Here is a 72,089-nt window from a genome sequence, read left to right on the forward strand (position 1 = left end):
GAAGCTTCGTCGATTTCCCTCCATCTTCAAGTTCAGATGCTTCTTCGATGCCCATCTACAAATTCGAAGGCTTCATTGATGCTCTTCCATCTTCAAGTTCAGAGGCTTCATTGATGCTTCTCCATTTTCAAGTTCAAAGGTTTCATCGATGCTTCGCCATCTTCAACTTCAGAGGTTTCATCGATGCTCCATCTTCATGCTCAAGTTTAGAGGCTTTGCAATGGCATCTTCATTCTCAAAGTCGTAAAGTCAAGCCTACTGCCAAAGATTCATTGGTGTTTCATCAAACTCAAATGCGAAAGATTCACTGATATTTCAAACTTAAATGCGAAGAATTCGTCGATACTTCAAGCTCAAGTGCAGAGAATTGGACGATGCTTTGTCAAGCTCAAATGTCGATGATTCATCGATGCTTCATCAAACTCAAATGCGAAGCATTGGCCGATGTTTCGTCCAACTCAAATGCAGAGAATTTGTTGATGTTTTTTCAAACTCATACGCGAAGGTCTCGTCAATGCTTCTCCATCTTTAAGTTCAGAGGCTCCATCAATACTTCTCTATCTTCAAGTTCAAAGGCTCCGCCGATGCCTCTCCATCTTTAAGTTCAAAATCGGTGTGCATGGCTTTGCTTCCATCTTCAAGTTTAATATTGGTGTGCATGGCTCCGCTTCCATATTCAAATTCAAGGTCGATGTGTCTGGCTCCACTCCATCTTCAAGTTCAAGGTCAATGTGTGCAGCTCCGCTCCATCTTCAAGTTCAAGGTCGGTGTGCATGGCTCGACTCCATCTTTAATGTCTCCGTCTACGAAGTCATGATGCGATTTTGCTTCATCTCCAAAGTCATGGCATAGCTTCGCTTCATCTTCAAACTGATGGTGCAGCTTCGCTTCATCTCCAAAGTCTCGTGTAACTTGTTTCATCTCCAAAGTCTGTCGTGACCCACTTTGTAGAGAAGGTAGAAGACATATCAAAGCTTTGAAGATCAGAAGATACTAAAGCTTTGAAGACCAACAGACATATTAAAGCTTTGAAGATTTAAACTCCCAAGATCCAAGACTCCGGGTCTCAAGTGCTGCTTCAAAGACTGAAGTTCTCAAATTCTAAAGAACTGAAGATCTGAAGATCTGAATTTTTTTGAAGCTTTGAAGATTAGAAGATTTCAACAAACTGATCATATCTTCACAACTTACAAGCTGAAGATTCAATCTCCTCAAACCTAAAGGCCAAGCCCAAGCCCACTTGTGAACTTTATAAATAGAGAAGCTCTCCTCATTTGGAGAGGTCAGCAATTCCACAATCCAGAGGACCTAGAGAGAATTCTACTAACAATCAGAAGACGCCCAAACTCCTGAAGCTGACTATACTTAAAGACGGAAGTCCTTTGAAGATACAAGTATTCTTCCAAGACTCCAAGCTCAAGAACATCCACGTGTTCCACTTCTATACATCAAGCGTAAGCATTCAACCGAGAGAGATTCAGAGGATCAATTACTAGAGATCGAACCACATTGCATCAAATCAACATCAACATCAGTACCAACTCAAGCTCAACTCCACGAAACAAGTTTCTTTGGAATCCTCGTGCAAAGACTAATCCTCCAAGAAGATCATCAAGCCCAAAGACCGATCATCCAAGAAGATCAACAAGCCTAAAGGTTGATCATCCAAGAAGATCAACAAGTCTAAAGGTCGATCATTCAAGAAGATCATCAAGCCTAAAGGTCGATCATCTAAGAAGATCAACAAGCCCAAAGGCCGATCATCTAAGAAGATCAACAAGTTCAAAGGTCGATCATTCAAAAAGATCATCAAGCCTAAAGGTCGATCATCCAAGAAGATCAACAAGCCCAAATGCTGATCATCCAAGAAGATCAACAAGTCAAAAGGCCGATCATCCATGAAGATCAATAAGCCCAAAAGTCGATCATCCAAGAAGATCAACAAGTCCAAAGGCCGATCATTCAAGAAGATCATCAAGCCTAAAGGTCGATCATCTAAAAAGATTAACAAGCCCAAAAGCTCATCATCCAATAAAATCAACCAGCTCAATGGTCGATCATCTAATAAGATCATCAAGCTCATAGGTCGATCATCCAAGAAGATCATCAAGCCCAAAAACCGTTCATCCAAGAAGATCATCAAGCCCAAAGACCGATCATTCAAGAAGATCAACAAGTCCAAATGTCGATCGTCCAAGAAGATCATCAAGCCCAAAGGCCGATCATCTAAGAAGATCAACAAGCCCAAAGGTCAACCATCCAAGAAAATCAATAAGCCCAAAGACTATAGTTTATTTTGAAAGCATCAAAATATTATGTATTAGAGATTGTACTCACTTTCCACAAAATTAATAAAAATACAAAGTTCAAGTTCCATGAAATAAATTTCTCTTGAAATCTCGTGCGAATAGACGTTGATCAGTGTTTTTTTTTTCTTTTTTTGTTATTTTTGTTAATAGTTTTACATTTTTCTATCTGTGAAAATTTTTCTTATAAAATATTATATTTTACCGTTTGTTTATTTCAAGAGATTTAAGAAGGGAAATTGGGACCGATAGTAACATTTGAAGTTCCATAATGAAGATTGGTAAAAATCGAAAGTTTTCAAAGCTGTAACAAACTTCATCTGATGAACGTGCTTCCATTTTTCGAAATCCTAAAATGTCCTCAATGAAAATTCTAAAATACACTCAACGATATTTTGTATTGGACCGTAATTAAAATTTTCCCTACTTATATTTGAATATCAACAACTTAGATCATAGCCTATAAGATCACCCCTTGAATATTGAGATAAGATTAAAAAAATATATCAAATCACAGTTTTTTGTTTTTCCTTTTTTTTTTTTTTTTGGTACTTTTTTGTTCGAATCTCTTATTGTTCTTACTTTTCCCTTTTTTTTTTTTTTTACTATTTCTTTCCATATTTCACATTATTCTTATTACTCCGATTTTCCTTTCATTTTCTCCTTCTCGTATTTTAAATTACTAGAAAATGAGTGTCATAGCCTTTTCGATCCACTTTCTTTCCCGAAGTTATTATCTAAAAACTCAATATTTGATGATTTATCTTCTTTACCAAATTTATTTGTCTTCCGTTTTGGCTTCTATATATTGCTACTTTTGTGAGAATTTTTCTGTATAACGACTTAACTTTCTCCAAATATTTCTTGAAATCTTCATTTGCGGAGGAATTATTTTTTTTTTTTTTATGTGCGATCCTAGATAGTTTTAGGCTCTAGATTATTCTTCATTGATTCTCTTCTAAATACCGAAGAAAATATGATAATGAGAAATATTTGGTCTTCTTAATTGAATTTTTCAAATTAGGATTGAAGTTTTTTTGTTGTTGTGCGATTCTTCACTGTATAGATATCGAATCGACTCAAAACTCATCATCTTGACTATGGAGATATTTAGAAGGAAGCCACCTACCTTTAATTTTTAGAAGATCTCATTTGCAAAATTGAACAGGTGGATACTTGACGAGAAAGAGAAATAATCAACTTATAATTCTTGTTTTTCTTAGTTATTTCAATTCCCTATTTTATATAATTATCAATTTTCAAGTAAGTAGCCATTATCTATTTCTTTCTTGTGCTATTCACCAATTTCTCCGTCTTCTATGGCTCTTCAACAACATAACAAAATTACATAGTAATTAACTAAATGAATGTCACACAAATCTCAAACAATCATTAAATGTTTATATCATTTATAATTTTTTTTTTAAAAAAAAAATATGATGTATATTAACTACTTCAATTGAGCTGTAATGTAATTTTAATAAACAATTGTTAAAGAAAATGTTAGGTTGAATTTTGTTGTTAGATTCCCAAATTATCAAGCAAAATCTTTTAAATAGAAAAATAAAAGATTTAAGAGTATGAAAATTTAATGCTTCAAAAATTAAGATAAATTCATTATATTTGCTATTTGGGGTATTTTGTAACCTATTAATTATTAATTCATCAAATAAGAAATGGATTTGCTATTTTTTTTTCCTAATCTAAAAATATTTTGCTACTTTTCACATGATGAAGCTTTAAAAAAATGCTATCAAGAAGCATGACATTTGTAGCCGACGTTTGATTTAATTGTGTGGGGAAAAAAGTCTTTGGTGTATCCAAATGAGTTTTGTAACTTATTCTCCCTCTTTCTTTTCCCTTCAAACTCTTCTTATTCGAAGAAAAATTTGGATCTTTTCTTGGATGTACCTATCTTGATACATTCTAAATATATTCCAATAAAATGTTGTCACATGGTATTTTTATTTTTTTAAAATAATTTTTTTATTTATTTTTTCTGTGGTAGAAATGTGGGGAGTACAAGAGTTAGGTGTAGTCTAGGTTGCATCTAATCATTACTTCATCTTTTTTTTTGAATCTTCGAATTTAAATCTCCAAATTGTTGTATACTTTTTAATCTCCAAGTTGTCATATACTTTTTAATCTTCAAATGTTTTTTTTCTTCATTGTGTTTGTCTATCTCTCTCTTTTCTCTCTCTCCTGCATTTCTCTACTTTTTAGTACCATAATTAAATTACAAGGGTGGGAGATCGAATTGCTTAATTAAGCTTGATTTTGACCAATATTTCTAGATTCTTTATTTATCAAACATTGTAATTTTCTTTCTTTCTTTTTTGCAAAAGTCACCCTAAAATATGGCAGTAGTTGCAAATACACATTTTCTCTACTTTTTAGTACAATAATTAAATTACAAGGATGGGAGATCGAATTGCTGAATTAAGCTCAATTTTGATCAATATTTCTAAATTCTTTATTTCTCAAACATTGTAACTTTTTTTCTTTCTTTTTTGCAAAAGTCACATCTGAAGTATGGTAGTAGTTGCAGTTACACATTTTCTCTACTTTTTAGTACAATAATTAAATCACAAGGGTGGAAGATTGAATTGCTGAATTAAGCTCGATTTGACCAATATTTCTAGATTATTTATTTCTCAAACATTGTAATCTTCTTTCTTTCTTTTTTGCAAACGTCACCCCCTGAAGTATGGTGGTAATTACAATTAAACCTTCAAGTTTTCAATTGTAAAAAAATTAGACCCTTAAACTTTTACAAATATTAAAATTGGACCCACAAACTTACAAATAGAAATTTGTCATCCAAATGATTAAAATTGAACTCTCAAACTTATACAATTGTTATAATTTATATAATGTGAGTTTGAGAGTTCAAATTTAACACTTGTTTAAATTTTAACGCTCAACTTTTACTATTAAAGTATTGAGAGTATAATTATAACTATCATCATATTTTTAAACAATTTTTTACAATGAACCCAAAAAACAATAAACATGGATTGAAAATTAGTCGTAAGATAAAATCTGAAACTAATAAAGGCTCGTGGCCTGTGACAACATCAAAGGGTTCATGTCGAGAAACATGTCAGAAATTGTTGAGGACTTATGAGTGTAGTCATAAGTATGTTCTTGTGGGAAATCTGCTGCAAAGTTCAAAATTTATACTTAACTTAATCAAGTAAGCCATCCTAATTTGAAAAGAAATATATAATTAATTGCCTTGAAGTTTACAAATACTTTTTTAAACAAAAGTTTTAGTACATTCCAATATAATATTCTCATTACCACAATTATTGCTTAATTTCATAATAATATCTTCAACCTATAATACTATAGAAAGCCTAAAGTAACCACATTCATCTAATGAATTAGTGAGTTAATTAATATCAATATTGATGTTAAGAAAAGTGTGTTGAGTCAAATTTACATTAAAAAAAATTATGAGGACAATTCTGTTATATGCATTCTGACATAATTAAAAGGCTAACAAATTTGATAATAAAACCTCATTTTAAATTAATTGGATATGAGAATGTAGTACATCTATCTTATTAAGAGTGTTGAGATCTTTAACTAGTGGTTTCATCTTATTAATGGTGTTGTGACGTTATTTAATTTTATGGATGACAATAATATTTATATTAGATAGTATATATAGAATTTCAATAATTCATCTATTTCATAAAGGAGGTTAGGTTTCTTCATTTTTCTGACGTTAATTTGGCTTCGAGTCCCTAAAACAATTCATTCTTGTCTCCAATTTTCAGGGTGTTTTTGTCTTTTTAGTTTTGGTGTTTGTGAAAAGGCTTTAGTTTCCCAATGCAAACCCATTATTCTTATTCTAATTTTTTATTTATAAATCATAACTCAACTTTTGGTAAACTTATTACTTATATGGATTTTTTTTTTTAATAAATTTAAATTTCATTTTGGTATTTAAAAGTTTACCTTTCTTCAACCTTACAATTTTAAGATGTTCTTCTTTTTTTCTTTTTTTTTTTTTAATTTTGAAAACATAACTATTTTTAACCTTTGTTTATAAAAAATTTCAATCCAATATTCATTTCCTAAATACTCATATTTTAGTACTTAAAAACCTTTAAAAAATCATTTTAGGGTCAAGATTTATTCATATTAACTACTAAACTTAGTAGTGTACATAAATTTACAGTATTATTTATTCAAATATAAATAAAAGATTAAAAAAATATAAAAAATAGAACAAATACAGAATTTTAAAGACCACATGAATGTTTTAAAAAAATTTAAACCAAATTAAAACAAACTTAAAACTTGAGAGACTAAAACAAATATAAGCCATTGGCATTTATATTTTAAAGTTTATCGTATTATTTGTATCTATTCTCAATTTATTGTGTTGGACATTGATGAAAAAAATAAAATTCCAATATCACACTTCATTTGTATAAGAAGAATATAGGAGTATAGTTCTCACCTCATTTTATCTTATTAAAATATTAGTTTTTTTTCATATAGATATACTATATATATATATACACTAAGTTGAATTTTTATGACATTATATTTAATTGAAATGTGATTTTTTTTTTAAAAAAAAAAAACAGTTTAACAGTGCGACTAATGGTGCTTTTTGGCTTTGTATACTTCACTCGCAACAATAATGTTGAATAAACTCTAGTCAAAGATTGGAATAGAGCATAAAATAATTGCCAAAGATTCCCTTTAAAAATATCTATATAATTGTTAGAAGATGAGATTTTTTTCTTTTTTCTTTTTTGAATATATACTTTCTTTAGAGTTAAATTTTCTTTTTCAAATATTTTATGTACTCTTAAATTTTACATATAAACTATCGCGAAAACAAGATATAAATTTAGATGTTATATTTTAAAAGTAAAATTTGGTAAAATATAGAAATTTGTCACAAATTTTCACTTGTTTTTCTTATTTTTTTTATTTTTCCCTTTTATTTCATTTTCATAAATCTATTAACCAAAGAACGTCAAAAGTTTGAAAAGGAAAAAAAACATAATCATCCATTTGGGGTTAAAGGGAAAATGAAAAATACTTTAAGAAAGTGACGAAGACTAAAAAGACCTCTCACTCTTTGTGTTGTAATGGAAGCCTTTAATAGACAGATATTCTAACAAAACACGATCGCATTCTACAAATACGTATATGATAGTAAATTTATAAATATGATTCTAATTTAAATAATTTTAAAAAATGTATTTGAAAGTTTGTCTACTCACCATAAAATAAGTTATAGATATTTAAAAAAGCCCAAATTTATTATTATTCATTCATTTATGAATATGTTTTATGTTAAAATCTTTTATATAATTATCTCTGTGTGATATCATATGCTTTAATGACATATTTTAATTTAACAAAAATTGAAAAAAAAAAACGAATTTAATTTATAACATGAAATACTACTATTATTAACAATTTTTTATATTTTTAATATAATCATACATTATAAATTACAAATTCAAAATTGCAAAATATATATATATATATATAATATTATTCTATTTAAATTATAACTTATGAATAAAGCATTATTAAAAAGAAAATATAAATTTTCTACCAAAGGCATCACAATTCATAGCATACTATATTTCTTATATAGAGAGAGAGAGCATATTATAATTTTTTAGGTAAGTTGCAAAAATCACATTTAAAGTATGGTAGCAATTGCAATTATATCCTTAAACTTTCAATTGTAAAATTTGGATCCCTAAATTTCTATAAATATTAAAATTAGACTCTCAAATTTATAATAATTATAAAAATTAGACCCACAATATGATAATTGAACTCTTAAACTTATACAAATGTTACAATTTATACAATTATGTAAGTTGGAAAGTCCAATTTATCCCAATTGTAATATTTATATAATATTAAGTGTTCAAATTTTAAAATTAAAAGTTTAAGAGTATAATTTCAATTACAACCATAATTTCAATTACAACCATACTTGAAGGATGGTTTTTACTATTTGTCCGAACTTTTTTTTAAGAAGTAAACCAATTATATCTTTTACACGTTGTGTACGTTGTCCTCTCTATTTTGTGCAACACAAAATTCGATTATTTTATTTTTAAGTTTCACAACCTTTTATATGTTTAATATTGAAAAACAATTTTATTATTTGTGATATTCTAAATATTTTTTTTTTGCTCTTAAAATGGTTTATATTTTAGGAATATTTGTAATGACCTAAAAATTGAATCCAAAATGGCAACCTAAATTTTTTTTAAAAAAATGTTAAATGACCTTATGTTGATGTCATAGATGAGTGGAATTACGAATTTATCCTTCAGATTTATTTATCTCTTTTCTTCTTTCCTTCTTCTCTGACGTGACCTTCGGCCTTTTTTTTTTTGTCTTTTCTCTCTATCCTTCCTCTTCTTCTCCTTCTCTAGCAGACGAATTCGGTGAAAATATTTTATTATTTATTCTTGTCCTCTTTCCTTCTTCTTGGTGACGTTGAAAATCTGACCTATAGGGCATCCACTGTTCTTCTTCTCTGCCGATGATGCTCGTGACATCTTCTCTGACCAACTTTGGCAAAACCAAAGCTGGTAAAACTAAAGAAAACGAGAGTGTCTGAGAGAGGGAGAGAGAGCGAATGATATGGAAAGAGAGGGGGAGAGAGCAAATGATATGGAGAGAGAGGGAGAGAGAGCGAGAGATATGAAGAGAGAGGGGAAAGTGAGAGACATGGAGGGAGAGAGAGCGAGAGATATAGAGAGAGAGGGAAAGCAAGAGACGTGGAGAGAGAGAGCGAGAGAAAGCCAGAGAAAGTGAGAGATATGGAGAGAGAACGAGAGATATAAAGTGAGACCAAGAGAGAGTAAGATGTTTTCCACATGTGCGCAAGTGTACTCTGATAATTTCACCTGAATTTGACGTCAGCATATGATCATTCGACTTTTTTTAGAAAAAATTGGGCCATTTTGACATTTTTTTTACCCATTTTTTGGTCATCGGTACAAAGACCACTATATTTTATTTTTGTTTGGCAGCCAAGCCGAGCAAATTCATTTTATTAAAATAGAACGTTGGAAAATTCTAAATAACAAAAAAATTTGAATAGATATTGACAAACAAATACACGAACAATTATATTGAAATGTAGGTATCTCGCTCTTCTTAAGGAGATTCGAATCCCTATAGTATGTATTAAAATTATTCACATCAATCACGACATAGATGTTTTCTGATGTATCCTTCCTTTTACAACAACTTAATCGAAAAGTTTTAACTCAAACCACTATATATTGAAAATGTCAAGCTCAAATCTCCACGCATAAAAATACTTCTATTTTGACCCATTGCTCTTAAATGAGTTAAGGAGGCAAATATGAGAAAGTAGAGAAAACAGAGATTTAATATGTGTACTTTGATAGATAATGGAAGGACAAATATTTATCCTAAAATTTTAAATCTAAATAACTAACATATAGCTAGTAAAATGTTCTTCGCATTTCTCCACATTTTCTTCTTAAAAGATAAAAGAAAACTAAAATTTTAATCTAAAAAAAAAAAAAACAAATTCATATTTTAAAATTATTAAATATTAAAAATGTAACAACATGATTGATAAATTGTTTTTTTTTTTTACCAATACAAAAAGTTGATCTTTTATGAATTTTTTTTTTTTTTTAACGTTAATTTGGACATGGAGGAATTCAAACTTTTAACAACTAAAGCTATATATCTTAAATTAATTAAAATTGTTATTTATACTTTTCTATTGATAAAAGTTCATTGAAAATATATGCTAACAAATTATCATTTTTCATATTCAATTTCTAGCAAGGATTTATTTAAAATATTAAAATTAAAATATCCGATAAACTGCATATAAATTTGAGAAAAAAAAAAAGTATTATTGTACTGCATATTCCATTTGACACTGATATGTTAATTTATTTCTGACAGTTTTATATAATTTTAAAATGTTTTCGAACATTTAATAAATATAGGTAATACTAAAAACTGTCAATACTATGATAGTACTGGAAAATAAAAATGTTCTGTTCAAAATCAAAATTGTTCACATTTTACCATGAAGAGAAAAGGTGTTTATAAAATGAAAATGCTCATAAGAAGGAAGAGAAATGAGAGAGGAAAAAATGAAAGGGAGTCAAAAAGATCTCTCAACAGCCTTTTCCCACTGAAAAAAGTGCCAATCAGCTTCCCTTCTTTAGTTGTTGGTTCTAATAACACAAATTTCTATATATAAATTTATCACTTGTCATTTTCATCCTTCTCTCCCTAGCCTTTCTAAATTTCATAACAAATTATATATATTATAAAGTTGGATTCATATTTTACAGTTAAAAATCACCGATGAAGTACAAATACGAATATGACTACATGATACGAATACGATCGGATACAACGATTTATCAATTTTTAAAAAACTAAGATACAGATACGTCTAAAGATACGTTATTATATATATATATATAAGATAAGGATACTAATACGTTGAATATACATTTTTTAAAAAAAAAAAAAAAAATCTAGGATATATATAAATTTAATATACACGTTCATGACAATAGCACAAAATATTATACAAACACTGAAATACAATACAAATATGAAGATAAACAAAGAACTCCTTCATTAATAAAATGCAATAAAAAAGTGACTCATATTGCAAAGAAGAAGAATATTAGATGGAGAAATATGAAGATAAACAAAGAACTCCTTCGTTGAATTGTTGAAGATATTCAGGTGGTTTATATTTTGGTGAACTTTATGGGCACTCAGATGTGAAAATGAAGATTAGATGATTCTAAAGTTCAAATTTTTATTTTTTTCCTTTTAGTTTTGGACTCAGTAGTGAGTTTTTTAAATAGTTTGCCTAGTTTTAGATTGGGAAAGATTATATGAGTTACTTGTCTTTTTTATTTAAAAAAGTAAGCGTAAAAATAGATACGTCAAATCGCATGTCAGATACATATTTAGGAAGTATCTTGAAGTATCGGTATCCGATACGTGTCTGATACGGATTCTTTACCTCATATGAAGTGTCTGTGCTTTATAGAAAATTACTTTAGTCCATAAACGTTTGTAAAAGTAACGATTTGGTCTCTAAATTTTAGTTTATAACAATTTAGTTCCTATATTTTAAATTTTAAAACAATTTAATACCCAAATTTTATTATGTAACAATTTAGTTCATGTATTTTAGAATTTGTAATAATTTAGTGCCTATTGTAGAAATTATTGATAAGATTTAATAAGATTTCATACATAAATAAACTGTTAAACTGATTAGAAACTCAATATTTTTGCAAAATATAAAGTCTTCATCATAAAATATTAAAAATTGACATTGAATTTTGATTAATTCTTTATGTGAGGGACTAAATCGTTATATTTTGAAAGTATAACGACTAAATTATTACATATTAAAGTTTAGGGATCAATCATAACAAAATTGAAAGTACATACGCTAAATTTTTACAAAACAAAGTTCAAATATTAAATTGTTATTCTCAAAAAAAAATTCTAGGGACTAAAAAGTGATTTTTAACCCTAAATAAAAAATCAAATAGATTTTAAATACTTGATTGAAATTAGTTATTTTATTAACATTTTTATCCTGATTATATACTATTTCCTGTCTAATTACATGTTCGAGATTGTTGATGAAGAAAGTGTTAATAGTAATTAGTTAGCTTTTCTTAGAAAAAAAAGAAAGAAAGAAAAAGTAATTAGTTAGCCTTTTCTTTTAATTCCCAACTTTTAATTTTAGTTTTAAGTCTTGACATGACTAATCTAACTTTATATATATTAAATTTGTTAACAAAATCAATAATATATATGTGATGTATATTTGATAATACTATTGAAAATAAAATGTCAATCTTGATACATCTATTTTTAATTATTATGGTTGTTGTACTTATTTGTTGATTAAAAGCCAACTAGCCAAGCCATAATTGTAGTTGGTTTTATTGGAAAAATAATACTTTTATCCATTGTTATTTGATAAAGATGAAATTTAATCTTAAAATCAATTATAAATTGTCTTTTTTAAGGTTTTGCTGACTCATTTTGCTTTTGGTACCACCCAAGAGTCTACATATCAATAGAGACAATTTTTCTTATTAGGAGTGTTAAAAAACTCGATGACCTAAAAAAAAGTTGATTAACTCAACCATAAAACCTAAACAGAACCATACGATTTGGGTTGGGTTGAGTTGGATTCAAATAAATGAATTTTTATAGGTTGGATTGGTTCATGAATTTACCTAAAATAACGCAAATCTACCCGAATTTATTATTATTTAAAAAAAAAAAACGAAAAGAAGACATTTGTTTTACCCATAATACAATTATCAACGCATATATTTATTTTCACTTTATTATTTTTTGGATAATTTATTCTCCAACAACCTCTAAAAATGATTTGTAGCACTCTATAAATAAAATTTCCATAACATAAATTGAAATTGAGTTGTTAATCTTAATTTAATATATGAAGATAATTAAATAAAGTTTTTACATGTTAACATTTTATTTATTTAGAACTTGGATTAAAGAAACTTAGGACTTGAACAATTGTGTTAGGTCTAATAAGTGTTCAACCCAATCTAACCAAATCCATGAAACACTTTAATTCTCACTTATATATCCGTGATCACTTCATTCTCTAACTAATTTGAGATTTTGTTTACACTTCTAACATTTCTATCCTTACAATGTAAGATCTAATAGTTTAAATGGAATAAATTTCAAGTTTGTGCCTTTAAGTTCATGAATTTTAAATAATCCTAAATGAGTCAATGACCGATTAAATGTAAAATTAAGGTTTAGTGGTTTATTAAACATAGTATCGAGAATTTAAATTTAATTAAAAACCTATTTAACACAAACTTTAAATACATCAGCTAAATTTGTAATTTAATCATTTTGTAAATAGAAATATTTTAGTTTTAATTGTGTATGATTGATCATAGATTATAAATTTCTATATTAGTTGAGAATATTGTTTGACTTAATTAAATTTCAATTGTTTATAGTACATTATAAGAACGTCCATTGTATTTCTAACTTAAATATATTACATTGTTTAGCTAGTAAAATGTTTGAATATCATAAATTAAACAAGTTGCATAGTTTTTTGTTTTTTCCCATTTAATAATTCCTATAATAACAAATTAAAATATTAATTCCCTTACTAATACGATGAAGTTTAATTATTACTCACTTGACAGCTCATTTTCATTATAAGTCCTTTTCTACCTTCAATATTTAATGTGGAATATAGAATATATAAAATTTAATGGAAAAAAAAAATCAAATTGTGTCTAAATTAATAAATAGACAAAAACAGTTTATAGTCTTCACGAAAGCCTCCTACTAGAATTCTATATTCCCTTCTGCTAGACCAACGATCTATTTATATTGGTTTATGATATATTTAAAAAAAATTAAAATTAAAATTTTTTTTAGTATAAATAGGGGTGGAAGATTCGAACCACAGATCTTTTGGTCATGTGATGTCAATTGAGCTAAGCACTTATTAATAAAAAAACTAAAAATTAATTGATCTATGAAATATTAGTTTAAATGTTGTGTCTGATATAATCCAATACTTATAATTTTCCTTCTAGTAGGTGCATGATTTTTTAAATTATATATGTTGAATATATTAAATATATGACAAGACATAAAGTAAAAAAAAGTTAGAAATTTATTACATAATTTTTAGATTTAAAGATTACTTTTTAAAGTTCATATAGTTAGAGTAAACCCAAACGTTAAGTGAAGTTTGTAATTTACTAAATTAATGCTCCTCAAAATTAATTATAAAATCTTTTATGAATAACCTAGTAACTCAAATTTATATCATTGAAAAAGAAAAAGAACACTCACCCTTATCAACAAAAATGCCTAAATTTAATTTTAAAAAAAACAATCCACATGGGCTTAACTCCTTTGTCACCTTTATTGGGTTTTTTTCCCCTCACATACTGAAAGCTTCTAATATGACAATACATATTCTTTTAACTCATACAAAAAAATACTCAAAAAGATACTTTGAGAATAAAATTTAACTAAAAAATCACGTATTCTGGATTTATTGATTATCAATAGAGAAATTCGTCTTTTCTTAAATGATGTTTATTTTTTTCATTTGTACTTAAAAAACTATAGTAATTTATCTATTTTTTATAATTTATCTATTTTTTAGATATCGAATCTAACTACTTAAAGGTATTAATTTGATTACTAAATTATGGTATCATTAGAAGGATTAAAAAGGAATTTAAATTTTTTTTTAAAAGAATTAGAAATTGCTTATTCACCATTATAATCTAAAGGAACTCATTGAAATGATTAAAGATACATGATTTTATGACTTTTGAAGGTAGAATTTCAAAAAACATATTTGATTGTGGGTACTTAATTAGGCTTCAAATCATATCCTTTTCCCTTAATTGTTGTTATATTTTATACTTTTCGAACAAATAATTATATGCCCATCTGACAAAATGAAAGAAAATGATCACAATACTTTTTTACAATTTTAAACTTTATTCCTATTTTATTATATTAATGCCAAATGTCTCTCCTAAGATGGAAATGGAGTAACTTGGAATATCATTGTAGCACTGGTTTTCAATCCAATATAGTATTTTATTGTGCATTTTTATTTCCAAAAGATAAAAAAGAATTGGAAAAGCATTTTATTATTATTATTTTTAGAATGTAAGAACATAATGATTCAAGCATGTAGTACTGTTTGGTTCCTTTACATATAAGACACATTGCAGTCAAAACAAGACAATCTTCACATGATTTCAATTACTAATATGCACAATGCCAATTTAAAATTTATTTGAAAATTTATTTTTTATAAGTTTCACATTTAAAAAACATATTCCAAAAACCATCTCTAAATTATGATGGTAGTTGCAATTGTAAAAACATCATCAAACTTTCAATGGTAAAACTTAGGTGCTTAAATTTTCACGTGTTAAAATTGGACATTTAAACTTATTAAAGATGAAAAACAATTGAACCTTCAAACTTTTACAGTTGTTAATTACAATTACACTCATGTTAGTTTGAAGGTCCAATTTTAATATTACTATAAATTTAAGGGCACAATATTTATCATTAAAAAATTGAGGGTATAATTGTAACTACTCACCATATGTTAGCACGGAGTTAATTGACCCAAAAAAATAATAATCGAAGGTTGAAAATTAGTCATAAAATAAAATCTAAAATAAATAAAGGCTCATGGCCTATGACGACATCAATGGGTTCATATTGATAAACATGATAAAAATTGCTGAGGAAGATTTGAGGAGGTTGAGTGTAATCAAATTGAAACACGCTCCTAAGAGCCAATTAGAGACTTGGATGTCCACTACTGACTGTATCATAAGTTTTGTTATAGAGCAATGATTATATGCAACCTAACTCTTGTGCTCTACACAAAAAAGAAATTGGAAAAAAAAATATTTTTTTAAAATGCCACGTGGCAACATTTTATTGCATCAAGATAAGTGTATTCAAAGGAGCAATCAATTAGAGACTTGGATGTCCACTACTGAATGTATCATAAATTTTGTTATAGAGCAATGATTAGGTGCAACCTAACTCTTGTGCTCTATCTCTACTACACAAAAAAGAAATTAGAAAAAAAATATTTTTTTAAAATGCCACGTGACAACATTTTATTGGACTATATTTGGGATGCACCAAGATAGGTGCATTCAAAGGAGCAGTCAGGCTTTTCTATTTGTTATATACACCCCTCTCAGTTAATAACTAATAGTCCAACTAATATTCGTGGAGGAATCTTGAAAAATTCCTAAAGAATATTGATGATCTCTATACTTCGTCATGAAAACGAAGTTTCCTTATAAACGGGAGAATATGACACATCCAAAATATGTTAAAATACAATGTTTAAGCTATTCACAAAATCAACAATAATTTGAATGTCGGAGTGTGTTGCTTGTTGTCACAATCGCACCTTCGTAAGGGTCTCGAGGCGATTGTGCGGTACTTGTTCTCGCCCTCGAATAAGTCAGCCAATCCAAATCCACATAGCCGATGGCACAATGGGTGTTTCAAACAACCTCCACCCTCATTCTTCAAAAAAAGTTTTAGAAAACGGGTTTAGAGGAAAAGGTTTCCGCAAACGTTTGAAAGCATGTGTAAACAATAAACATTAGTCGTACATCTAGAAAGCAATAAACAACAACACGACTTTGTAGTATACAACTCACTGGTATGAGAATATGATGATTAGTCTTACCCTCATATAATGCATTATGAACAAAAATACATCTGTCACCCTTGCATATGGAAATGGGCGAGCGGTCATACACTAAGTACTATAAAGTAAACTACCTAGCAAAATGAGATACATAGACTGAAAACATAGTAAAAAGAGGTGGAGGCGAGCATGCGGCCATGGGCAACACGCCCTGGACAAGCATGATCGTAACATTCTCCCCCACTCAATTGGAGACTCTACTCGAACTTAGCAAATTGTTGAGCAGTTGCCTTTTAGGCCTTATGGGCGCTCTCAATGAACTTCTCCATCTTTGAGGCTTTTCCATCCCTCTAGGAACTCTTCTCAGCTTGGTCATGGTCTTCTAACTCTGTCACTTCTTCCAGCAAGCCTCTCATTGACTTCTTCCTCTGTCATTCTCTTCGTCGTGGCAGTCGGATGGGTCACCACCCTACATCGCTCCTCGGCATGGTTGGGATGATAGGGTTTCGTCTATTTACGTAGATGACGGGATGAATCTCCATCCACGATGGTAACTGCACCCGATAAGAGGCTTTTCCAACCCTTTCAATGACTTCCACGGGTCCTCTAAAGCTGCTCACGAGATGATGTTCTCTTTATCCTCAACTTCAAAACTGTCTGAGGCACAAGTTTACTCGAACCTTGTCCTTTGGTAGGAACTTTCGGTGTCTGAGCTTCCTTCTTCTTCTTCTCCTCCTCTTTGGAGGTAGGAACTTGTGTGAACTGTCCGGCTCAACAACATGACACTTTTCCAAGACACATAAAATGTCTTGAGGGGCCTTCTTTTCCATGGTTTCGACTGACTCGTGGGTAAAGTCATTCTCCAACTGAAGGGCCGAGATCATCTTTATCCCATTCGACTGTCTAATCCCAGCATGCATAATGGTAGGCGTAGAACCTGTGATCACTAGACACTTGGCGAGGGGTATCAGTATTACCTGGTGCTCAAACAAGAATTTCATCCCCAACACCATGTCAAAGTCATCCATTTTGACGATCAGAAATCGACAGGGCCACTCCAATCCCCCAACTTTATGATTGCTCCCTTTACCATTCCTGTAATAGGCAAGAGCGCAGAGTTCACTACTCTCATTTTACCTATGCCTCATTTCCAATGGAGATTCAACCGTCTAGCTTCTGTTTCGGACATAGAGTTATGTGTGACACCTGAGTCGACCATGGTACTTTTTCCCAATCTATGGTTGACCCAAGCATCAACATACATCAGTCTTCCTTTTTGGGATTCCTTTGTTTCTCCCACATTCTTCTGTAGGGCAGCTAAAAATCTTAGGGCCTCGACTTGTGGGGTTCCATCTTCCTCGGCTTGTACATTCTTGTCTTCTACTTGAACAGCTTTTCCTTTCCAGTCCAAGGTTAATGAGGCTTGAAAAGCATTAAAGGCTGCTCGTTTCAGACATTCACTCGCCTTATGCTACCCCTTACATTCTGTTGATTTTTCCCCCGCCATGTATTTCCAATCATCTGCTGAAGTGGTTTCTCATCCCCACTAGTGTCTCTATTTCCCCCACAATTCCTCGATGGGCTCGAATCGTTACTCTTTCTCCCTTTATTAAGGGATCTCGAGTATTGCTTACTCTCTTGAGATTCATCAAATAAGTCGAACAACCGTTCGGCTGCGACGTATGCAATTGAGAGATCCTGTATTCTCTGTTCATACAATTTTGTCTTTGCCCACGATTTCAGATCCAAACAGAAAACTTTGTCTTTTTTGGACATATCTCTTATGTCCAACATCAACCTGGCAAATTGTTTCACATAGTCCCTGATGGTGCCAGTATGTTTCAATTCTCGTAACTTATGTCTTGCCAAAATCTCAACATTATCGGGGAAGAACTGAGAATGCAACTCTTGTTTCGGTCTCTCCCATGTGTCGTTGGTGCACCGACCATCTTGGACGTCCATTAAGCGGGATCTCCACCATAACTTGGCATCCTCTGCTGGATGCGTTGTTGTTAGGGTGATCTTTGGCTCTTCAGTCGTTGTGTTCGTAGCTTTGAAATACTACTCCATGTCAAAGATAAAATATTCTAGCGTTTTTGCATCACGAGCATTATAGAAGGGCTTAGGTTCGGGTACTTTTACCTTGTTGAACTGGACTGTACCCCTTTTTTGGGCTTGATTTCCCACCGCTCTCATGGTGAGGTTAATTCTTGCACTAATGTCCACAATCTCTGCACGGATGACATCAATGATGGCTCGAAAGTCCTCGGACAATTTAGTCACCATCTGAATTATCACTTTTTGCGAGCTGTCTAGTTCTTTGACACATTCTTCCATAGAGGTAACAGAGTCTGTCAAACATTCGAGAGGCCCACTTCTCGTAACTTTTACCTCTAGGGGCCTAACCCTTGTCAACAATTTCCTGACAGGCATCCCGTCTAAGCGGCCAGCCACTAGGCCAATTTCATCGGCCTAGTCAACAACTTCTTGTAATTGAGTTTCTAGGAATCAAACCTAATCAGAGACTTCTATTAGATAGAGCATTTGCTCTTCTATCTCGACCAATCGGTCAACATGAGACTTGCCCAACTGCTTTGTAGCAAACATGATCACAGCTTCTCAACTCCGCGAGCCGACTTGGCTCTGATACCAATTGTCACAATCACACCTTTGTAAGGGTCTCGAGATGATTGTGTGGCACTTGTTCTCACCCTCGAACAAGTCAGCCAATCCAAATCCAAATAGCCGATGGCACAATAAGCGTTTCAAACAACCTCCACCCTCGTTCTTCAAAAAAGGTTTTAGCAAACGGGTTTAGAGAAAAATATTTCTGCAAACGGTTGAAAGCATGTGTAAACAATGAACATTAGTCGTACATCTAGAAAGAAATAAGCAATAACACGACTTTATAGCATACAACTCACTGGTATGAGGATATGATGATTAGTCTTACCCCCATAAAGTGCATTTTGAACAAAAATACATATGTCACCCTTGCATATGAAAATGGGCGAGTGGTCACACACTAAGAAAAGTACATAGAAAGTAAACTACCTAGCAAAATGAGATACATAAGATGAAAACATAGTAAAAAGAGGTGGAGGTGGGCATGCGGCCATGGGCAACATGCCCTGGACAAGCATGACCGTGACACTTGTCATATCAAGCTAAGTTTAGTTTTCCATGCTACAAATTCACCATTGTTATTATTTGTATCAATAAAAATCAAATCTTTATTTCTCAAGGAGAATTTTCTTAAATGGAAATTTACTCAAAATATTTTTTTAAAATAGTCAACATTGAGAAGATTTTTCAAAATAGGTGAATATGTTTTGATTTATTTAAAATTTTGAAACCGTGCTTTCTACCATCAAACTCTGCTGGAAAACTCAGATGGAATTCACTTTCCAAAGTCTTCATTTCCAACTCGAACTCTTCTAATCCTACAATCATTCTCTTCCATATTTGTTGGGTTTTTTATGCCAAATGGTTTTATCCAGGCCCACAAAGAAGATACAGCCCAAGGACACTACTTGATAGGTGAGAGATATGGCTGTGAAGAAGCCATACTGATGGAGAGTTTAGCACGCACGTGGAAGGAGAGGTAAAACCCCACTGAGACCAAAAACTGGTAAGAAACCAACCAAGGGGAAAATTTTACTCTCTCTTTTTCACTTTCCATTTCTTCTTCGAAATCAGCTCTCTGTCCCTCTCTCTCTCGATGTTAAACTATTTCATTTCAGATGGATAAAAGCTTTGAACAAGAAAAGAATGAAGGGAAAGAAGAGAAGTACACCAGAGTTTTAACGTGGTTCGGCCAATTTAAGATGCCTACATTCACGGGATGATAATCTTGAAGAAGAATGAAAGACGAGTACAACTTTTAGTCTTTTCTAATGTGTATAATTTTTTTTTTTCTTTCTATCTATATTTTTTTCATTCTAAGAGCTCACTTTTTATATATGTTGAAAGGGGGATCAGATTCCATGTAAATATGAAAACAAAAGAAAAAACAGATTTTGTTACAAAAATATGGTTGGATTTACATTAACAATATTCCAATTAAAAGCAAATTCAAGCTCACATGACTCGTACTGGCTTGATCATGAACTAAATGTTCCTTGCCAGTCGCCTCGTGGCCTTCTATGCACTCTCTGATTTTGGTGACATTTGCTATGCACATTTAGAACACGATGTCAAGGGTTATTGCAGAGCTAGAACACGATATGGTTGGATTGTGGGAGTCTTGTTTTTGCACTCGAGGTGTGTGCCTAATTTGCGAGGAAAGTTGTAGGAATGACAGTACATTATGTGATTTGGAAACTAGGGTGAAAAATATGATAGGATGACTCGTCATTCGACATGTGGATGTTAAACAGAAAGTACTGACAACAACTGTAACAACAAAAATACCAACAACAAATAAACAAGTAAGGGCACACAACAGTTGAAACCTAGTTCAGTGATAAACACCTACGTCTGGGGGGCAGAGTGCCCAATAAAGATAATCCACTAATATGAAAAAGTTAAGCAGTTTACAATGTAGTACTTATCTATAATACACCAACTACTACAGTGGCTCACGTAGAGTTTAACTCACACATCACCTAGGTTCCCCCTAGATGTGAGATGGCTCGCTCTAAGTATGTTAATATTAGCGTCTGACACTTTGACACTTGACAATGTGTGAGACTCCTCTCAGCTTGATTATTTTCCCCTAGAATAAGTGAACTTCCTTCACTGACAAATCTTAGGTTCTCCTAAGATAGAGAACTCCTTCTCTGAAGCTCCCTTCTCTAGCAGCAATGGCTTAGGCTCCCCCTAGGACTGTGAAACCCTTTGAAGTGTTGCACTCAATAGATGAAGAACATGCACAGTGGAATAGTGAGCAAACAAGCAAAAACACGATGTAGAATAATTTGACCGAATTACAGAAAGCGTCTTGCTCAATTAAACAAATTCGACAACCCTAAAAGGTTTGCAAAACTCGCTTTAAATAATCGAATTCAATAAAGGAAATAAGTCCATTTGGAATAAAAAAAATAGCATTTAAAAAAGAAACATATGAGACTAAATATCACAGCCAGATAATTCCAAATAAGGAAAATATTCTACAAGAAAAATATTCTGATATCACAACTGGATGTTAAGACTTTAATTAAGACATTGCAAAGCCACTTCCTTAGAAAAAATTATAAAGCCAATAACCCAAATCTCCAACATAGGATTTGATTCTAAATTGTTCGTCCAAAAAGCATCGTTTCAAAACTATGTTAAAATTTGGATGTCTTGATTTTGCGCACCCAATGTTTGATGAATGCCATGTGAAGAATGTTGTTATTTGGACGATGATGATCATTGGGTAAACGAGGAAAAATTAGTTGATGAGACTATAACGTTATTCAATTTGATCTTGTAGAGGGAGAAAAAAAATTAAATGTTAACGTCTATCACTAATAGATAGTGAAGTTATTTACTAATAACATAAATCGAAAGAAAAAAGATTGGAACGGAAATCAGTGATAATTGGTTGACTTAGGAAGAGTAGGCTTCGAGGGTGTTGTAGAGCTGACAAATATTTTTTACCAATTTTATAATTCTTTTTAGGTTTTGCTATATCTCTAAATAATTTGACCTAGTTTGCCATATATGAAATCAAACCTTTATTTTTACAATACTATCATTAATTCTGAAAACATCATCTTGTTTCCTTTTGGTTTGAAATTGGTAAATACCCATGAATAAAGTCTTGAAATTTTTATCTCAATAGGGGAACACAAAATTCATCGATTCTGCAAAAATCTGCATAAGAAAAATAAAGAAGAAGAAGACCGTATCACAACCGTCCATTTCCAGGAAAAAAAATCAACAGAATCCCAAATCAAAATTTAGAATCCTTACAAATTTTGACTCTGTGACTTTCTGCTGTGGGACACTTCCATTCCAGCTGCATTCCATGGTGACCCATAGATCTGACTTTTTTCAGACCCTACCCATTTTTAATGACCATATTACCCTTTTCATTATTATTATTATTATTTTGAATATTTGATTTGATAAGGAAGCATCAATTTGGCTTAGAATGCAAAAAAGGGTAAAACCCAAAAAAAAAAAAAAAAAAAAAAAAAGAAAAAGAAAAAGAAAAAAGTTGTTCACAGATTCCCGAGTCTGTGAGACTCTGCTCTCTATGATGGCACATTACCCACAAACTCTAACAAGAAGACAAACAGAGCCCACCTAACAAACAGCACAGGAAAGGAGGAGAAAAATCGCTTCATAATCACTCCTTTTTCTTTTTTAATTTTTTCTTCCATTCATTCCTCTGCATTCAAATCTGGGAATGGAACAAAAAGATTGATTAAACTAAAGTTTATTAAAGTTTATGCTTTTCTCTCTTTCAACTCAATTTCAGTCCCACTCCATTCCCTTTCATTTTTCTGTTCTAAAAGCCTTAAATCACCTTCTATTTTGTTTCTTCTTCCATTCATTTCCCTTTGTTTACCATTTCTTTCTTCTCCTCCAGTTTCATTGTTACATTCTAATCCTTGTTTAATAATCATGCCTGTTGTTACACACACTTCCACAGTTGGTGAACACATGAAATTGAGAAGACCCAAAAGCATTTTGAACCATTTGAACCAACCCATTTCAGAATCAGATCCAAACCCATCATCAATCCCTTCTATAATTCAATCCACTCGCTGCAAATCCACCATTTCTTCTCTTCTGCTCTCTACTTTTTCCAATAATACAACTAGCGGTGGAAATGAAGCTTTACCTTCTTCCATTATCACCAATAGGAAGAAGAACAACTTCTCTTCTGCTACTCTCAGGGGACTCGGTTGCACCACCGCCGCTTCTCAGCAAGTTTCTGTCCCGGCTGTAATTCGAACTTCAGCGGATTGGGAAAGGAAGAAGACGAGGAAAAAAAAGCAGAAGAACTCCAAGAACAAAACCCAACAAGGAATTGTTGATGCCTCTCATTTTCAACCTAATTCGAACATCAACTCTGCTAGCTGTTTAGACGCTCAAGATGTTTGGTGTGGCCCTGGAATTGGATTCTCTGCAGATGCGGCTGCTTCTGTGGATTGTGTTGTTGCTAGAAGACATGCTTCTGGAAGGGGAAAAATCGATTTGGAGAAGATAACTCAGAGGGAGGTACGAACTTCTTTTTACTTTCTTTTGAATTTATTTTTGAATTTCTTTCTTATGTGTCGATGTGTCGTTCTGTTGTTGTTATTGTTAAGCATTCGTGTCGATTTCATAGTTAAAGAAGAATTTGGGCGTTTATTTTATTTCGGCTTTTGTCATTTTATTATCAGAACTTCAGATATGGGTTTCTTCTGTTTTTTTAATCGAACTTTATCGTCTCTGTTTCTTTTCTTTAATAGGGTTCTTCTAAATCTATCTGACCCTGTTCGACTTCCATTCTTGGAACTTGTTTGATTTTATTCTTCTTCGTAAATTTGAGTATTTAATGCAAATGGGTATGCATTAGATTTGGAATTTTTCTGAATGAAACCTTTTCTTTGGGACTATAAAAACGAAGAATCACTTATTCATCGTTCATTATTCATCGATAACAAACTCTGTTTAATGCGTTTTAACTTCCTCTGCTTTTCCCATTACAGCGTTCTTGTTTAGGAAGGCGAACAGTGAACCCCGAGACCCTTTTATTTTTAGATTCTGATTCTGATCTTCCAACTGCTCGATCATTGGAACTGTCTAGGAGTCGATATTATCGCCATGTTCGTCATCCATCCCCTGATGGCCTTGCTGAGGTGAGCCATAAATATAAGCTTTTGTTGGAACGACAAGGTGGTTCTACAACTCTGTCTCTGAGTTCTAAAAATATAAGTTTCAGTTGAGTTCTTTGTTCGTGGTGTTAATCTTGTCATTCTCTCCTTTAAGGCTGTTTTTCTTTTAGTTTTATTGACACGGTGGTTGGAAATGTTTTCACATCATGCTGTTCTTTTTATGTACTACTTAAAAGAACCTCTGTTTCACAATGATCATATGAAACTGATTTGCTCATTTGATATCACGTTTACATTATTTAGCAGATTATGATGTTCCAGAGCAGTTTGCTGATGGGTGGAAGGTTCGATCTACACGACCAATTTAGGGAATTACGACTTGACGTCGATAACATGTCCTATGAGGTTTGTAAGTTTCTCGAGTTTCTCCTTCTTGACACAATGTGATACTCACATCTCTTTCTTATTTCGTGATGGAAACAGGAGCTGCTTGAACTCGGTGAACGGATCGGCCATGTCAGTACAGGACTGAAAGAAGATGAGATAGTACGATGTATTAGAAAAATGAAGCCCCTTGTTGTGAATGAGCTAGCAACTCATTTATTATCACAAATGGATAGGAAGTGCAGCATCTGTCAGGTGAAGTAGAAGAGTTCGGTTTTGCTGGCTTTGATTAGCATTTGTGTATGTAATCACATTCTTAACATCTACAATTATTTTGTACAAGCAGGAGGACTATGAACCAGATGATGAAATGGGTAAGCTGGAATGTGGGCACAGCTACCATATACACTGTATAAAACAGTGGCTTTCACAGAAGAATACATGCCCAGTCTGTAAGACAGCAGCGGTGGGCCGAGGTTGAACGGTTAGTCCATCATGTCTAGCACTTCTTCGACTCTGCCTGCTTGCTTTCTCCACTATGTGGTGTATAGATTTCATTGCCTTTTTACATGAGCAAAAGCATTCGTTCATTCGTGTGAAGCTTCCCTATCTGCTTATAATAGATATGATGGGCGCCATTCTCTTTTTCCTCTGTCCTCTAGAGATTTCATGTTATGGTGATTTTGGATTGACTTGATTGCATAGCTTTAAGACCTCAAGGTACTATGCCTTTCTTGTGTCCTTCCCGACAAATTTCGTCGGGCACACAAAAAAAAAAAAAAAAAGGGAAAAAAAGAAACAAAGAAACAAAGCTCTTATTCAACTTATGAGCAAGTAAAATGTTGTAATCTGCTTTCATTATGGCGCAGCTTTGCCTGCCTCTCGTGATTGAATTAATGGTTGAAATCAAATGATAATTTGCAAAAACACTGTATGGTTGCATCATTTTATAACTTGTAATTGAATCTCTTGGGTTTTTGGATGATCTCCACCTTCGTTTTATTGAATTGAGTTGGGTAGTTATCCAGTGATTCCACAGAGTGAGGAAAAAACTAAGAGGGAGAGAAGACTTCAGTTTAACTGGAGACATTTCCAGAAATTAGTATAAAGATTCCATTCCAAATTACATAACCTAGAACTTTCTAAAGCCAATAATTCACTTCAAGTAATATCCTTCATAGGATTGTATGCTTTCTTTACAATTGTGTATATGGTGAGAAATCTGTGTATATTTTATCGTGGAAGATATACATGCTACTGTTTCTTATTTCAACTGATGGGATATATATAACTAGAGGAGTTGAATGGTATGGTAAAATCAAACCATGTCATGGCGGTTGAGAAAATCGGTTATCAATGGATATACTTCACTTGATGCCTACATTCCATAACATTGAACACAGAAGTTAGAGACGATTGAAAACCAAAGTAGCTTAAGAACTGACTGTGAAGGAGAAGAACTGTACCAAATGACTTCCCACAATATCATAGTGAGCATAGTGAGGACCACCAAGCTTGCCAAGAACTTTGTAGGAAACCAACTGCGTAGGAATTTCTTTCACAGTTTCTGATTCATGTCAAAAAGGATTGGGAAGACAGTCGTCAATGAGGGTGATGAATGTAGAGAAGGCACGGCGATGTCACTCAGGTATTATATTAGAAATCCTACCATATACAGCTTCAGGAGGACAAATAAGGTCTTGGTCTCCAGCAAGAGCAAGGACTGGAACGTTGCCTTGGCGTAGATAATCCTTGTATTTGAATGTACCACTCCTGTCACATAAGCCCCCCTCCTCAAAAACAGACGATAGCTGCATGAGAACCTTTGCAGGCACAGATCCTGAAAATCGTATTATTGATCATGTCAACTATGGGTGTAGAGTTCAATAGCAACGCTGAAATGAAACTGTCATTGGTAAAGTACTGAATAATTTGATAATTTTTCATTGATAAACAGAAGGAAAAAGTATTTAACCAAAGCCATTCATCACAAGCTTCTCAAGCAAGGTGGGATGTAACATGTCTTCTGCAGAGATTTGACCCTTCAACCAAGACAAGACATAAGGAGGACGGGATGCGAGAGGATGAGCAATAACAAGCAATGGCCCAATGGGAATCACAGGAACATTAAGATTCTGTGCAGGATCTCTCTGTACATTAAAGTTGGATTTGCCTTTAGTTTCTCAATCTAGTATATGTGATTAGTCATATTGAGGAAGAAATCATCTGACAATAGCTTATACGATCACTTGCCAAAGGTAAAAGAAGTCTGAGTGACGAATTTGAAGGTCTGTAGTCAAGTGAAGAAGCCAAAGTAACAACCGATGCCAACTGTGGATCAACTTTCTTAAAGCCTGAAAAAGAATAATCATAGTCAAGAAAGATCTATTATAAAGGGTCCGCGGCTCTGAATGATTTGTGTTTCAAGATTATTGAAGTAGTTAGAACATTATGAGATAATAAGAAGGCATGTCAAACTCACTACAGCGAGAGATCGTAGCATATAGCAAGATACCCCCCATCGAATGGCCGATTGCTAGTAACTTGCCATCATTTGGTTTGGATTGGTTCCTTATGTACTCCATCTAAAATGAAACATCACATCCACGTTCATCATTAAAGATCTTCATTTGATGGTGTGTTGGAAGAAGTATTATTTTCAGCAATCCATGAAAAAACAAAAAAAAGCACCTCACCGCAGCAGGCACATCTTCTTCCAAGTAGTTGTCGAAGTCCCAATCATACTTCTCATATACATGAAGTTGTTCCTGGAACTCTTCTAATGCGGAGGTAACACCTTGTAGATTAAAAGGCTGAAATGGACCCAGTTGTTGAGCTCCGTCAATTAAATTGATAAGATTCTTATTCCATTGCCTAAGTTGAGTAGCAATGTTAGAAGTCTGTCCTGTAACAAATTTAAAAAGTATTAAAAATGGAGGCTAAAGTCCTTACATCCCTCAGTAACTGAAGTTATACCACAGATCTTAACGTGCAATTAGGTTAATGAAAGAAAAGTTCTCAACAGACCATCTCTTGAAGAAATACCAGAACCCTCAGAACTTTCATATGTACTGGCCTTGACTAATGGCTGTTTCGCCAGAGTTTCAGATCGTATCTGTTCAGTATCCTTCATTTTTCCTCTGTCAGTGCTAAGTCCCAATCCTCGAACTTCAAGAATCCATGTGTCATATCCTTGGTTGGACATGTAGCGAGCAAATGAGGACTGAAAATATTACATTGTAAATAGGTGTAAGAACCGAGAACCATGGATGATCTAGTTAGTCCACAAAAATGACAGAAGAAAGTAGAAGAGAGCGAACCTTTGGCCTATTCTACAAAAATAGCATAATGGTCATCTAAAACTAGACCGGACAGGAAGCACACTACATAAAGAAAATGGATGGCTTGGTTGTAGAGGGACATTGGAAGTTTTTAATAGCATTTATATGCACCTTTTAGACTCCGTTTCATATACTATTTCGTCCCACTACTAACTTCTCCATCTTATTAAGTCTCCATATCCTGATTCATCCTTGTGAATCCGTCAATGCTTTTAGAAATTTGTGACGTATGGGCCCCTTTTTGCAAGTTCTCGAATCACACACTATGGAATTGGCCTTTTGGCAATTTGTTACTAGTCAAATTGATCCCCAATTTAAAAACACTGCTGTGTTGATTAGGCCATGTGTCATACGAGTTTAACAATGTCAGTTCTTATCAAAGGTTCCTTATTTATGAAATCCATAGCGCTTGTAATGGACAAGAAGCATGATATGATAGCCGTAAGTTTAAAGGCACGACTATCATGTAATTCTTGTTTAGTGATTTTGATTCACAAAAGGATGAACGACTGTAGTAGAGAGCATGGTGATTGGTAATAGCTGTAATATCCCTCCTTGACAATGTGAGCAAACAACATATAGAGTTGTATGTGACATTTGGATTGTTCTATATTTCTAGTATCTGTTTGAGGGTCGATAAATTATACTTCCAATTGCATAGATCATGTCGTTAGAACTCTGTTAAAGCTCTGGTTCTAGGATTCGTGATTATACAAAGATGTAAAAAGAAAGATGAATCAATATCGGTCAGTCGATATGGCTAGCAGCCAAAAGAAACGTAGAGTTTCAAACAAACCAAGCAAAAGCTACAGTTTGTAGATCAAGTTGGTGAGATGGAGATTTCAATTCCAACCGCCATCTTATTGCTGCAGAACATGAAAGCAATGATGGGAAAAGAAATGAGAAAAGAAGAAAGAAAATGTAACTCACCTCTGGAGAAAGGTCATATCCAAGAGCATTGCTCCCAACCCCTGATAACAGCAAAAGCGGATGATTCCTTGATGGCGCCTGTTTGCAAACCAAAACAGTCTCTCTTACACACATTTCTATCCGTTCAAAAATTATCTCAATACCCACCAATCTAAATTAGAAACCCATCATCTATTATTCTCCCCGAGTCTCGAACATTCACAATTTATACAAGATGGGTTCACTCAAAGATTGAAGAGAAATCAATTTCTAGGATCAGAGTGAGAATAAACCCGAATAGAAGGGAGATAACGCCAAAGAGCGAGCTTCCAATCAGAGTTAGGAACAGAGACGTAATGAAGCTCGTCGGCAGTACAGATCAAACCCTTCTCCTTATTGGCATTCAATCCAGACGCACCGCCGTAAAACGCCCTGACGGACTTCACGGCGATCACATTCCGCCGGCGTAAGGCCCACGAAGGTTGTGATTTCCCTTCTTGTCTCAATCGGTGGAGATGACGGCGGCGGTCCTTGCTCTGGCCGATTGAGGAGAGATCGAAACGAGACAACGAAAGGGTCGCCATTATCTCCTCTGCGTTTGAGAAGATCGGAGCTTGAAGTAAAGAATGGCAGAGAAGTTATTGCTTGTGGGTAATTAGAAAGCAAGAAAATGACATGGTTTGAAAATGGCGGTTGGGGAGATTTTAGGAAGAAGAAAATTTTTTAGGGGAAAAAATTACAAAACTCGGTGAAGGCGAAGGCTGAGTCATCAAGTTGGGAATTTGGCCGTGCATTCGAAGCGGGTCCCACTTGACCAAGTTTTGACTTTTTATCCCTTTGGTGGGCTCTATTTCTGCGCTGACTTGGCTGAACCACATCCATTTTGCAATTAACATTATCCATTAAAAAAAACAATTTTCTTCTTGTGGGGATTAAATTACAAATTTAATTTTTGAACATTCCTCTTTGTCAGTATTCTTGGCTCCTGATTTCCAAAAAATGTCTAATAGATTTTCAAGTTTTCAAAGATTTCTAAGAGGTCCTTGGATTTTACAAAATATCTAATAAATTTTTAAGGTTTTTATTAGAATGCTTTGAACTTGTTATCTATAGCTTCAAATGGCCAAGTATAGGGTCTCGCTACTTAGTCTGCGAGTCGAGTCTAGAGGTGACGTGCCCTCGTAGGGGTTTGGGGGCCTAGAATCTAAATTGTATTCATATTTATGTTATTTACGATTTTGATCCTAGAGCTTAGAAGAGTGCGTTATATATAAACTCTCTAACTTTAGAGACATCTTTGTAATCTTTTATATGATATCTCTCTAATAACAAAATCTTGTTTTTACCCATGGATGTAATAACACACTATTAATGAATCAAGTAAATAGCGATGTCTAATGTTTGAATATTGATTTTGTAACACTTGTTTAATGAATTTTCAAAATATTCCGTTAATAGTCTTTGATCGATTCAATGTGTTTCATAACAATTCGTGGCTTTTTGTTAATGGAGATATATGCAATACATCTACTTCAAAATTTCAATTTGCTAAGCTTTCATATTTGGATTTTTCATGTGTATGAAAGGAAAGTTAGGCAATGAGAATGTAAAAGGATAAGAATGAAAGAAAAGTAGTAAGAGCTACGTTTATCTATTGTTTCCATTTGCTGAAAAGGATAATGCATTTGGATTTCTTTTTCTTCCTTATTTTTCAAGAATATTATCAAAACTGTGCAAAATTTAACTTTTTCCCTCCATTTCTAACCTTTTTTCTCCTTTTGTTAATTAAAAGTCACTTTTGATGTCTTGATTAATGTATTCCATAAATATAATATCATATTGTTTCAATTCTAGGGAGGATTTGAAAGTGACTATTAACATTTTTCCTTTTTAAAAACAAGAGAAAAATATACATTTTTAGTTCTTAAGTTTTGGGATTCGTTTTTATTTGGTCCAAGGTGTTACAATTTTATATTAATTTAGAACCTACTTTTCAAGATGTTACAATTTTATATTAAGATTTGAATTTTGTTTTAATTTGTTATGTTTCAGTTTAGTTTTTAGGTTTCAAAATTTACACTTTTAACCTTGATTTTTTAAAACTTATCTTTCAATATTTGGTATTAACATTTTGTAATCAATTAAAGATAATTATGAAGTAAAATCTCAATATTAATCTTAATAGTGAAACTAAATTAATTAATAGATATTAATACTAAAGATAAAATTTGTGTTTCAAAACTCAATTTTCAATGATAAAGTCCAAACATTTTGAAATTTAGGAGCTAAATTGAAATAAACGAAAAATACAGAGAATTAAAAATGTAACATTATGAAATTGATAGTCTAAATAGAAACTAGACTCAAAATTTAGGAATCAAACAAATAGTTTTCAAGTAAAATAACATAATGTGAGAATGTTAATTCCTTGTATTATGAGGAGGGTTTGCAATTCAAAGGAGGGTTTGAGTGGAGAGACCAGTTCAATTCCTTGAAAACTCATAATAGAAAATTCTAAATGAAGTAGATTAAAATATATGCAAAGCAAAAGTGGGCTTTTATTTTTTAAAGATTGATATCATTAAACCAAGAGTTTGGCCAGTGGAAGTGAAACATCTGCTAGAAAATTGCCTTGAAAAGAAGGGGAAAAAAAACTAAAAACAAACAGGTTATCAAACTAGACTTTAAAGAATCCTGTAATTCAGAAAATTCTCTCATTTGCCATTATTGTATCATTGCTGCTTGGCCTTCGTAGTTGACAAGTTTATTAAGCTTCCAATGTGTTGAACAATTTCAATAGAGGCATTTGGTTTTGATGCTCGCAATGCTCTCTCAGATAGATCTGCCATTTTACTCTCATCACCTGTAAAAAACACACACATACTATGAGAAAATCTAAAGTTGATGTCAATTTGACAATTTATGAGGCTAATCTCAGCTTCTTCAAACAAAGCGAAGCAGAAGAAGTCACCAGAAAGTTAATGAAATGAGGCAAAACAGAAGAATTATATCTGATATTGGTTGGGCATAAAGTTCTAGTCTCATCTAAACCTTTTCATCAAACCTCTTATAAACAGTGGTTAGAAATGTGGCCTAAAGTAAGATGTTATATAATACATTTGTATGTGCACACAAACATGCATATTAACCGTTCAACATGCTCAAAATGGAGAGTATTAGTCTCCAATTACTGATTAAGTGAGACTTCGTTTGATAATTATTTTGTTTTTAAAAATGAAACTTATAATCACTATATCCACATATGGATTTATTTGTTTTATATAACTCACTTTTTAGGAATGTTTTTAAAAAATCCCAGGCAATTCTTAAAACATTAAAAATAAAAAAAATAAAAAAATAAAAAAAAGGTTATGTTGGGTAACAATTCGGTTTTTTATTTTAAAAAATTAAGCCTATTTTTACTTATTCTCAATTTCTTTCATTGGTTTGCATATTTCTTAAGTAAAAGAGTTTAATTCTTCGTCAAATTCTAAAATTAAAACAAATTTTTAAAAATTACTTTTTCTAATTTTCAAAGCATGGTTTGTTTTTCTAAAATATTGGTAAAAAGTAAATAACAAAGCAAAAAATTGAGAGGTGGAATTGGTGTTTACCGGCTTAATTTTCAAAAACTAATAAAGACCAAATGGTTACCACATCAAGCCGTAGTTTTAAAAGAAGTTATTTTTGTTTTTGGGATTTAGCTATGAATTCAAATGTTTCCCTTAGAAATATGAAAGCTATGGCAAATAAGTCACGAAAAAGAAGCATAATTTTCAAAAATCAAAATCTAGATGGTTATCAAATAAGGTATGAATAGTTTGTTTATGTTATAAAACTTATAGATATCAGTCCTTCAATTGAACGGGTGACAGTAAAGAATCTTTAGGGAACCTTACAGGTCATATAAGCAATTAGTAGATTGGGTAACCATTTTAGATTATTCAAACTGATCTAGAGTCACGATCTCAAAACCAGAAGCAAACTAACGCATGATTTTCATTTGAATGAAGAAATGATTTCCTTAACAGAGCATGTTAAACATACCTAATATCTCATGAATTGCAATTGCAAGGGTTGTCGAATCTAGTTCATCTTCATTAATGACCGTTGAACCAGCCATGTCAGCCATTATTGAAGCATTTTTAAACTGATGTCCTTCATCTTCATATGGTGATGGTATCTAAAGTTAAACGAGTCAAAATATAAGGTTCCTTTCAAAGAATGAAGAACATACAGAAAATCTTGATTGGAGGGGTTGTAATTTGTACCAGTATAGAAGGCTTTCCAGTTGCTAGGATCTCAGAGCAAGTCATGGCCCCTGCTCTAGAAACAACGACATCTGCAGCTGCATAAGCCAAATGCAGAGAATGCATGAACCTTCACCAATAAAAAACAAACAGGATCTATTACATGCTTGTACATTTATGAAGATCAGTAGATGTTTACAGGTAGAATTATATGAAAGAAATGATGAAAACAGAATATGAATCCACATAAAAGATATATGATTAAGACATAATCGATACTATACATATGGATCAATCTTGGTCATCTAATCTCCAAGATTTGGCCGTATTAAGTATCAATATGAGAAGATCAAAATTATTCGTCAAGGAAGGAAGGCTGTGGCACTAGACATACATCCATGTATAACTCATAAAGATGGAATGGAGCTTCCATAGAAGCTCAATGAAGAGATAAATTTGTTTCAACATTTGACAACGTCGCGAGCAACTTACACAGTGGTGTTATGATATGAGCATGGAGCCACCAGGTTATTGAGTTTTCTAGATTCAGTCATGCTCAGTCTTATTAACCGCATTGATTAGCATATCTCAGACACTCATACTTCAGTTCTAGCATACATTTAATTGCTTGACTCTGAAGTTATTTACTTTTTTCCTTAAGCTAGAGTTTCCAAAAGATCTTCAGCAGCAATAAATAAAAGATCTACAAACAGTTACTATGGTCTCAGAAAACTCTCTCCAAGTATTTGCTGTCTAACAACAGATGCATTCTAGAGGATCATAACATCGTAAACTTCAATTCATGAACAAATATATAAGAAGATTATGATATTTAGATTTTAATATCAAGACTATAATCCACATGGAAGCAGGTAAATGCAGGTTGTTGGAATCTATAACTAGCTACTAAAATCAGTGATCAAGAGGAAAGTTGAGAGGCATTTAATACTGAGAAAAGAATTACGGCGTTAAATGCAGATGGGGATGGTTCTTCACAAGGCTGTCCATCTCATCAAATGTCTTCACACCAGTCTGCCATATAATATACAAACTCTTGTTCTCCAACAACATCTGATAATACAGATTCAACATGGCAATATTAATGGCATTTGCACCCAAAGACCCTCCAAGAATAAGCAACACCTTAGCCTCCAAATCCTCACCCTTCCCTGATCTTGGAAAGAAATGCAAACGTGCCACAGCCTTGGGCACGTACTGCCTCAACGCCGACCTCACCGGATTCCCACAAACCAAGCATTTCTTCTTCCTTGGAAAGCACTCGACTGTGGAGTTCAATACAACAAACACCACATCTGCAAAATGGGAAAGAACCCAATTCGCAAATCCTGGAACCGAGTTCTGTTCTTGGATTGCGAGCTTGACGCCATTGATCAGCCTTGCAGCGAGACAAATCGGGAACGAGACGTTCCCACCTGTGCCAATGACAATGTGGGGTTTGAAATCGATGAGTTTTTTGTAACTCGCAACCACGGATTTGATCAGATGTAAAGGGAGGAGAAGGTTTTGGGGAAGATATAAGAGGGCGAGCTAACTGGGTGGCCGGAACTGTGTCGAACTCGTACCCGGCGGAGGGGACGGCGGCGCTTTCCGTGCTGTTGGGTGTTCCTAAAAAGAGGATCTGCGCTGTGGGGTAAGCAATTAGGAGCTCATCGGCAATGGCGACGGCGGGATAAACGCGACCACCAGTGCCTCCGGCGGCGAAGACGACTCTCAGGGAGTTAATCGTGCTGTTTGATGTAGAGGGGTCATCGTCGTCTGATCGGTGAATAGACAGACAACGGATGCTTTTGACAGGCCTGAAATGTTAAGAAGATGAGTTATAACGAATCGATTATTGATCGCACAGTTGAGAGAGATTGGAGAGAATCTTGCCTGGAATGTGGGGAGGAAATGAGGGTGTAAGAAGTCTTAAACGGCGGAGTTGAAGGGTTAGATTTGGTGGGTAGAGAGAAATGAAAAATTTTGGTGGCCGCCATTAGAGCTGATTGTGAAACTCCAAGGGAACAGAAAAATGCATCTGTAAATGGTCTTTTCTTCTCCCTCAACTCTGCTTCTTCTTCGCTGCAACTTTCGAACTAATCGGAAGAGACTGACGCAAGTAGTACAATCAGCACACATCATTTGTTTCTCGATGTTACGGAAATTTCAATAAACAAATATTAACATGAACAATTAATTACAGTATAGATTTGAACGGAATCAACTCAAATCACTATTCATTGATTTAGTCTATGTAACTATTTGGTTATTTAAAATTAAATCTATAAACATCTCCAAATTTGTTTCTTTATTTTTTATTTTCACCGATAGTTTAAAAAGTGAAATTCAACCATTGTATTTAATAAAGACAGATTTAATTTTTAAAAATAAAAATCTAAAATCAAATGGTTAACAAACGGACCTTAATGTTTCTTTGAGTGGTTTCTTCTATGTTTTGTCACATTTTTTTTAGAACTTTTTTTTTTACAATATATTAAAATAAGATACAACTATAAAATGATCTAAAGCAGATGAGACCCTATTTGAAAATTTTGTGTGTATATATATATATATATATAATTGTTTGATATCTCACGAAGATAAGAGATCCAACAAAAAAAATATCGTGAAGTAAGGTCTCCACTTTCGCAAGTGCATGAACAACTTTATTGCAAGTCATATTATAAAAAGAAAATGTCAAAACTTTCACTTGAAAGATGAGGAAAAGAATATTCTCAGCAACATTTGATGTTTCAAATAAATTCTAACCGTCTCTATTAAGTATTCAACCTTTAAAGAGGATAAGTGCTTTGAAAATTTGTCTTTGATACTTTTAATTCCTTTTAAGATTATCAAACCTTCAAGAACTTTGATCGACCACCTTATGCACCACCTTAGAATGTATCCCAAAAGAAAACCCCGAGAGTCTTGTATAATCCCTAATGCTTCACAACGATCTTTTTTAGTATATTGAATTGATCTAAATTACCTAACTGTGTGTCTTGTCTTATAATTGAAGACCTTTTTCCTCCTACTTTTTGCCTTGTTATACTATAATTTAGGGGTACACCATTTATTATTTATTATTTATCGAAGCTTGATCTCTGCTTGGATGAATCATATCGTTAGTTCATTTGATTATATCGCACAATGGTCCAATCAAACTCAAAAGTTGCTGTTAAGGTATGATATTTGAAGACTTTTTGTGAATATATTTATATTTGAAAAGAGTTTGGAAGTTTACTCCATAGTAAAAAGTCTTTCAAAGCATATTGAGGTGGCTGCTCAAGTGTATTATCTTAGGAAGCATTTTTTTTCTCCCAATGAAGTTGATTTCAATTCTCCAATAAGAAGCTAACTAAAATTTCTTACTAGAGTTTCTCATAAGGTTTGCAAGTGAAAATACTCCTTTCATATTTGAAACATCGAGGTAGTTAAAGTTTTGTTTTCACTTTATTTAACTTCTACTTCTCTATTTAGGTAAATATGTTACGTTATTTGTATGCATCATTTATTATGTTATTTGCCACTGTATTAATATATGAATTATACTTATCTATTAGTTATACATATATAGTAGGTATCTTCCTACTAACTACCATTAAAAATTTGACAGCTATTTATTTTTTTAAGAAAAAGGAAAAAGTTTGCCTTTTTCTCCTCATTTTCTTCATTCCTCTTCCTTAGTTTTAAAAGATATACCAATGGTCGGTAAGACATACGTATCGATTAGTTAGGTGGTGAGTAATCGAGCATCATTTTTAATTATATTGTTGAGGTTTGTTTTTCTTTGTTTATAATATTGTTTGGCTATTCAATGATACTTTGAAGTGATTTATGATTTGTTAGGCCCATAGACTTCCATTGGATATGGGCTATTTAGTTGGTTTGGTACCCACTATCCTAAGGAAAAGTAGGTTGCTACAATGTGGCAACATCAATCCTTTTACCCAAATTGATATTAAAATGTGTTTTCTTCCTTTTTTTAAGAAGTGAATTCATTTGCAACTATAGATAAGAAGTAACTTACTTTTTCTTTGTGAGATACAATGTAATCAAGTTTTTTTTTTTTTTTTTTTTTTCCTTTTTTTGGGATAAAGTAATGAACATGAATTCTTCTCTAATATGTATTTCAAATTATGTGAGACATCAATTCTAACCATATTCATGAAATATTATGTATAACTAAGATAAAAGACGACATAGGTAATAAATGATTTTTGGAAGATAAAAGGTGATTTTAGCAAATTAAAAATATTTTTCAAATCTTATCGTAGTTAGAAATCAAAATGATTTTAAAAATTCTAAGAACACTTGAAGTCCTTTTAAGAAAGAGAAGTACGAATCATAAATTTTTTTCCAAAAACATGTTTTGCTCCAAAATTTTACTATTAGTACGACGTATCTTAGATTAGGAGTGCAACAAAATCAAAAAACCAAACCTATCTAAACTGATCCACTAGTTCGATTTGGCTTGGTTTTTTAGTATAAAATTGGACTTGGACATATTGGTTTATATTTAGAGAAAAGTAAAAAGTATTGGTTCAGATCAGATTTTGATTGGAAAAACCAATCAAAACTGAACCAAACCAAGGGTATATGTACCCTTAAAAATAAACCCTAATATCATGTCTCTTTTAGTGTTTTAATTATTGGTGCATATATATTTATTATTTAGAAAAAAATCAATTATTATGGAGTGTCTATGTTTTTATTTAGCAAGTGGCAAGAAAAAAATAAAAATGTTCGATTTCAATATATATTAAAAAAAGAAACGAACCCAATTTATTAAATTTACAAAAAGGACCAATTCAAGACAAAGTTGGAAATAAAAATTAAAATTTGGAAGGAAAAAACCGTAAAAAAATTGAGAACAAAACCGATTGTATAATGAACCAAATAAAAATCAATCCACTAATTTTTTTTCTTTATCTATTGGACATCGATTTTGATCTTTTCTTTATAAAAACCGATTGATTTAGATTGGTTCTTGGTTGATCCCAAAACTGACAAAACCGACCATCACCCTTATCTTAGACAGAAGTAATTTTTCTCAATTGTGTTCAAAGCTTGTCCATATGTTGACCTATATAAAGGGATGTAACAAAAGTCCACAAAACATTTTTTTCCTTCATAGAGTACAATTTGAGATTTTGAATTTGGGATGGTGAGAGAGAAAAGAAAGTGAGTAGATGTGCTTTCCCGTTTCAATTCCACCAAGCAAATTGCAATTTTTGAATAAGGACAAAGCTCAACACATGGAAATATTCAGATTAGCATGTGAATTGATACTAATTTAACCAATACAGCAATATATTTATAAGGTCAAAATTGATTACGTTTATGCAAATTCATCATTTTTCTTAGAAGATACTAGTCAAATTGGACTCAAACACTTCTTTAATAGTGAACAAAACGTCTCAAAGTACTTTCAATGGCCGAATATTCTTTAGGAAGTGCTTGCCATGAGTAAAAGCCATATATTGGTTCGAAGCCTCTCTTTCAAAATGACATTTCAAGTAAAAGCCAAACTTTAGTTAGTCTCTCCCAAAATGACATTTTTTAGTAACTACCTAGCAGGTGTTTCTTGAGATAATATTGTCGAGAGAAAATAAAAAGCAACAAATAATGATTGTCGTGAATTGTTTGACCATGGTTAAAAAAAAAATCAACCTTTGGGGTGACTCGACATGATCTCAAAGGATATAAAATGAGATGAAGGGTAGTTTCATAATGATATTAACTATGGTTTACATAACAATTAACATTTTAAAGAATAAAGGGATAACATAATCCCTACATAGTGGGTATCCCACAACCCAACACTTGATCATTTAAGTTTACACTTGCACACATTCAAACGATGTCTGTAGATTATATATATAAATGAAAATTTGCTTTCAATCTCACCCAAAATTCAATAATTGCTAAAAATAGCTGAGAAAAGTACAGTATATTTTTCTTTGTAGCAAATTGCATTTCAGTTTTGATTTGCAGAGGTATTTAAGTTGGTAGTCATATGGTGACCAACAAGTAGAGGAGATTGAAGGCAAGAATTTGCGACGAAATTGATTCCCCTGACCCGAATGAATTCAGAACACTCGTTTAGAAAACCATAGTGAATAAGCAAAATCATAAAGCCAAATATAAAGATCAATTGAACATATGAAAGCACTCACCCTGATTGACTAACGGATTCAATGTCATTGTTGTTGGCTTCTTCCTTTTGTACATATTCGTAAGGATCATAGCTAGAAGTTCCAGTAAAATCCAAGAAGTAAAGAACAAATGTTATCAGGTAACAACTCGAGAACATTGATAGAGGTCCAAAGATCCAAAGGAAGAGAGGAATTGCGAAATAGAAAGCTCGCAATCCGAGTGACCAAAATAAGCTTCCTCGATTCAAGATTGCACCAAGATAATCCTTTCTACCTTCACCAGCAGGCAAAGTGACTAAGAAGCTAGCATGAGCATAGTATCTGATAGACTGCACATTGCAAAGAAAGGCAACAAGGAAACACAATACAATGTAACGGTACTTTCCAGTACTTGATGTGCTGCTCACAAAAACACTGATCAATGAGCCAATGGTGATCGTCGTTGTAGCCATAAGTGTAGAAGCCATGATGTTGTTTCGTATGGTTTGAACCGCGAGAACACCATTCTTTGTAGGGTCCTAAACATGATCACTCAAGTAGTCTAGTCAACCATGGAAGTTGCCTCTCTCCTCCTCCTCCACCTCCATGAAAGTGGGAGCGGAGGGGACCAGATGTCTTCTTAAGTCAAACTTTAACATCACTTTTCTATCCTACCCGTTTGAGTATTAGTTGATTCGATATAGTTTCTAGATTAATTAGTTGTAGAATAAGTTTCTCAATCACGAGGGAGAAATATGATTAGAATTACATGTGGAATCGTATTTTAGAGGAAATTAAAATTCATGATAAACCAAAATCCTCACGCAATAAATGCTATCAGAGATATCAACAAGACTAGAAAAAGAAAAGGGTGGGGGGGACTCTTAACGTTGTTCTCAGCTTCAAAAGGCTTTCATCTCATTTTCAAGACCATTACTTCTAAGGAATTTCACACTAGTTTTCTCTCACTTACAGATGCTTTTTCTGAACAAGAAATCAGATATCAAAAACAAGAAAAAAAAAGTTCTTGAAACTGAGTTGACACACAACATAGAAGAAGAGAGAGTAAGAGAAGAGATGCACTCACTGAAATCATGGTTGAGACCCATTGCCGGCGGGATTCAGCGTTGATTCCGATTACTGTTCTTTTAGGCCTCCTATAAATGGTAATTATTAGCCAGAGATGGTAGCTCACCAGCACCGCAAAACCAAGCGGAACCATCAAATATTCAAGATCCTTCACTTCCATCCTTCTTCAGCTTAGCTCCTGCAAACTACAAAGTACCAAGTCTCCCTCGCACAACTTTTTGCTTCCCCTCAGAGAGTATACCAATGACAACTTATATTAGTAGCAACAGCTCAACAGGCTTCCACGTCGTTTTATTATCATTGTCATACAATTGAAAATGTGGGTTGAATAGCAGAAATAATTTTTCGATATTATATATCATATCAAAGTGAGGGCCACATTAAAATAGTTGACGAACTATCGAACATGAAGCACGTGAAGCAAGGCAAGCAACTAGCACGCGACCAAGTGCTCGGTCTAAAAGTGAACAAATGATAAATTAATCAAATCATACAAAAGGTTGGTATTCATTAAGAGGAATCTTTATCTTCTCGTTGAGAAAGACGTTTTTTTTCTTCATAGAACAATCAATCTGTAAGTTAATAATAAGAGGAAGGTCTGGTTTTTCAGAGGTTTAGAAGAAATAATAGAAGCTATCATCTGTATTAACACGGTAAAAAAAAAAGAAGGCATACACCGACTAGTACATTTGTAGAACTGTTGGCACATGGGGCCCTTCAAGCCCGTTATACAAATTACATAAAAACTTAGGACCTTTTTTTTCTTTTTTTTTTTCCTTTTATATTATTAAGGGTCAAGAGTTACATGAAAAGAAAATCGACCGGCAGGACATCGCCTAGTACATAACAGATTAGAGGGATGCTCTCTCGAGCTGCTTTTGGGAAGGGAAGAAGCCTTCTTTACGAGCTTTTACCAGCTTTGCCCAAGGAAGTGAAGCTCAACCTGCAATTTGGAGGAAGAAAAGAAACTAGATTGAATAAGCCAATATTGACAATGAAAGTGTGTGGTCATAACCCAACTAAAATAAATGGGGGAAAAAAAAGAAAGTAAAAAGGAGACTGGAGCATGTTTATGATAGCAACCCATGCCAAAGAGGGTGGGAAGGAAAAAAGATACAAATATTTTAATCAAATGTCAACCATTCCTATTCCTTATAGAATTAAGAATATTGCAAGCCACCTGATAATTGGCTTTCGCTCAGCTACAGGTGCAGGAGCGGTCCCAGTTGACAATGGCGCCACAACCTCAGCAAGCTTAACATAAGAAATTAGACAGTAAGATAACAGAGTAAAACTGGAGCTTATCAGTTTATCTAGTTTTATATGGGAGGGAGAATCAATTTTGTTTTTCAAAGCTCTCCAAAAATTATTTCCCCCTAAAATATTAAGTTCATTATAAAGCATACAAGGGTTTTTTTGTACGCCCTTGATAGGGTATATTTCATAACCTGTTATCTTTGAACAACATCCGTATTTAAGACGAGAAAACAAAGAAACGTAACAGAATATAATCATTTAGCATTTTAACAGAATATAATCATTCTGCAATTGTAGTTGAAAGAAACACCAACTATATGATAGTACAGAGAAATGAAAGAAAATAGAAGTTTTGGTTAAAGTATATAAAACCTCAAGCTCCTCTAAGCCCCCATTAGAATAAGAACTTGACTGGCGTGCTTCATTGCAAGATACCATAGGCACTACTATAGAAGACGTGTTTGCATCCGAAGACCTCATAGGGCTACCTTGCTTAGTAGCCCCAAAATCTTTAGCTGCTTGTTTATAATCAAAATCGTCCAGCTCTTCAGGCTCAGAAGGAAAATCTTGATGAGAGTTATATGAGTCGGACAGAATTTTTTGAATTGCCAGCTTTTCTGCTTCTTTGCAGTTTAATGTATTAGTAGCCACAGGTACAATGTTTGTGGAGCGAGTAACTCCTATCAATCCATGATCTCCATTGTTCTGAGGGGAAACATCTGCCAGATTTTCTAAGTTATCTGCACTGGTGGGAATAAAATTTGCATCCTTAATGGAACATGAGCTAGTGTTGCTGACTTGGCAGACTTCATGAACTTCCTCAAGGTGGGAATGAGCAGCAGCCAAGCACTCTCCATTTCTCAAGTTAGTATTTGCATTATCATCAATACGCGTTCTTTTCCTTCTATCATCTATCCCATCTAAACTTCCTGTAACTTCAGATGGGCTGTCTACTTGAGTACTGTCAGAAGCTTTTAGTTCTGAACTACGCCTACTATCCCAAGTCAATTTTGATGCACGCGAAGGTCGAACTCCACCCGGGAAAACAAAATTTGGTATACTCCTCCTTTTCACATGGGAGACATAAATCTCCATCCCACGCTTCCGCTGTGTATATACATTGACAGAACGTTTAAATTCGTCAACTGTCAACCTTATATCAAACTGTTCACCCCCACTTGCAGGAACTCCTTGTTTTCGCTGCAAACCCATGAAATAACAATGGTGGAAAGGTCTGGATTTGTCAGAAAAATCTCCTGGATGTGGATGGCACTGAAGCATGTTATACGTATGTCTTTCGATCTGCATCAACACACAAGCCAAGTCAATCTCCATTGAACGAGTGCATAATTCGATAAATGCTAGAAAGGCTGAAAGTAAATAACCATGAAATTACAATTTCACCTTCAATGTCAGTTGGCGAAGGCGAGATTCAACCCAACCTTTCCAAATTCTCAGGTCATCATCATTTTCTGCAGTAATGTCTATTTGCAAGTAGTTTTTGTATGCTTCGAAGAAGGGGTAAGGCTCAAAAAGTGTGTCCCAATCGGCCTTATTTTCTTCCATAACCTGATAACATCAAACAACCATCAAACTAAACATAGAACAATGCTTCACTATCAAGATAACAAACCTGACTTATGGACTGTGTAAAGAGGAACAGCTTTCTAATGTCAATAACATTAGTTTCCACATCAACTTGATTGCCAGTCCTAAACTAATACCTACACTAATAGTTGGGCAGATAATTAAGAATAGCGTCATGAACAAGGTTTCGTATAACGCTGACAAATTGGAGACAGAATCCAATCCAAAATCTCGTATACTAGCATGCAAATAGGAAATCACGAGTCAAAACAAACTTCACTTGTACTTACAAAAGCAATTTATTAAAATTAAAACAAACAAAAGGATGGATGAGACATCAAATTAAAGAGAACATAAATTATACTGAACAAAAATGAGATACAAATTGTAGAAAGATTTATCAGCACCAAGTAAAAAGTTCCTAGATATCTATCATAAGCCAGCAGATCAAATAACTGAATGTGAATATAATAGAAACATGAATCCAATTAAACTCATTATGCAAATCCCTAACTGGGAATAAAAGATACATTGCAGAAATGTACCTCACAAATATCATGTCCCCTTCGAAATTCTTCAGTCATAATACGCAAAGTGCTTGCCGAAACATTGTAGCTAGAATTCATACAAGGATAAGCAGGAGTAATTATAGGCATTAAATGGTATCTATCCTTCGGATTTCTCCTTGGATCCCAAACTGGAAGTCCAAGAGATCCTTCTTCATTAGCACAAAGCATAACAGGATTTGGCCAGCGCCACTGGGTGAAGACCCTGAAAAAACGAGCCACAAGCATATTTGGCAATGCATTGGGGTATAGTTGGCATATCCGAGCAACAAGCAATGCCCAGTTTATACCACCAAGAAACCCCGAAACCTGGCCAGGGTATAAATTAAAAGTCAAAAGATTGTGTAAGAAATTTTAGCATAAACTTAGAAGCAATCCACTTTATTAGATATTTGTACCATACATTGGAATAAACACCTCGGCGTTTTGCCCAAAATCTCATGCATCTCAATGTTGTTCGAAAACTCTGCACTTCATAAATCAACCGAACTTTAAGAATGAACAAAGTTAATGAGAAAAAGAGATAAAAACATCTAGGCAAGTTTTGATTCACAACCTGAATATTTGGAACTAACCGCAAAATTCGATCAGTAACTCGACAACCATTTAGACTACGAACTGTCTGTTCATCTGCATTTTGAAGTATCGAATCCTGAGATATATCCAAGTCCTGGCCCAGAATAGAAAGTTTAAAAACAGATCATATCAACATCTTTTAGTAATAGTAAATTTACAAAGATTATAAGCCATTTGTGCACTTCAAGAAGGCAAGATGGGGAAGATGGAATAAGAGCCCAGAGTGAATAATGTAGAATGGAAAAGGATCCAAAAAATCCATTTTCTAGAAGTCAGATTGCAAATTAGCTACAAAAATTTACTAAATCTTTATATTGTATGGCATGGCATCAGTACATCATAATCATGAAATATTAGACAGTGGGACAATTTAAATAAGAATATGCTAGCATACAACGACTTACTTCAGGAATAACCCAAAGTGACAATTTTGCATAGAGAAGATCAATAGAAACCCCGGAAAACTTAAATCTCATCACAGGAACATGAGCATCAGGCACAGGATGTAACTCAGATACTTCAGGCATCTCTGACAGCATTTTATGTAGCTCACCAAAAAAGTCTTCCTACGGCCAGTTAACAAAAGTATTATTGAGTCTACAAAACTAAAATAACAGAGTTTATGCAAAATTAATGCACCACAAGTATTCATAAAAAAGAAAGCTGGTCGCACTTCACGTGTTGCATGTCTAGGTCCCACACACAGCGTATCAATATCTGCACCAGGGCCATGTACCTACAAATACAATATATAGATAAACTTTCCTCAAGGAAAAGAAAATGACAACAGAATTAGAAATCTAAGCTTTGTGCTAATTATTTGCAAGTAGAAAGAGAAAGCTGTAACATACATAATAAGGAGGGATCTAGAGTGTTACTTTTTCTTTTCTTTTCTTTTCCTTTTTTCTTATGCCACTTGGCAAAGTATGTTGTAATGTTCCCCGATTGGGGCTTGGGTTGCCTCCCCTCCATTGTAGTTTTCATTTTCTCACTAAAATTAGTTTTTTATTAAACAAATAATACTAATGTGTTGCAAAAAGAGAGGAGAAAACACCAGAGAAAAGGAAGGAAGAATAGAGAAAAGATGGACAAACAACGCACTTGAAGACAAGTAGAGTTAGCCACAGCCACTTTTTTTTTTTTTTTTTTTTTTTTTTTTTTTTTTTTTTTTTTGGGATAAAGGCCATAGAAAGACAGGTTAGAACTCTTTAAAATGAAAATCATACTTGGAAAGAAATACGTATTTAAAATCTACATGTGAAATGAGTTACTTATGAAGTCCATATAAAATCTAATTCATTTTCTGTTAAAAAGATAATAAATAAATAAAATCTAATTCATTTTTGATGCATCAAATTTACAGATTTTACATACAAAACGAAATATAACAACCCAAAAGTTTGATTCCCTTTTCTTTTTTTTTTTTTTTTTGTTATAAATGACATTAGACAATACTAACAATACAAACAATGTAATTATAATGTAATTATCTAACTTCCTATGATTGTCAACAGACATGTAAGAAAAAGAAATCAAGCTAATACTAAACACTAAAACAAGCAGGAAGTCCTTTCGTTATTGGATTTAACAATTTGTTGAAAAAATGACGTGTCAATGAGTGTTGTACAATCATAATTCAAGCTGGACTGCTAGTTCATGCATCATGTACAAGAAACCTAATGAAGACCAGTTGCATTTGTTCCTTGTGAATTTGCACCAAGTACTGCAATGTTCTTTTTTCCATCTTTGATGCCTCCTCATACTTTCCTAATTGCTACAAGAGTGCTAATCACCAGCTTCTATATGGATATCAATTCAAAAGGAAGGCTAAAGTCTTATTATGCAACACTATCTTCGTTCTCTGGAGAATTAGCTAAAGAGGAATATAAATTTCCAGGACTCCAATTTTGACTCTGTTGAGATCGTGAGTAATTTTCTTCTTTCAGGGGTTCCAGGACCCTGGTCCAAATCTTTCTGTAATCATGTAGCTTTGATCTTTCTGTAATCAACATCACTGTGTCATAAGAGTAAGGACTTGGGCAATTCTACATACAAATAAAATTTCCAGCTTAATACCAGACTGGTTCATCATACTTGAAAGCTGTTGGTAATCATATGATATAATCTTCTATTCATTCATAATAAAGTTACATTGAGATTTTGATGCTGATGCAATCACATACAGGAAACTATTACAAATAAAAGTAGACAAAAAATTACTTGAAGAAACAACTAACACGAAAGCATTTATCTTCATAAGAAAATCATAGCACATAGCACATCAAATTCCCATAGAGAATAAAGCTCTACAAGAGAAATAGTTCTGTACCCCTAAACGATATGAACCAAACGTGAAAATCTTAGCATTGGCTTCTTGTACCAGTTGCTCATTCAACCCCTTTGCACGACTAATTGATTTAACCCAAATCTTCACAATCTGCTCCATATACAGCAAATACACAACATTACAATCGCAAGAATGTTCTATCAGTTAAACAACAAAGATATGAATGTTAAAATTCAACTACGCATCACAAACCAATACGAATCATTATTTTCTTCTTTTCAACTTCTCAAAAACAACTAAGGGTGACCCAACCTGGTCTAGTCTCCCAAGAACTTCCTCTCTACTCACGGCTTCCTCCTGACTTTCGTACAATCCAGCATCTTGCAAATACTGAACACTCCAAAAAAGAAAGAACGACTGAGTTCAGAGAAGACACAGCATATTTGCAAAAAAACGATACTGCCCAAATGGAAACAACAACCCAGAACCTTTTCAAGTTCGCGAGTCTTTATCACGTCGTACTCCGTCGGCCCACTCAACGAAATGGGATCGGTAATGCCTAATCGCTGCTGCCCATTATTCCGGCCACTTAATGCAGGGCTCCCCATTCAAAAGTAATATACAAAGTTCTACAGTCTCGTTTTTATTTTCCTCTCTCGCTCTCTCTTTTTTTATTAAGAAAAGGGGATGTCAAGAATATATTGCTTGATGATAATTTTTACCAATTCTTTTCTCTTTTTTTTTTTCTATATTTTTTTCACACCTTTTCCCCGTAGAAAATCATATCAAGAAAGGGAAAAAAAAAAAACAAACGAGAAGATAGCAATCATATAAACGTCAATAATACAATACTGGGAAGGGAAAATCCATTAACATGGAACCCAAAGCTACAATCAATTGAAACTATATAAGGGAAGAAGAATAAAACAAAAGAAGAAAAAACTTGTAACCCTAGTCTAGTTTTCTTATAATATGTGATTATAGAACAGAGTACAAGACCGATGAGGCCCAAAATTGATACAGTAAACTCAATCAATCTTGACGAGAGAAAAGGAGAATCAGAAGCAGCAAACAATGATCGGAAGAAAAAATCGGCGAGACAACATGAGCAATCAAAACATGGAGGGCCTTCGCTTTGGGAGGTTGTGCGAGTGGAAATCCTTTGACGATCTCCGTCAGCACAGCTCGAAAAGAAGCACCTTGAAAATAGAAAAGAGAAAAGGTAGTCACCGATGGAGCTTTCGAGAGGGAGACAGAAGGGGTTTTGGACACACAGAAAGAACTTTCAGAGAAATACCGAGAAGAGATTGGAAGTGAGGACGATCCGGTTCGGATTTGGGCTCTATGCCGCCAATATAAATATATATAATTTTCGAGCCGTTCATCTTTTTTCACTTTCTTTTTTCCTTTTCTTTTTTCTTCTTTTTCTCCCTTGATTTATTTAAGAAAATGGCAAAACCCTTCTTTTTCGAACTCAAATTCAAAAACCTCAACTATTTGAGGTTATAACTAAAGTTTAAAAGGTCGATCCACGAAAATATTGAGGTCTAAATTTTATTGATGAAATATTTATCAACAAAAAAATTATCGATAAAATATTGATGTTGATGAATATTTTTTTAAAATTAAAAAAAATAAAATTAATTAGAAAATAAATATTTTTATAATTTTTAAACAAATTAACATGTCTACTATTTATATTATATTTATATTAGTGACATTTTGTAGCTTATTCTTTTTATCAATTATAGACTATTCAACAATATAGTGAAAATATCGATTGATCTTTCATAATAAATCTATAAAAAGTGAAAATATAGAGATGTCAACAAAAATTTAATATTATGTTTATAAGTTATAGACAATGTTTCATTTTTATATTAGTTTTTAGATTTATAAATTCATCAATTGTATATCCAATCCATGTGATATTTGACAAAAATGTAGAATTTACTAACCAATTTGAACATGATTATATTGGTTAAGACTCTTTTCAATACATCAATTATAGAGACAGAGGATTAAGACATCTAATCTCAACTTGCATGTTGAGCTAGAAAGGGGTGGATTTGTTAACAAATTGATATTAAAATTAAGATTTTAGTATGAAGTAACCAAAAATATAAATTATATTAAGTTTCAACAGTTAAAATTATGTTAAATTAAAAATTCGCGTATGGTCTTCTAGTTAAATTATTTTCAATCTTTATTTTCGAGTATGGAAAACAAGCTCGTAAGCTACTAAATTGTACTTACGATTAAAAAAAAATCATTCACATTGTTGAAGATCTCACATGAAGTCTATGAAATATTGAATCATGCTACGTTGGAACTCCAAGACCCATCTCAACAGCTACATCAAAATTCACCTTGAAGGGCTTGTGTACCTTAATGCATGAAAATGCATATAGTTTGAAAGCAAAAACTGTATTTATTGATCCTTTAGAGCTCTCTGTTATATTTCATTTTTAAGTTTAAGATAATATGCGCTAGTTAAGCATAATCAAATCTAGCTTTTGATCTAAAAATCATCCATCTGAACGAAACATTGGTTGTGAAAGAAACCCTCCACTATGACTTTTGTTGGAATAGCAAAAAAATTCCCGTGAAGAATAGGGATTTGTTAGATGCTGCTTGTCCATGACAAAAAAATAAAATAACTACCAAATTAATTGAAGGAACTAAATCTAACCAGTACACATTCCTTCGACAATTTTCGAGGCAATCTAATCAGTTCGAGATAAAATTTATGGCACACAGGTTACGTAGGCTTGGCTTTTTATGCCTACATCCTGAAATAAGGAGAATGTGGTCTCAATATCCTTACAAAATCAAAATGGATTAAAGGTATTCAAATTCAAATGCCATTATTCAATAAGAATTTTGGAGAAAATAAATAACTTAGGTCTCATTTGATAACCATTTCACTTTTTGTTTTTACAATTTCTCCCAATTTCTTACAATGATTTGCTTCATTCTTAACTACAATGGTTGAATTCTTAGTCATTCCAAAAACAAAAACAAGTTTTTAAAACTACATGCAATTCCAAAAGTATCTGTTCACAGAGATTAAACTAGGTAAATTCGAAATGATGAACATAATTGCACATTATGAATGTGGATTCAAAAAAGACGCAGCCATACCATATAGTTACTTGGGCTAGACTACAACCAATTGTGCAGGGAAGGTTACGTATCTAATATCAGATGATTTGAGCGATGCACACCACAACCACCCTTTGGCTCATTTAGAAACAGAGAAACCAAAAGACTTTTGAGGAATTGGAATAGTGTACAATATACAACCTCTGGATGGCGTTCAAACCACAAGTTATTTTGTAAAGATCCCACATGCTCTCCTCTTTTCTCAGTCCTTGATGAAAAGGGAGATTACCCATCTTTTTGAACTTCGTAAAAATTTCTAAACTAGTTTCTCGGTTGAAAATCTGCCTACTGAATGTGCCCACCTCATTTTGGCATTGATCATTGGCTAAGCCCCCTTATCAACCCTATTCCCATGGCTCTACACTCTGGCCACGCACAAAATGTCCATCATAAACCATTTTTGGGATGAACTACATGGATGGACCATCAGTTATAGAAGGAACCTCAAAGAAGAAGTTGAAGATTGGACGACTCTCATGAACAATTATGAAATGGCCTCCAAAAGAGATAAATGGGTTTGGAAACAGGATAAAAATGGCCTTTTCTCCACAAAATCCTTGGCTAATGAGTAATGATTTGGGAACCAAGGGGGCTGACCTTAACCCCACTTTTTGACGCCATACGGATGGACATCTACACCCAAAAAGAGAGAGAGAGAGAGTAAAATTTCTTCCTTTGGAAAATTAGTCACAATGCCATCAATGCAAAGACGTTTCCCACACATGGTTCTCTCTCCACAGTGTTGTCATCTTTGCCATGCCACTTATGAGACCCTGAGTCACCTATTCATTCACTGCTCATTTGCCAAGCGATTTTGGAGAGAGATCACCCTCTCCTTTGGATGGCTACCCCCTAACCTAACGATATTTTGAGCCTCCTCACATATACTCTCACAGGCAGCCCTTTTAACTTATCTAAGAAGATTATATGGTCACACTTGTTTCGTGCTTTCTTATAGATAATATGGAAGGAGAGAAACAAACACCTATCCAATGATAAAGAAAGCTCTTTTGACGCTTTTTTTAACATATTATCCAACTTGCTATGACTTGATGCAAATGTATGCCTAGTAAAGAATTTGGCTGTCTACATCTTGTGGATTCTACTTGAAGAATTTGGGCACCAATTTTAGCTCCTTCCCTACCCCCTCCCCTGGAGGTTTTTCCTAAATTCACTTCTTTTGGATCCCTGTGCTGGAAAAAATTCAATGGATCATAAGCCAAGTGGAGAGACTCTAATATTGGAAGAGTGCATCTTACCAAGGTTCAAGAAATGATAACTAGCCTTCCCAATTGCTCTGTTTTTATGGATCCCTAATGTGGTGTCTTCTAGAAATAACGAAGCCATAGGGAACTTCTATTGGGAGGGTGTGAATCGTCATAAAGGAGGTGATGGCTCCTCTATAAAAGAAGTTGAGGGTTTTTGATCTCTTTGAGCTAAGTTGTTTCCACTAAAGATGTGTAGCATACTGCCAATACTAGTTAATCATTTTAGTTGTTTCCACTAAAGGACTTTTACTTCCCTGTTGGCCAGTATGTCAGTATCTCCCTCCCTTCCATGTGTGTGTGTGACTAAGGAAGCTGTGTTCGAGAAGAATGGGCTCTTTACTTATAATCTGCACGTGTACGTTTCAGGTTGCTGATGTTTGAAATTTGAATAATGGAATCTTAGGCCTCCTCTTAGTCTTAATTATATCGGTACTTAAAAAAAGTCATATATACAGTTAGTTCTGGGCCATAGGAAGCAAAATAAAATATAAAAACCAAGCCAAAGAGGACCAGCCTAAGGGCGAGGGGTTGATAGGAACCCCAGGAGCAACTAACAAAGCAAAGCCTTCTAATCGTTAAAAATCATTAGGAGGCTGTAATTACAAATGAATTTAGTGTACTTAGTACACCACTAAGAGGCTGTGTGCTGCACAAAAGCCGAAAAAGAATTTAAAAAAAAAAAAAAAAAAAAAAAAAAACTTATCTTCAAAAATTCTCGTTTCTTTCTTTCCAAGTGCACCAAAGCAAAGCACGCAAGGCACATCTCCAAAACACTTTGCCAGTACTGTTAAAGGCATAACTGTCAAGCCCTTCAAGAATCCAATTGTCAACCTTGTTAGGGAGACAACCCTCCACCCAAAAGTATTAAGCAACGTACACCAACCCCAATGAACAAACTCGCAATGCAGAAACAGATGGTCCAATGTTTCCTCAGCTTTCATGCACAGCAACAAATTGAAGGAGACAGGGAAGCTTTCTCTGCAACTTATCATGGGTCTTTACGCTGAGGGAATGAAGAATTTGACTTTCTTGGGCACCTTCATCTTCCACACAATTCGCTCCAACGAGAACATGGAGGGAGAGGGCGGCCTAGCCAAATGCAGGAAAGTGGCTTTTGTAGTGAAATTCCCCAAAGCATCAATCTTCCATTTCAGGCTGTCGTTACTACCATTACTTCCTTCAGCCTTCCAGTATTGAAGAATATGCAAAAGTTCCACAAGATCTCTCAACTCTCTGTCAAAATGGTCCTTCTAAGGCCCAAGTCCCAAAATTGGTTAGAGAAACACCAGCAATCAGCCACTTTAGCCTCCTTATTGTCAGATATGGAGTAAATACTAGGAAATTTTAGAGCAAGAGGAAGGGGGTCACACCACCAATCGTTCCAGAAGCTAATAGTTTTTCCAATACCCAACACAAATTTAGTGAAGCTCATGAACTGCTCTCTTTATGCTTTAAGATCCCAGCCCAAACAGTACCCTTTCTCTTGGCTTAGGAGCTTTAGTCAGCCAACCGTTAGTCTCTAAGCCACAAATCGCACTGATAATCCGCCTCCAAAGAGCATCTTCTTCGTGAGAGAATCTCCATAACCATTTCTTAAGGAGGGCAAAGTTCTTTTGACGAAACAAGCCAACCCCGAGACCCCCAAAGACGGTAGGGAGCAAGGTCGAACTCCACCAGACAAGATGGGAAGTCAGGTTAAAGAAGCCACCATTCCAAACAAAATCGCTCATAGACTTCTCCAGACGGTTAAGAGTTTTAACCGGAGCTTGCATCAATGAGAAGAAATAGCAAAGGAGACTATTAAGGACCAACTGGGCAAGGGTCAACCAATCTCCTTTGGAAAGAACAATCCCTCTCCATTTGTCGATCTTTGTTTTAAAATTTTCCTCTAAACCATTCCAAACATCTCGGGCCTTATAATTTCCACCTATAGGGAAACCCAAATAAACAAACGATAAAGATTCCACTTCACACCCCAAGTTCAAGGCTATTCCAAAGCATTTCTATCCAAATTAATACTGATGATGCAGGTTTTGGAAGTGTTCAAGGACAAACCGGAGCCCAAACGGAAAGTGTTAATAACAGGCCACCAATTTGTGATATTGTTGCCCTCCCAAAAACAAAAAAGGAGAGTGCCGTTAGCGTATTGCAGGTGGGTCAAATTAGAAGACATATCTCCAAAAGAAAAGACTCTAATAAACCATCTTTCATTGCAGAAGTGAATGAGTCTACTCAAGACATCTCCAACTATGGTAAAGAGAAAAGGGGCAAGTGGATCACCTTGGCGGAGTCCTCTTTTCGCAAAAATCTTACCCCTCAATCTTCCATTAACGATGACAGAGAAGTTGGTTGAGGAAAGACACCCCCAAATCCACTTTCTCCACCGCCTACCAAACCCTTTAAACTTCAAGGCCATGTTTAAGAACCTCCAATCAACTTTGTCATACACCTTTTCCAAATCAAGTTTTAGAAGGACACCTTTCTTCCCACTCGCGTGCCAATCCTCAAGGGCTTCCGAAGCAGTGAGAATAGCATCAAGGATTTGACGTCCCTCCAGAAAAGCAACTTGGGACTCAAACACAATGGAGGGGAGAACTATTATCAATTTATTAGTAAGCAGTTTAGAAGTAATCTTGTAAACACAGTGAGTTTACAAGATGCAATTAAACTCGGCCAAAATTAGTGTGAGACCTTCATACAGTTCAATCTAAGCAACACAAAAATTACTCTGGCAGCATGTGTTGTACAAGTCCATGAGATCAAATCAAACCGAGACTAAAGAGAGTACACTAACTAAATCTTATGTCTTGTTGACCGGAGAGAATTCCACTAGAGTAGTTAAAAATTGACAAGAATTACCAGCTCCAATAATGAGATTAGTTCTCTTACAATAATCCAGAATACCTACCAATGCTACCCCAAGAATCACCGTAGCTACACTATTAAAGACGACAACTTTTCTTCAAACAGTTATTCTAGAAAAGAATTGTGGTTCTTGTAAAAGAAGATAGATATTAAGATGTGAAATATGGGGAATCCCAACAGAAACGACTACTAAACAGACTATATAAGCAGAAGCAGAAAGAGCTTTTAGAGAATCCCAATATGTGAGATCTGAGAAAAGTAGTATCACAGTGCAACTCAAATAATTAATGAAGTTTGATGACTACACGTAAATTTCCAAAGCTAAAAAAGATAGGATCCATAAAACCTCCTAAGGAACAAAAGGCCATACCAATAAACTATAGGCAAATAGCAACAAAAGAAACACATTAAAATTCTTTTAACCAGAGCAAAACAGAACCCTAGATTCTACTAGCAAACCAAAATGAAAAAACGACAAAACCAGCCTTTTCATTCAATTAAAGCCCACACTCTACCTCACGGTGACAATGTCATCAATCTTCAAAATCATTCGCACGCATTCTGTAGCTAGAGTGATTGCACTTGTACTTACGAGAAGTGGCTGAACAACATTCTCCTCCAAGATGTTTGTGATCTGCCCCTTCCTTACATTAATTCCAGTATTGATCTCACCCTGTGCATGACGATTCCTCAGTTCTGTAACAATGGTAATTGGGTTCAACCCAGCATTTTCAGCCAAAGTATATGGGATAACTTCAAGAGCCTCCGCAAAGGAACGAACACAGTAACCCTCCATTCCATGCAACACTTTTGCCCAGGCACCCAACTGCCTTGACAGCTCAATCTCTGGTGCACCACCACCTGCAATCAAGAACCTTTTACTTACCAAACACCTAACAACACACAGGGCATCGTGCAAGCTCCTCTCAGCCTCGTCAATCACTAGTTGGTTAGAACCCCGAACAAGTACGGTAGCTGTCCGCCCCATATCTTTAATGCCCGTAATCTTAACAATCTTCCCGTCTCCCATTGAAGCCTCCTCAACGAGTTCTGCATACCCCAACTTCTCAGAGCGGAAATGTTCAATATTTGCAATTGGCAGACAATTGAGAGTCTTCGTAATGAATTCAATGTCATCGCGCTCAACATCCTTGATCACCAAAATCTTGGCTTTTGCAAGGTAATGTAGAGACAAATCTGTCACGGCATCTCTCAAGATACTCTTCTGAATCAACAATACGTTACACCCAGTAGCCCTAATCTTCTTAATCATACCTAAAATGTAATTTCTCTCTTCTTTCAATATCCTATCCATCTGAGTATAATCCGAGACCACAATACTCTGCTCAATGTCAGTTTTAGGTGGTGAAATCTGGAACTGAATAACAGCAATCTTCGCATTCTCCATTCTGGTCGGTCCGCCAGCCGCGTGACTTACCTTCTTGTCAAACACCAAACCCTTCACAAGCACAGTGTCATCCACGGTCCCGCCCAGCTTCTTCACAATCTTAATATCCCTCAAATCAACCAAATCTGGCTTAGCAGGATCAACAACCGAGAGCACAGAATCAACAGCAAGCGGCGCAAGCAATGTCGAGTACTGACTAACAACCTTACTATTGAGCGAAGTACTCGCCGATTTAATCAAGGACTCTCTATCCGATAGCTCAACCGGGACAGCCATTGCTGTCAACACATCAACAGCCTTAATGGCGGTCTTGTGGAGGGAATCGGAGATTACAGTGGGGTGAATCCCATGGGATAAAAGAGAAAGACACTGTTTAAGAAGTGAACCTGCAATGACGACCACGGTGGTGGTACCATCTCCAGCAGCAGAGTCCTGCGACTTGGAGAGCTCGACTAGCATTTTCGCAGCAGGTTGGAGAACTTCCATTTTATTGAGAATGGTTGCCCCATCATTAGTAATGATGACCTCACCGGAGGCCGTGGAGATCATTTTGTCCATGCCCTTGGGCCCAAGACTAGTACGAACAGCATCGGCGATGGCTCGGGCTGCGACGATATTGGCGTGTCGAATGTCCTCCTTGCGCTTGTTATCAACGTAGGACTCAGTTTTGGAGGATCGGGGCTGAGATACAGCGGGAGCCGCCATGGATAAGCAAGTTAGAGCTCAAAAGATCCCCCAATAATAAGAGAGAACAATGGAGTAGTGATGTGATGCAAATTCAATGGTGAGGTATGTTTAGAAATGGCGGTGAAGCAAAACCCTAGAGAGACAACTAAGGCCGGAAGAGGAGGGGAAATTGCCAAAAAAAAAAAATAGATGTTTTTTTCTTTTCTTTTCTTTTTTTTTTTTTTGGACAAATGGAGATGAGAAATGTCCAAGTTGCCCCTAATGAGAAAAATGCCCTAAACAAATTTAAGGCTCACGCTGTCTTCTCTCTAGCACGACAATAACTTCAAAGAAAAATTTCACAAAATGATCCAAACCCAAAAATTTTTATACCAATGATCTCTTCCTAAAAACTTTTTTACCACTAACATTTTCCCCATGCGAAATTTCAAAATTACCCCAACTTTTAAAAAGCCTTCAGACCGTTTGGTGAACGCACCTCTACGAATACTTTAAGCGAGCATTTAAATATTACTAAGCGATAAGATAGAGATTACTAAGCGATCATTTAGCTCAATGTTATGCAATCGTTTAGATATCTATTATGCGATCGTTTGGCTAACTGTTACGCGATCGTTTAGTTTTTGTTATAAGATCATTGAGATATATGCGATTGTTTAGATATCTGTTATGCGATCGTATAGTTTTTGTTAAACGATCATTTAGGTTTTGTTATGTGATCGTACAGAGAATACTAACCAATCGTTTAGCTAACTGTTACGCGATCGTTTAGATATCCATTATATGATTGTTTGGCTAGTGATCATTTAGCTAAATGTTATGCGATCGTTTAGATATCTATTATGCGATCGTTTGGCTAATTGTTATGCAATCGTTTAGTTTTTGTTATACGATCATTGGGATATCTATTATGCGATCATTTAGATATTTGTTATACAATCATTTAGTTTTTGTTAAATGATCGTTTAGGTTTTGTTATGCGATCGTTTAGATAAATTTGTGCTAAATTTGTATAATACAATTGGTGTTATACATTTAACTAAGTAAATAAATAACTAGGTGATTGTTTAGATAAATTTGTGTTAAAATTACATATTGTACAGTATAGTTGGTGTTGTACAGAATATAATTGGTACTAAAATTAAATATTGTACAGTATAATTGGTGTTGTACATAATATAATTGGTGTTAAAATTACATATTGTATAGTATAATTGGTGTTGTACAGGAAAAATGAAGCGAAAATTACATATTGTTTAGTCTAGATGGGCCAGTGTTAGGTGTTATCAACGTTTTTCTGCACGTTTTCTTGTTATGTCCTCTTGACCACATCGTGTACACCTATGTATTTGTCGTGGCTCCTCTCCAATTGAAGGTATCCCGACAGTTTGACATCGATCTACACTTACTACCTTTTACGGTGGTAGAATTGGTTCAAAATCTTCAACATCTCCAACCCATTCGTGATTGTGTCCGACTGGGAAGATTGGTTCGGCATAAGCAGCAAACACACACTCAACTGGAACCCATTTTGCACGTAAATGTTTGAATATTAATATTTCTCAGGGTCGCTGCATATATTGCATGGGAGCATGAGATCTCAAGGCAATTAAACTCCATACACGTACATGTCCGTGAACGAAGATCAACCAATTCCCCCTCCCCCCAAATATCCATCGTCCACATTAATTATATTCATATCCACCAGAGAAACACTATATGTTTGTTGGGGTTTATGCCCTAAAGTCTCGTGTCCTGTAGTTTGTAAACAACTTTATAAGAACACTTGTGATGTATAATATATATATGATATTTACTTCACTTCTTGACTTTGTACATTTAGATGTTTTTTATTTTACCACAAACCAATAAACTTAATATCCATGGTTGTCTTTATGTAACTTAAGCATGTATGTAGTGACATACAAGTGGATCATGTCTTAAGTGACAACCAAAATAGTCTATAGTATATGGATATAAAAGGGAAATCTTATCCTGGTAACACTACGGACGTGGCCCGCTTTGTGAAATTTTTACAAATGTTGTGACTTGTCACAGATGGTCTGATCCTGATCATTCATGTAATGGACATGCGAGTGGGTGCATCCTATATAAAAAGTTTGTATAAGACCTGACCTCGAAGTGTTAATGTCTTGTCATATAACTCCGTTCATGACTGAGACTTCACTTCACTAGGATGACCATAGGTAACATGACCTTAATCCTGAGTGAGTTGGGAGCTTCTGTCATTGAGGGCGGTTCTTTAATTTGCATGGGTGCGAGTGGCCAGAGCGCCGACTCAAACTTACTATTTTGGGAGATTCTTCTGATTTGGGAGCTGGGAACTCAACTTCACAAGATGGAGTTCACTCCTTCCCCAAAGCAAGGGTAAGTAGATAAATTACTCTCTTAAGGGCTAATCCCGGGGCTTGAACGATGTGGCGCCACGCACCTTCTCATGGTCCGAGAGGTGTTCACACAAAGTAGACTATGTTGTGTTGTTCATTAGAGTGATCAGTGGTACTTAAGGAGGAAGATGTAATTACAGGAGCAAAACGGTAAATTAGCTTGCTGTAATTATGAGCATCTGTGAAGGGTCATCGTACTGATAATTGGTTATATCTAGTGGACATATAAATATATCTATGGTAAGAAGAGTTCAACTATCGGTCTTTAATAGAATGCTTGGCGGTTAACGAATGATGGATATCGTGACTAAAGAGTTTAGTCAGCTATTCACGTACCGTTGGAGCTTCAAGCCTTAAGTCTATAAGGTTTCCTTGGTAGCTTGGATACAAGTTGAGAGTCAAGTTTTGGGTCAGTTTGATATAATTGAACTAGTTAATTATATATGATATAATAAATTTTGTGTATGAGATACATTAATTTGGAGGAAATTGGATATAAATATGATTTATATCTAGTAGAGGAAAAATACTATAATTAATATATGATATTAATTTACATGTTATGAATATGATGAGATCACATTCATTGGACGGTTAAAAGGGAAATGGGACGACGTCTCTTCTGTTTTAATAACGAGTGAATGTGTTGAAAGATCACTTTAAGATGCATAAATAGCTCATGGTGTGTTAAGCATGAGATGCACGGATATTGTGTTAAAGCGTATGTCATCGCTTAGAAAATCAGTGCCTATACGATAGTGCCTACACGATCGCTTACCTATACGATATTGCTAAACGATCGCTTACCGATTACACCTTCGCGTGCTATTTACTAAACGATCGTTTACCTTTTCCTAAGCGATCGTTTAGCTCCCGAAATTTTCTATACAATCATATAGATGATCACTTAGTTTTTCCTACATGATCATTTAGACAATCACTTACCCTTTTTTCTACACGATCGTTTAAATGATCGCTTACCCTTTTTCCTACACGATCGTTTAGACGATCGCTTACTTTTTTCTACACAATCGTATACTTCACCTAAATGATCAAGCATCTTATCTATGCGATAGACGAGCTCATCTCTCACTTGCTTGATCGTTGTTACGGTCTCTCTTCCTCCTCCCCTCTGCCAAATCTCAACAAAGCCCACATTTTGGATTCCCACTCCAAGAATACCGATGGCTCTGAGTGGTGGTGTCATCTCCGTTCCTTCTGTTCGTGTGGTGATTGTTCGAGGTAGACGATTGGGTTTTAGATTCGCTATGAAGAAGAAGTCTTCAACTGGTATGATCTTTTGATCTCTTTAGCATTATGAATACACATTAGTATGTTTGAATGTATATGTGGTAATTCTGTCACAATGAATTGGAAAGATCTCCTTCCGCTCGTAGGTACTCTTGAATAAGAGTTCCTTCAATGTTCTAGACATCAATTCTGATTCCTTAAGAATACTCATTGTGTAATCAGTTACAATGTTTGTGCATGCCATTGCGTGGGTACATCGGATATAGAACCAACCTTGTAACCACTCGCAGATATGCTCTAATAGCTTTGTGATTGATAGTTCTTGGGCATCTTTCAACACTCCATTTAGGTATTCTATTATATTTGTCGTCATCTTGTCATACCTATAATGGACTTGATAAACTCTTACCCACCGTTGTAATCCAACCTCCTTAAGATAGGCCGTTACACCAGGATATTGATGAAGTTTAGCCCAATATATCTGAAATTCAGATATTCTATATGCTTTTGCCGCTAGGTAGAAATGTGGGATTAGTCCTTATTCTTGAATTTATACACCAAATTGTTCCGAATATGGTATATACACAGGGCATGAAATGCATCAAGGAATATTCTTGCAACAGCCTTTGCAATTGAGATGTGACGATCTAATATAATTACTAGATTGGGAACGTTCTCACCATCTACAATACTGAAGGCGACGTAGCTATTAACTATTGGGAATTTCCTAGAACTCGCAGTTCGTGTTAAACATTCTATTTATCAATAAAATATTATTGAGTATTTTATTCAATAAAGTTGTTGATTTTGCATTCTTTTATGAAAATTCAATAAACATATCCATGGCTATAGTGTGAATACTTTAATTTTATGTGGTGACGTAAACAGGATCAAGTTAATAGTATATAGCATAAATGGTCTAATAAGTATATGGATGAAATTGGGTATCTCATCCTGGAAACACTATTGGATGCGACATATTTTGGAGGTAATACAAATGATGTGATCCACATATCATTCATGTAGAGAGATGTGAGTGGAAGCATCCTATGCAATTAGTTTGCATAAAGACTGGACCACAAAATAGTCATTTTTCTTTATAACGAGCGTTTACTGTTAAAACTGACTATTTCATTTTAAGTAACCTAGGATAACTCGATCTTAATCCTGAGCTAGCTATGAACTCCTGTTTGTTCAGAATTATCCTTTGATCTGCATAGGTGAAAGTAGTCCAACAACACTGCTCAATAAGCCTTCCATTTTGGGGATAAGATTGGATGAATAGTTGGGGACATAGCTCTGCAAGATGGAATTCACTCATACCCGATTTAGGGTTAGCAGATAGGTTATTCTCTTAAGTACTGATTCCAGGTCTTAAACAATCGGGGCCCCGCCTTCTCATGATAGAGAAAGGACTTGATTCATAAGTATTATGAATCAAAATTATTCATTAGAGGGTCAGTAGGAACTTAAGGAACGAAATGTATTCACAAAGGTAAAACGATGATTTTGACCCAACTGTGATTACGAATGACCTGTGAAGGATCGACTTACTCATCATAGTTATATCAAATGGACATTATATATCTACAGTGATGGGAGTTCAACTATGGACTTTAGTGGAGTGACCCATTAGTTAACGAATGAAGGTTAATTCGGTATAATGAGTTTAGCCAATTAATCCTGGATCGTTGGAGCCCATGATCTGTAGGTCCGCGAGGTCCCCTACTAGCTCGTAAATGGATTAGCTTTAGAGTAGCATGATAAGTTAATTTGAAACGTCCAAATTAGAATAAAACGGAATAGGAGAATTTATATTTCAATATGATTTAAATATATGAAGGTGGATTTATATAAAATTAATTTAATATTAATATTAAATTAATTAGAATTAATTAAATTATTATTGATTAATTTTATTATGAAATTAATTTTACAAAATTAATAACATTTTCAATTTTTAAACCAAATTGATTTTTGAAATCATTGGATCAAAAATTGAAAAATTGGAAAATTAACACAAAATAGAAAGATGGATTTTTCCATTAAGCCTTCAACTAGCTCACACAAAACTCATTTTCCTTTGGCTTCAATAACTCCAAGCATGAGCTGCATCTCATGCAGTCATCTTCTTTGCATGAAAGATCTATAATAAATAAAGAAGATTGGAGTGGAATTGAGGCATACATTCAAAGAGTTTTTACAGAAAAATTCAGGCTGAAGAAATTGTTCTTCAAGTGGGTTATAGCAGTAAGCTTCTCTCTAAGTTTCCTTTCGTTCAAGTTGTTCTTGAGTCCCACAACTCATTCTAAAGCTCCAAGAGTATAGTGAGGAAGATCTTGAAGTGGTTCAGAGCAAATTTCGGAGAAGATTACAGTTGAGAATCAATACTTCAAGGAGTTCTACAAAGGTATGGCTTCAAACCCTCTTGTATTAGATGAGCATGTTTTAGTTACTACCAAAATTAATGAATTAGAATGCTTATTGATCCTTGTTGCTTCTGCTGCATGTTGATATACTCTTACTTTAATAACATACCTTTGTATTTCTCATGCAAATGGATCCCATCAACAACGATTACTGGGCGGATGCAGTTTAGAAAACCCCTGATACACGGATCAAGTGCCATGAAGACGTACTTAAAGTAATGTTCGTCCTCTACTTCAACCTCAAATATGATACCTAGATTTGCAAGCTTAAGTGCCTCGCCATATGCCCTAACAATAGCATATGATCATTCTAGCGAGCCTCATGCATACACCAATCCGTACTCTCTAGCGTGATAAGCCCGTTCGTGGGTAATGTTCACTCCATATTCTCGTCGGACGTCCTCAATTATATCCCTTGTGCGGTAGGTTCGACCAACTTGTTTGTATTTGGACTTTATTAAGTGTCCAATAACACAACTTTTTGCTTGTCGATGATTACCAGTTCTCATTTCAAGAGAACATGTATGTTCGCTGGGATATTCGTCACTTTGAAGGAATCACTTTCTTTCATTTTTTTTGGTACGGACCCTCCATTTGCATTCCTCTACCGAACACCAGATAGTTAGCAAGCTCTTTGTTGACTTTTTACATGGTAGTCAAAGTTATTTTTTATTGCAAGCATCAATAATTTAACTAATAAGTCATATTTCGAAAAGAAAATTTGACCGACCTTTATATCCTTGTCATTCAGACAGTAATGAGGTATTATGACGAGATTGTCATACGATGGGCCCTCTGATGGTCCAAGTATATCAACAAATTGTTCGGTTGGAATGATGGAATGCATTAGATCTGAAGGCATCATAACCAGGGGGAACTGGAGTAGGTAAGGTTGGAACATGGATGTTAGGTGTTGGAGAAGTTTGTAGACCTAAAGATTGTCCATATCTATGATCAGTATTGAATTGTGAAGTACATTTGGGTTTACTGTTCCGACCAAACCAAGCTTCACTTCAGTCATCTCCCAAGTTACATGGCTCAATATGATCATCAAGTGAAGACATGGTATGAATTGGATTGGGTTGTTCGGTTAGATTGCAATGTTGGTGTACTCCATGACTTTCACAAGATGTAACTGATACAAATAACGAATCTGGGATGCCTCACTGCCTTCTAAAAAGAAGCTAAGATCTTCATCGTCGACTATGTCAATTGGGGGAGCCGAGACAGATTATAGCAACATTTGATGTATATATCAAACATATCCGAATCGATATTCAGTCGTTGGTTCAACATACTCACTAATTCATTGACTGTTATATCATTTATGACTTTCAGACCTTTCATATGACCATCAACATAATTTCTTCCGAACTCATCCTAATCCCCACCAAATCGTACAAAGATGCAAAGTAACGTCATTGATCTACAATTAGATAAACAAATCATTGATAAGTAAACGATCGTGTATAAATTACTTGCGATCGTGTATAAATTACTATACGATCGTGTAGTAAACATTGCATAGTAATGTCTAAACGATCGCATAGTAATGCATAAACGATCACATAGTAATGTATAAACAATCATATTGTATAAATTAATACACAATCGTTTATAAATTACTATGCGATTGTGTATAAATTACTACACGATCGTGTAGTAAACAATTACATAGTAATGTATAAACGATCGCATAGTGATGTATTAATGATTGTGTATATATTACTAAACGATAGTTTATAATTTATTAAACGATTGTGTATAAATTACTATACGATCGTTTATAATTTACTATACGATCGTGTATAATTTACTACACGATCGTTTATAATTTACTATACAATCGTATTGTAATTTATGAACAATCGTGTAGTAATTTATACATGATCGCATAGTAAACGATTGCATAGTAATGTATAAACGACCGTATAGGAATGTATAAACGACCGCATAGGAATGTATAAACGATCGCATAGTAATGTATAAACGATTGTCCAGTAATTTAATGCTAAACGACACTTATTATGAAAACGATATGGGAGAAGAAATCGTACATTGAATGAAGGGCTGAAGAAACCGTTGAAGGAAGAAGAAATGTGGACTAAATCCGACGATGAAAGCTACGAGAGAATTCGAAGATGTTGGGCTGAAACTCTGAGAGAAAGCTACGAAAGAATAATGAAAGAATTTCGTGGGGAGTTCGATGACAGAAAGTGAATAATGAGAGTTACGTTCTATTCTCTTCAGAATATTAGTTGGGAATAAATGTTTTGGTGGAATGTTGGTGGTGTATTGAATGCACATTGAATGAAGGGCTGAAGAAATCATAGAAGGAAGAAGAAATGTGGTGCGTCTGAAGGCTGAACAAAACTGTGGGTAATTTTAAAATTTCGCATGGGGAAAATATCAGTGGTAGAAAAGTTTTCAGGAAGAGGTTATTAGTAGAAAAGTTTTTGGATTTTGGGTCATTTTGTGAAAATTTTCAACTTCGCAGACGGTGGCAACTGGCAATACCTTTGGACGGCAGCAACATCTTGGTTAATTAAGTTTTGGTCGATAGTAATTTGAATTAGCGGTCTTCGAAAGTAAGTACACCTTTTTTTCCTTTTATGCAAGAGGATCATACCAATTTGCCAAAATTGTCTGGGAAATCCAATTTGGATTTGCGGTTGGTGCATGACAGCATGGAAGGAGATACACCTTTAATGTTTGTAACACTTAGGCTCTGTTTGATAACGTTTCTCTTCTTGTTTCTTATTTCTTATTTTTTGTTTCTTGTTTCCTTCTTTTTAAAAACTAAATATGTTTGGTAATTATTTGAAATAGAAATATGTTTGATAACTATTTAAAATAGGAATATGTTTGGTAATTATTCATGTTTCTTTTTTCTTGAGAAACATAAACAAACATTTATTTGATAATCATTTCTTGTATTTTTTCTCTTATATTTTTCTCATATTTTTTAGTTAAAATATAATTTAATTATGCAAAATAAATAAATATATAACATGTATAAATAAATAAATATATATAATAATTATTATTATAAAACATAATTTACATTATCATCAAAATTAATAGTGATAATATAATTGTTTTTATCATTCATATATCGCTAAATTTTAATTTGTCATATTATTTCTCACTCAAGTCATTTGTCTACATGATGTTGACTCAAATCCAACTGAATTATATTATTGTGTTAATGTCGTGGTTGTAAAGTATTAAAGTGAACTAAATGAGTGTTTTAGTAAACAAAATTTATAGATTATAAAATCTAACCAGTTTTGAAGGTCCTAAAAATAAAGAATTTAAATTTAAAATATATAAACATACCTATTGCAAAATTTAAATTTTAATATTTAAAAAAAAATTAATATACATATTAAAAATTAAAAATTTTGAAAATAAAAATAATATGTAAATCTAAATATTGAAAATTTTAAAATTGTAAATTAAATTAATATATAAAATTAAAAATAATAAAAGAAAGAAAGAATTTTTTTTTTAAAAAAAAAAACAAATGGAGAAATAAAGAAATAGACAACTAAAAAATCGAAATGACTGATTGGGGGTTCATACCCAGGATTATGAAAATTGAAGTAAATTGAGACACATCTACTTACCAACAAACCAGAACTAATTTTTGTTTCAATTAGGAACGAATATAAATAAAATAGGAATAAAACAAGGAGAAACTATTTTTTTTTTTGTTTTGTTTGTATTTTCTCAAATTTGATCCCATTTCATATACGTTTCCCAAATTCTAGAAATAAGAAATGGAAATGATTATCAAACAAGTCAGCTTCTGGAAAAATGAGACATGGAAACAGGAAATAGGAAAAGGAGGCGTTATCAAATGAGTCCTTAATCATTTTCATTATAATTAAAAGTGTATGAAATACATCTAATATATATCATATTGTTTATTATTGGAAAGGTATGAAATACACACCTAGTATTTGTGATATAGATGTGTTCCAATGAATTTGAAGGATTTGTTTGCTAGTGTTTTCCATAAGCCTACGTGCCAACATTAAACGTAGACATTTTCATTAAATTAAAAAAAAAAAGTTGGCATAATACTTGTATTATTGATCTTGAGGTTTGAGGTTCGATTCTCCCACCCCACATTTTAATTACAATACCTTTCAAAAAAAAAAAAAAAAAAGTTGGCCAAATATAGCAAATGTGAATATATTATTTAGAAACAATCAAATGTTTCCTTGCTACTTTATTGACATTTTATGATACATTTTCATAAAATTAAAACATTAACGTGGCTTTAAAATCTTTGATATAACTAGTCTTAGTCTTATCTAATTTCTAGATCGATAACAAGGTAGGGTAGAGATTTGAATCTCTAATTTGTTTTTCGAGCTACATCTAAAATTTAAAGTCCACTTAAACTAATCGCCACGTGGCTATTAAAATTTAAAACGTAATTTTAGTAAAAAGTTGAAATGCAACTTTATTAGATATGATTCGTATGACTTCATTATAAAAATAGATGCGAAAAAGTTGTTGCGCTGTGGAGAAACCACTACCCTAAAAGTAATTACAATGCGACCTCGATGTCAATCGTTTGTATCGGTTGCTCTCCAATGTTAACACAACATCTAACTTCAATCATGTACTCGACAGAAGCGGATTGAAATCAAAAGAAAAACAATGCTCAAAACATAATGGAACAGAAATAGGTAGATGAGAGTGCAAAAAACAATATTGAAAAAATATTGATTTTTTAGATCGGTGTTTTTGGGTTTTTAAAGAAGAAGCTTATCAAAACATCTAGGGTTAAACAGTCAAAACGGGAAGAAACGTTTAATTTTTAGGTTGAAAAAAAATAAAATGTTGTGTTTCTTTTTCGCGCGGTTAACCCACCCCGTTCGCGGACAAATGGATGACAACGATGGCGCACATGTGATGAAAGGGTCATACTTTTATCACCACCACACTTTAGAGTTACTTATAACATGTCTTGGTATTTATACCTTTAAGGCAATGCTTAATTCTCCAATGTGGGATTTTTTTTTTAAACTTTTGCTATGGGTCTAAGCCCAAGAGTCATTTCCAACAATCTTCCACAAATGACCATTATAGCAAAATTAAAATAAAAAAAAATTAATCAAAAAAAATATTCTGAACAAAGATAACAGATCAAACTTAAAAACCAATATCTAACGATTTATATTGATGCACAGTGAAACAGGGCAATAGCTTCATTAGAGAAAGTGAGCTACCTCTTGAACTTTCAATATCATTAGTTGAGACCCTCATAATACGTTTTACTCCAAGTATTTTTCCTTGATTCTGCGTTATAAAGTGTGCTAATTAAGGCCATGCACATTAACCTCGGGTAACTGTGAAAGCTCTAGAAATAGACCCTTAGACTCTTTCATAAAAGGCAGTCACATCTTCACTATCATGTCAAATGCTTCATCAAGTCTATTATAAACAAAACACTCAAAACTGAGTTATGAAGACTTCATCATCTAGTCCGTACCAGAACCAACTTCATCAAGTTTTTCAGAGTCAAACTACTCAAACACTGAGCTATGAAGATTTCAACATTATCCATCAAGTCCATATCAGGGCCACCCAAAGAAAGGGCTATGGAACATTTAAATGTTTTAGTTTTATCTATCAAGTCCTTATTAGGACCACCCAAATAAAGGGTTATGGATCATCAAGTCTATCGCAGTAGTCCTCTTGGAAAGAAAAAGACTATGGACCATCAAGTCTATCGTTATAAACTACCCAGATATAGGGCTATGGACCACTATAAGGGTTTAAGCCCCATGTTCACTGAGTATTCTAAAATTATTTTCCTTGTTAGTCCTTTGGTAAGAGGATCAACCAGATTCCTTTTAGACCTCACGAATTCCAAGGAAATAACTTATCCTTTTAATAATTGTTTCACATCTCCATGTCTAAGACGAATATGCCTTCTTTTGCCATTATATACACTATTCTTGGCAATTCCTGTGGCACCTTGTGAATCACAATGTACCGAAATCGGTACTGATGCCCCTACAATCGTACATCTCCCAGTAGACTTCTAAGCCACTCAGCCTCTTGTGCTACTAACTCTAGAGCAATAAATTCAGATTCCATGGTGGATCTAGCTATGCACATCTGTTTTGCAGACTTCCACGATATGGCTCCTCCACCGAGTAAGAATACATATACACTAGTGAATTGACCTCATCATTGTCAGCTACCCAATTTGCATCACAATAACTCTTTAACATAGTAGGAAATTTATTGAAATGCAAACAATAGTCTATTGTGCCTTGAAGATATCTCAACAAACGACGAATAGCACCCCAATGATCTTTATCAGGATTATGTGTATATCTACTAAATCTACTCACAGCGTATGTAATATCAGGTCTGGTATAGTTCATTAAAAACATAACACCATCTATGATCTTTGCATATTCAGATTGAGACACACTAACTCATTTACTTTTCTTAAGACTTATACTAGCATCATAAGGTGTACTTATAGGAGGATCATCAAAGCAGCTAAATCTCTTTAATAAATTTTCAATATAGTGTGATTGACACAAAGAAAAATCATTTTCTTTCTCGTCAGCTTCTCCTAGATCTTTCATTTTAAAATGCGACGATAATAACAACTTGGTATTATTTATTACCTTTATGTTTGTTCCAAAATGAGCATATCATTAATATACAAGCATACAATCACATACTTTGCTTTAAAGATTTTTTAATAAACACATGTATCTAAGGAATTCACTTTAAACCCATTTTTTATCATAGTATTGTTGAATTTTTCATACCATTTTTGGAGTTTGCTTAATATCATAAAGAGATTTGTTAAGTTTACATACTTGATTTTTCTGACTAGCAATTGTAAAAGCTTTCAGGCTATATCAAATTCAAGCATGCATTCGCGGGAAGATGGATTGGAATCATGGGGAAAATGATGCTCAGAACAGAACGGAACAGAAAACTCACTATGTCGGTTCCTCTCAAGTTTAGTACGTAAATGTGTTAACCTTTAACACACATAAATGTGTTTGATTTAAAGCTGAACATATTTTCAAAACATTTTTTTTTTTTGAAAACATGTCTAATAACTAAAACTATTCATGTGCTATGATACACTTAGTAATCAATTTTGGAGAAATTGAATTTCTTATAAGCACCATATGAAGGAACTCTTATACAAGAGTACCTCTGAGCGGAAACGGATCTTTCTAAAGACATTGTGACAAAATTACCACATTTACATTCAAACAAACAGATATGCATCATATTGTAAAATTACCGGCATGATTTACGAATAACAAACAAGAGAACAAGTAAACTTACCAGTTGAAGACTCTTTCTTCACAGCAAAGCTCATTCTCTCTAAGGGAACAGACTCCTCTCGCTCTCGTTGTAACGTCAAGCTATCGTTTAGCAACACCACTGGTCATCTACCACAAATGGTCTCCACACGAACAGAACGATAGGGACGACACCACCACTTGGAACCCTTAGTATTCTCGGTGTGAGAATCCAAAGAGTGAACCCTATTGGGATTTGGTAGAAGGCAGGAGGAGATGAAGATCGTATACAACGATTAATCAAATGGGAGAATGCTTAGTCTATCATATAGGCAAAATGCTTGATCGTTTAGATGAAGTACACGATCGTGTAGTAAAAAGGCAACGATCTCTATCGATTGTAGTAAATGCTCGACGCTAGACAATCGTTTAGTAAAATGTAGGTGATCGTTTAGAAGAAGCGTGCGTGTGTATGCGATCGTGTAGTAAAATTCGAGCTATCGTATAGTCTCTCAATTTACTAAGCGATAAGCAACACACTACTCTTGAGCAAATTCCGTGATTACTTCCAAAATGAAAACGATTTTCATTTTATTCTTCAATTACGAAAACTTATTGAAACTTCCCACTAATGCACGATTACGGAGAAAATGGCATGCACAATTATCCCATAATTGTCAAATTAATATAATAAATCTAATCATATTATATACATCAACCTATAGTTTAATATCACATATCAACCATAGTGTTTTCTCCTCCACTATCCATTTTCCTCCAACTAATATATCTCATACATAAAGTTAATCATATCAAATATAATTAACTAGTTCAATCATGTCATATATAATTGAACTCCCTCTTGTCAATTTGAACATTTCATACTGACCCAAAAACTGATTCTCAACTTGAATCAATTGAGCTACCAAGGGGACCTTATGGACCTATGGCTCGAAGCTCCAACGATAGGTGAATAGCTGACTAAACTCTTTAGCTACGAGATCTACCATCTATTAACCGCTAGGCATTCCATTAAAGATCGATAATTGAACTCTCCTGGTCAGGTATTACGACGTTATATAACGAGACGTGAACGACGTTCATGACAGGATTCGTCAGGTTTGAGTCAGCGACTTGGCCACTCGCAACCTATGATCATCCTAGTGAAGTGAAGTCTCTGTCATGAACGACGTTATATAACGAGACGTTAACACTTCGTGGTCAGGTATTATACAAACTCTTTGTGTAAGACGCCCCCGCTCGCATGTCCCCACACGAATGATCAGGATCAGACCATCTGTAGCAAGTCACAACACTTGTAACTATTCCACAAATCGGGCCGCATCCGTAGCGTTATCAGGATAAGGTTTCCCTCCTATATTCATATACTACAGATCATTTTGGTTATCACTTAAGACATGATCCACTTATATGTCACCACATACATGCTTAAGTTACATAATGACAACTAAGGATTTTAGTTTATTGGTTTGTGGTAAAGCAAATAAAACACCCAATGTTCAAAGATAAGTAGTGAAGTAAATATCATATATTATACATCACAAGCGTTCGTACAAAATTGTATTTACAAACTACAGGACACGAGACTTTAGGGTATCATCCTCAACACCATATTCAGCATAAATAAACAACATTTAAATGTATCCCGCTACTTTAATTGAGATGAGTTTTCTATTGCTAACTAGTAGACCTATTCCACTGTTGAATATTTTCCAAAATTTACAATCTAATTGTAATGAAGAAAAAATTCTGATAGTGAATCATTATTCAGCAATCAAGGTGTGAATTTGTATTCTCCACCAAGATTTCAGTAAATTTAATTTACTTATTCTTATTTTTCTTCTCTTTGAAGTATTTCTAAAATTCCTCATCATCTGGCATCCCAAATTAATTGAGAAACATTTTCCTAATTAGTTCTAGTCATAATAATTTTCTTGGAAATAAAAAATACTTATCTTTATAGGTCATTTAGCTTCCCATGACTCTAACATACAATATGTTTTGTCGTGACTTTATCTTGTGTTCCAAATCTATCATATGTAATCTAAATAATAAAAGTAAGTTATCACTGGAAAGATTATTCATAAATCGACAACAATTCTTTTTCAGAACGTTTCTCAAATTGAAAGACAAATTACATTGTCTCTATTTGTTGATGACACATTTCAAAGTAACATATTTATCAAAACTTTGACTTATATTGGTAATAGAAATTATAACTCTTGGAAGAAGATGACATAACTTTGAAATATATAAAACATGTTAATTGACTATATGCAGACTACTATCCATTCTAACTCAGCATAGAAATTAAAAGATGAACCCAATATATTTAATATGAATCTCATTCGTATTAATTCAAAATATCTATTGCTACAATACTCAAGTGAGTTAGAATAAAAGTCACCATAGGACAGTTAGTTACTCCTTTGAGACATTTTCAACCAAATATTACACCAAAATAACTCTTATTCCTACAATATTTAGTTACCATATTTTGGTCAAAACATCATTAACTTTCTTAACAATTTCTTGTAAGTGTAACCCTTCATTTTAGACTCT

The 72,089-nt window shown here is 33.9% G+C and overlaps 6 protein-coding genes across 10 annotated transcripts; 1 reads left to right on the plus strand and 5 right to left on the minus strand.

Annotated features, from left to right (window-relative positions):
- The first annotated feature begins 22,639 nt into the window (after nt 1–22,639).
- Nucleotides 22,640–25,649, plus strand: LOC120083032 (RING/U-box superfamily protein). Of its 2 annotated transcripts, none has more exons than XM_039038526.2 (5): nt 22,640–23,739; nt 24,213–24,362; nt 24,645–24,743; nt 24,822–24,977; nt 25,069–25,649. In XM_039038526.2, the coding sequence occupies exons 1-5, from the start codon at nt 23,140–23,142 to the stop codon at nt 25,201–25,203; spliced, it is 1,140 nt and encodes a 379-aa protein (XP_038894454.1). In that variant the 5' UTR covers nt 22,640–23,139; the 3' UTR covers nt 25,204–25,649. The 2 variants fall into 2 exon arrangements, with proteins under 2 accessions (XP_038894454.1, XP_038894453.1); XM_039038525.2 differs by having other exon boundaries at nt 22,642–23,739; nt 24,642–24,743.
- A 143-nt stretch (nt 25,650–25,792) lies between these two features.
- On the minus strand, nt 25,793–29,728 carry LOC120083031 (alpha/beta hydrolase family protein). Its single transcript, XM_039038524.2, has 10 exons — nt 29,266–29,728; nt 28,994–29,071; nt 27,750–27,945; nt 27,419–27,627; nt 27,205–27,307; nt 26,976–27,076; nt 26,698–26,872; nt 26,392–26,562; nt 26,189–26,289; nt 25,793–26,100 (listed from the first exon to the last, which is right to left on the minus strand). Exons 1-10 carry the CDS (start codon nt 29,554–29,556, stop codon nt 26,041–26,043), a joined length of 1,485 nt encoding a protein of 494 aa, XP_038894452.1. The 5' UTR covers nt 29,557–29,728; the 3' UTR covers nt 25,793–26,040.
- Nucleotides 29,729–31,508: 1,780 nt separating this feature from the next.
- On the minus strand, nt 31,509–35,351 carry LOC120082574 (UDP-Glycosyltransferase superfamily protein). Its single transcript, XM_039037810.2, is given in 6 exon segments — nt 31,509–31,835; nt 33,020–33,155; nt 33,244–33,352; nt 34,187–34,752; nt 34,754–35,039; nt 35,116–35,351. Coding segments are annotated over 6 exon segments (1,332 nt in total). The 5' UTR covers nt 35,220–35,351; the 3' UTR covers nt 31,509–31,704.
- A 3,582-nt stretch (nt 35,352–38,933) lies between these two features.
- On the minus strand, nt 38,934–40,751 carry LOC120083587 (transmembrane protein, putative (Protein of unknown function, DUF599)). Its single transcript, XM_039039407.2, has 3 exons — nt 40,447–40,751; nt 39,402–39,898; nt 38,934–39,299 (listed from the first exon to the last, which is right to left on the minus strand). Exons 1-3 carry the CDS (start codon nt 40,606–40,608, stop codon nt 39,203–39,205), a joined length of 756 nt encoding a protein of 251 aa, XP_038895335.1. The 5' UTR covers nt 40,609–40,751; the 3' UTR covers nt 38,934–39,202.
- A 310-nt stretch (nt 40,752–41,061) lies between these two features.
- On the minus strand, nt 41,062–48,153 carry PAPS1 (poly(A) polymerase 1). Of its 4 annotated transcripts, XM_090316465.1 has the most exons (13): nt 48,019–48,153; nt 47,210–47,920; nt 47,034–47,111; nt 46,764–46,871; nt 45,108–45,170; nt 44,839–45,000; nt 44,415–44,528; nt 44,262–44,324; nt 43,838–44,167; nt 43,110–43,274; nt 42,078–43,007; nt 41,629–41,702; nt 41,062–41,391 (listed from the first exon to the last, which is right to left on the minus strand). In XM_090316465.1, the coding sequence occupies exons 2-13, from the start codon at nt 47,327–47,329 to the stop codon at nt 41,349–41,351; spliced, it is 2,250 nt and encodes a 749-aa protein (XP_090172591.1). In that variant the 5' UTR covers nt 47,330–47,920; nt 48,019–48,153; the 3' UTR covers nt 41,062–41,348. The 4 variants fall into 4 exon arrangements, with proteins under 4 accessions (XP_090172591.1, XP_038894280.1, XP_038894281.1 ...); XM_039038352.2 differs by having other exon boundaries at nt 44,262–44,528; XM_039038353.2 differs by having other exon boundaries at nt 47,210–48,056.
- A 6,109-nt stretch (nt 48,154–54,262) lies between these two features.
- On the minus strand, nt 54,263–56,310 carry LOC120083143 (TCP-1/cpn60 chaperonin family protein). The gene has a single exon (XM_039038730.2). It carries the CDS (start codon nt 56,130–56,132, stop codon nt 54,531–54,533), a length of 1,602 nt encoding a protein of 533 aa, XP_038894658.1. The 5' UTR covers nt 56,133–56,310; the 3' UTR covers nt 54,263–54,530.
- Between the last annotated feature and the right edge of the window lie 15,779 nt (nt 56,311–72,089).

The sequence above is a fragment of the Benincasa hispida genome, chromosome 8 (assembly GCF_027475165.1).
Source record: "Benincasa hispida cultivar pf3 chromosome 8, pf3_genome.v1.1, whole genome shotgun sequence".
NCBI lineage: Eukaryota > Viridiplantae > Streptophyta > Magnoliopsida > Cucurbitales > Cucurbitaceae > Benincasa > Benincasa hispida.

Excerpts from the sequence above, each read along its gene's own strand:
- LOC120083032 (XM_039038525.2), top strand. The coding sequence starts at position 23,140 with ATGCCTGTTGTTACACACACTTCCACAGTTGGTGAACACATGAAATTG. Across the intron at positions 24,363-24,641 it reads CCCCTGATGGCCTTGCTGAG|CAGATTATGATGTTCCAGAG; the intron begins GTGAGCCATAAA and ends TACATTATTTAG. Across the intron at positions 24,744-24,821 it reads TCGATAACATGTCCTATGAG|GAGCTGCTTGAACTCGGTGA; the intron begins GTTTGTAAGTTT and ends TGATGGAAACAG.
- LOC120083587 (XM_039039407.2), bottom strand. The coding sequence starts at position 40,608 with ATGGAAGTGAAGGATCTTGAATATTTGATGGTTCCGCTTGGTTTTGCG. Across the intron at positions 39,899-40,446 it reads GGGTCTCAACCATGATTTCA|GACCCTACAAAGAATGGTGT; the intron begins GTGAGTGCATCT and ends GATCATGTTTAG. Across the intron at positions 39,300-39,401 it reads GAATCCGTTAGTCAATCAGG|GGGAATCAATTTCGTCGCAA; the intron begins GTGAGTGCTTTC and ends CATTCGGGTCAG.
- LOC120083143 (XM_039038730.2), bottom strand. The coding sequence starts at position 56,132 with ATGGCGGCTCCCGCTGTATCTCAGCCCCGATCCTCCAAAACTGAGTCC.
- PAPS1 (XM_039038352.2), bottom strand. The coding sequence starts at position 47,329 with ATGGGGAGCCCTGCATTAAGTGGCCGGAATAATGGGCAGCAGCGATTA. Across the intron at positions 47,112-47,209 it reads AGACTCGCGAACTTGAAAAG|TATTTGCAAGATGCTGGATT; the intron begins GTTCTGGGTTGT and ends TGGAGTGTTCAG. Across the intron at positions 45,001-45,107 it reads CTAGACATGCAACACGTGAA|GAAGACTTTTTTGGTGAGCT; the intron begins GTGCGACCAGCT and ends AACTGGCCGTAG.
- LOC120083031 (XM_039038524.2), bottom strand. The coding sequence starts at position 29,556 with ATGGCGACCCTTTCGTTGTCTCGTTTCGATCTCTCCTCAATCGGCCAG. Across the intron at positions 29,072-29,265 it reads GTTATCTCCCTTCTATTCGG|GCGCCATCAAGGAATCATCC; the intron begins GTTTATTCTCAC and ends GTTTGCAAACAG. Across the intron at positions 26,873-26,975 it reads TCAGACTTCTTTTACCTTTG|AGAGATCCTGCACAGAATCT; the intron begins GCAAGTGATCGT and ends TTTAATGTACAG.